General features: G+C 49.9%; 1 long non-coding RNA gene across 1 annotated transcript; it reads right to left on the minus strand.

The window, feature by feature from the left end:
* Positions 1-13,648: 13,648 nt before the first annotated feature.
* LOC146868429 (uncharacterized) lies at positions 13,649-49,954 on the minus strand. Its single transcript, XR_014966220.1, has 3 exons — positions 49,701-49,954; positions 25,475-25,636; positions 13,649-14,034 (listed from the first exon to the last, which is right to left on the minus strand). It is a non-coding gene; the product is annotated as an uncharacterized LOC146868429 (long non-coding RNA).
* Between the last annotated feature and the right edge of the window lie 22,135 nt (positions 49,955-72,089).

Below are 72,089 nucleotides of genomic sequence, written 5' to 3' on the forward strand. Positions count from 1 at the left end.
ATAGGGGTGCACACGTTGGGAATATGGCCCATAGAGGACCTCCTAGCCACCGCGAGATCCTGCGATACGCGGCGTTCCAGCAACGTGATTTCCTGGTCGATAACACAGTTAACCTTGGTGATGAATTGGTCCATAGTTCCAGTAAATTGGACGTTGGGCGCTTTCCCTTTAGTATCTTTTGCTGGCATAATGGAAGCAAAGGGTCACAAAGACAGGTTGGGGCGCTGTGGGCTTCACAGGTCAGGCAAGAAGTGAACAAGACGAATGAAGCCAGCAATCTGTATAACTCCCACAATATGTCCTTAGCAGTAACTCTCCAACAAATAAAACAAATATAAAAAGTTTATACAGTACCTTAAGGCATATGCTGGAGATACGACACTAGGGGGGTTGCCCAGTCCAGTCAGCGACGGGCAAGGACAGGCCCGCCCTTGGCCCGGGCTTGGCCCGGGCGCTGCCCGCGCGCGTCCCGCGCTGCGGGAGGCAGTGCCGCAATTTCTAGCTCCTCCTGGGCGCTCTGGGCCGCGTCGCTACAGGCGACCGGCTGGGGCGTCTGGGGATTGTAGTCAGCTCCCTCGCTCCCTCGCTGCAGCGGAAAAGCTGCGCAACTAAGCTCTGTCTTAGTAGCTTTATGGTATTTGACCCATCACTGGTGGAGAGACGTCTTAAGAAGACTCCACATGCTGACACCTTTTACCCTCCTTCCTGAAAATGCTTAAGTAGGGATGTCACTTTAGTGTTAGTGTGGGGATAGATTAATGCTTTTCACTCATCAAATCTCGATGCAGGGAAACTTGGACTCATGCTTTCTGATCCACTGCATTTTGCTTCTTGAATTATTTGTATTATTCAAGCTACATCATCTTATTTGGTTACGTAGATTTGCTACATGCTAATTCCAATGTATTTCTACACTCTCCTATAGAGGTGTCTTTATGTTCAATGATTTCTGACTTTGTAAAAAATCAAACTTATCCTTATGTAGTTGTCTGCAGTTACTATGTGTCCCCGAGGATCATTGTTTCATTGATTGGCCTTAATAAAAACTATTTTTCCCCTCTACTCTTTCATGCTGTGAAAAAGAACCATGGGATTGTGACTCTAGAAAAGATCTAGAACTTATGGGCCAGGCCCTTTCAACCTATTCTATCTAATTTTCCCGCCTAACCTCCTGTCAAATGCGGAGCCGGACAGGAGGGGTTGGTTCGTACACTATCTGGAGACGCCTGGGTCGCATTTCAAAAGTGGCATCGCCTTTGAAGCTTCCCACCCTGGAATGCCATTACAACTTGGGGAAGATGTGAAGCACCTCCACCCAGAGCAGGCTTTGTTCACCCCATGATGTCAGAAACAGGTCTGGTGGTGGCAGGCTGGCTAAGACTATTCAAAGGCCACACCAGTGTTTTGTAGGTTTTTATAGGACCCTCTAAGGTGACCCCTGTATGCATTTATTAATAAAGGCAAAACCGGCATTAGGGAGCATTTATTAAGACAAGATGTCTAGTATCAAACATCTTAGAGTACAGTGAAGCCATCATGGTGCTAGGAAACCCATAAAGACAAGTAACCAGCCTATGTACCCTCTATAGCGTCCCTGGGCACTTACACTATCCAACAATGGACTTAGATATTGTAGAGCCATATCTGCTCGTGCAGTTATGTCCACACAGGGGATATAGGGCACCCTGCATTGGGCTGTAAGGCCTGCAGTAGGGGTGACTTATCTATACCTCATGCAGTGTCTGTGGCCATGGCACACAGGACTGTGTGCCATGTTGACTCTTCTGGTTTCTCTGCAACAAGACAGGCAGCCTGCAATGGCAGTTTGCATGGTCTTGGTGAGGTGTTCCTAGGGGGGCATAATTTGTGCTGCAGCTCTAGTGGACCCTCTTTAATGCCAATGTCCTAGGTACCAGGGGTACCATTTACTTGGGACATACATGGGTTGCTGAAATTGTGCCAATCGTGGTACAGTTTTAGAAAAGAGATCTGGCACTGGGAACCTCATTAGCAGAGACCCAGTGCACTTTCATTCAAAATCACATCATGCACCAGGCGAAAAGTGGAGGCTAATCATGTCAAAAGAGACACTTTCCTAATCCCCCTCCCTAACAAAAGAGGATAAGACTAACCTTTCCCTAGAGAGTCTGCATCTTCTAAGTAGAAGAACATGAAAAGACCATCTGAATTAGCATGGTCAGTCCCAGGTCTGTGTTCCACTGTAAAGTCCATTCCCGTGGCAGTTTGGAGTTTTCACCTTTCATTTGCATAAGCCATCTGAGAGGTATGTGGTCAGTTTGGACATGGAAGTAAGAACCAAACAGGTATGGTCTCAACTTCTTCAGGGACCAAACCATAGCAAAGGCTGCCCTCTCAATGGCACACCAGCGCTGCTCTCTGGGGAGAAGCCCCCTACTAATGAAAGCATCAGGTTGGTAATGGCCATCATCATTGGTCTGGGATAAGACCACTCCTATCCCATGTTCAGGAGCATCTGTCTGCACTATAAACTGCTTTGTAAAATCTGGAGCTTATTAAAATGGGTGCTGAGCACATTGCTTCTTTCAGGGTGTCAAAAGTCTTTTGACAGCTCACTGTTCAGTTAACCTTTTTGGGCATCTTCTTGGAGATCAGTTCTATGAAGGGGCCACAATGGATGTATATCCCTTCACAAAACTCCTGTAGTACCCAGTCAAGTCAAGGAATGCCCTGACTTGAGTCTGGGTAGTTGGAGCCACCCCAGTTCAGTATGGTCTGGATCCTGGGTTGTTGGGGTTGAACTTGGCCTTCACCTACAAGGTGGCCCAAGTATAAAACTGTGGCCTGTCCTAGCTGGCACTTGCTTGCCCTGATAGCGAGGCCTACACTCTGCAGAGCCCCCAGGACCTCCCCAAGGCGGATCAGGGGATCCTGAAAGGTGGAGCTAAAGACAGCAACATCATCAAGATATTCTGCACTAAAGGATTCCTGCCCAGCAAGGATTTGTTCACCAGCCTTTGGAAGGTGGAAATGGCATTTTATTTACCAAAGGGCATCCCAGTAAACTGATAGTGCTCATCAGGGGTTGAGAATGCAGATTTTTCTCAGGGGTCAGACCTATCTATCAGTACCCTAATGTGAGATCAAAAGTACTGAGATATTTTGCTGCCCCAACCTGTCTGTTAGCTCCTCAGCCGTAGGAATTGGATGTGCATCAGTTTTTGTCACAGCTCTAAGGCCCCTGTAGTCCACACAAAGCCTCATTTCCTTCTTTCCACCCTGGTAGTGAGGTTTGGGGACTAAAACAACTGGGTTGGCCCAGGGACTCTCTTGAGGGTTCAATGACACCCAATTACAGCATCTTACTTACTTCAACCTTGATGCTCTCCTTGATATGATCAGACTGCCTGTAGATTTTATTTTTGACAGGTGGGCTGTTACCAGTGTCCACAACATGTCTACACCAGTTAGTCTGACCAGGGGTCAAGGAGAAGAGCTCAGAAAACTGATTTAGGACTTGCCTGCAATCAGTCTGCTGATGGGCAGTGCGGGTGTCTGACAAGACCACTCCTTCCATTGACCCATCTTTAGGGTTGGGTGAGAGGAGGTTAGATAGAGGTTTACTCTGCTTCCTGATCCTCAACTGTGACCATGACCATGGTTAATTGAGCCCTGTCACTATAGGGTTTACGGTGGGTCACATGGATGACCCTCTTGCGGTGCCTACAAGTGCTAAGGTCCACCAAGTAGGGGACCTCCCCTTTTTTCTCAAGGATAGGAGAGGGCCCAGTCCATTTGTGCTGGAGGGCCCTAGGAGTCACAGGCTACAAAACCCATTTCTTCTGCTCTGGTTGGAAGTCCCCTATGGCAGCCTTTTGGTCATGCCAGAGCTTCTGGACTTCTTGGCTGGTCTCAAGGTTTTTGTTTGCTTTTTTCACATACTTAGCCATCTTGGAACAAAAGCCAAGCACATAATCCACAATATCCTGCTTAGGGTCTTTGAGAGGCACCTCCCATCCTTCCTTCACAAGACGCAATGGTCCCCTAACTGTATGACAGAACAGAAGTTCAAAGGAGTAAAACCGTACTCCCTTCCGTGGTACCTCTCTGTAAGCAAAAAACAGGCATGGTAGAAAAACATCCCATCTCCTTCTGAGCTTTTCAGGGAGTCCACCAATCATAGCTTATAGGATCTTGTTAAACTTTTCAGCAAGCCCTTTTGTCTGCGGATGGTATGGGGTAGTAAACTTATAAGTCTCTCTACACACAGTTCACATGTGTTTTTAAGTATGCAGACATGACATTAATACCTCTGTCTGATACTACCTCCTTTGGGAACCCAGCCCTGTCAAAAATACCAAGGAGGGCCCTAGCCACTGCAGGGGAAGTGCTAATCATCAGAAGAATGGCCTCAGGATACCTGGTGGCATCATCCACTACCACCAGTATAAATTGGTTTTCTGATGTGGTCAAGGGGACTAAAAATGTCAATTCCAACCCTCTAAAAGGGTATCGTAACCACTGGAAGTGCCATTAATGGGGCCTTTAGGTGCCTAGTTGTCTTGCCACTGGCTTGACAGATGGCACAGGAATTACAAATCTACTTCACCTTCTGGGACATCCCTGGCCAGTAGAAGTGGTTCACCATCCTACTCCAAGATTTAGTTTGGCCAAGCTGCCCAGCTAGGGGAATGGCGTGGGGCAATGTTAGGAGAAACTCTGTAATCTGCTGAGGCACTACTTCTCTTCTTGTGGCACCAGGTTTAGGGCCTATGGCCTCAGTATAAAGGAGCTTCTCCTCCCAATAGGTGCTGTGGGAACCACTGACACTTCTCTTTTCCTGATTAGTAGCTTGCTGCTTCAGGCTTTCAAGAGTGGGACAGGTTATCTTCCCCTGCCACAGATCTCCCTTAGAGGGTCCCACTGGGTCCAACAGCTCTACCATGTAATTCCTCAGGCTTCTGGGGCTCAGTTCCCTCTGGGGCTGACAAGTCTTCTCCGTGAGGAAAGGTGACTTGATCTGGCTCCTGTAGAGAAGTGGACTTCCTAGACTTCTTGGCCTTTCTCTTGAAAGGTTGGTCCATAATTTCAGGCTCCAACACTTCATTTTTACCCTGTGTTCTACATTGTGCTTTTGTTTGTACACACACCCATTCAACTATACCCAGCATGGCAGCATCAGTGTTTCTCTCTACCTCAGTCCATGCTGAGGACTCCAAATCATTGCCAAGCAGACACTGTGCAGGAATTGCAGAAGATGCCACCACCCTTTTGTGGCCAGTAACCCATCCCCATTCTAAAGGTGCCAATGCCATTGGATGCAACTAAGCCTGATTGTCAGCATTGAAGGATGTATAAGTCTCTCCAAGCAAGAACTGGTCTGAGGACACCAATTACTCAGTCACCATGGTGACATTGGCATCACTATCTCACAGAGCTACAACTCTAACCTCCTTTATATGTGGCTATTGTCTGTATTTTTTAAGGGTGGGCGTAGTGGGGCTACGTGAAGCAGCGCGTAGTGTGCCCAAATCTACGCACACTACGCGCTCCGCGTATCCCCAATACGCGACACCCGCCTCCCACCCGCCCTCCTTTTAAAACATACCCTGAATTTATAATAAATAAAAGTAAAGACACTTACCTGAAGCGCGGCGTCTCCGGGGCTCCCTCTTCCTGGTTTCCAACTTCTTGCGAGAAATGCGCATGCGCGGAAAGGAGGGCGGGAGGCGGGTGGTGGGCGGCAGGCAGATACGCTTCGCCCTGGCGTGTGCGTAGCGCTGCCTGCTTCGCCTACTTCGAAAACTGCGAAGCAGGCAGCGCTATGTACACTACGTGGGCGAAGCGTAGTGTCACGCCCAGGGTTAGTAATTTTTTCACATTACTGGGCCAGACAGCCAGGGTGGCTATATCCACTCCACCCCATGTGACTAGAGTTGCCTCAGCAGGCTCTCTGACATAGTCAGGGCTCACCTGTGATCCCATCTGGAGACTTACTAATGCATTTACTGCAGGTGTGCTAGAGGCATTCTTTTTGTTTTTATAGCTAGGATCTCCAGTTTGGGGTCCAACAGCCTTGCAATAATGAACCAAGCCTTTTTGGGATCCTAGTTCTTCCCCTGGAACCCACCCTAAGGCTGTGAAGAGTTTCTGGACCCTCCCTCTTGAGCAGGTTTTTGGAGGCCTTTAGAAGACGTTTTGTTTTAATCTTTTTAGTCACCATCTTTCCCTTGGGGGGTCTTTTTGACCTCTTTTGTTTGGTTACCCCCACCGGTGGCAGTTTTGGTTACCCATGTTTTGATCAAGTGGTCTGGCTTCTTCCCCAATTCTTGAGGAGAAAGTAAACCAAGGTCTACCAGGTGCTGATGTAACTTCTCATTGCAACAATTACTAAACAGATGTTCTCTCATGATTAAATGGTAACACCCATCATAGTCATGCACATTAACTATTAACCAACCATCTATTTCTTTCACTAAAAAGTTTACATATTCAATCCAGGACTCACTCTGGGGTTTTTGAGTCTCCTTGAATTTAATCCTGTATTCTTCAGTGGTAGTCTAAAGCCGTCAATCAGGGTACCCGTCATTAGGTCATAAGAATCAGCATCTGTCTCATTCAGTGTCAGAAGTTTATCCCTGAATTTTCCTGAGAACAGTTCCCAGAAGAGAGAGCTCCAGTTCTTTTTGGGCACCTTTCTACTGATGCAAGCTCTCTAAAAATCAGTAAACAACTTGGTGATATCATCACCCTCTGCATATTTAGGGACAACTCGTTTGGGGAGTTTATGGTCAACAGATTTCTCTCTATCCCTAGTTATGATATTGCTGCCATCAGAGATGAGTCATAGGCCCATATCCTTTCTCTGTTTCTCCATGTCCAGGAGTTGAGCTTCAAAAGCCAACTGTTAGAAATGGGGGTCTCTAGTTGGCAGAGGGTTGCACCCTGTCCAAGTAGGGACCCTAATTCTAGTCAAGGTAAGAGAGTCACACATCTAAGATAACCCCTGCTTACCCCCTTTGTAGCTTGGCACGAGCAGTCAGGCTTATCTCAGAGGAAATGTGTAAAGTATTTGTGCAAAACACACACAGTAACACAGTGAAAACCCACTACAAATGGATACCACGCCAGTTGAGAAAAATAACCAATCCTTATCTGAATAAAACAAGACCACAACAACAAAAATCCAACATACACAAGCAAAGAAATACTTTAAAAAGATTTAAAATAGTTCAATCCAAAGGAAAGTATGTTTGCATGACTTTTATGACAAAGTACCAGGGATGCGCCTAATTCAAAGAAGAAAACAGGCGCAGGGTAGATGAGGCATCGGAAGCGCGAAGCGATGCTTCAATTCCTTACTCCCAGGGGAAGTGATACGTCGATTCCCTACTGCTAGGGGAGGTGATGCATTGATTCATTACTGTAGTGCAGGGGAGGCAATACGTCGATTCCTCTATCTTGTCATCAAAGGTTATCCTGCTGCCAAATTTACATGAGATTTTTAATGCACAAAGAACATTTTTACTGAGGTTATATCGAACCTTATAGAAACTTACAAAATATATGAGACAAGTTCGCCATTCAAGCGACTGCAAATAGTTGTCTATAAGATAGGATCTCACATCCAATGAGATTTGACAGTTTTCTGATTCATCTATAATTCTAATCTATGAAGCATTGTTACGCATCAAATATATGTTGCAGAACTTACGGTTGGATCAACACAACGCCGTCTAGGCATCTACCCTTTGAGGACATTTTCAGTCTTCTGATCTCCAGTAGTTTTACTCTGAAGCACAGGAATTGTGTCTCTCTCCTGACGAAGGCGTAACTCACGCCGAAACGCGCGTCGAATAGCAAACAGTCACGCCACAACATTGTTTACTATTTTATATATATTGTCATTTTTATGAATGTTATGATTTTAGTTTAGACATATTTAGAACATTATGATGTTTTTATGCAACTCTTCATGAATGATGGAAATTAATAAAACAAGCACATATATTTTTTCACGGTCATTGTTGTTTTCAGTTTTCTCTTTTTGACCTTGTGACACACAATTAGCTTAATCTTTTATGATTGCCAAGGTTGTTATTTTTCATTATAATACGTCGATTCCTTATGTCAGGGGAGGTGATGCACTGATTCTGTACTGCAAGGGAAGGTGATGTTGATCTCTGGACACATGGCCTTGGTTCCTTACTGCTGGACTATGTTGATGAAGAACTGGGCACACAGGTGCATTGCGTCGAAAATCCGGATGCGCTGGGTCGATTCCAGGGTGGCAAAACAGGCGCTGCATTGATTTTTCCAGCCGCATGACAGGTGAGGCATCGATTTCTTCAGCACGCAGCAGGGCCTGTGCAGGGCCGGGCTGGCTACCGGGCTTTCCTTAACAAACAATGCAAAACAAATGTTTTAAAAAGTAGGCTTTAAAGCTATTTGTTTTGCATTGTTCATTTGGAAGCACCTACAGCTACCCAGCAATAAAATGGTCCCCTCTGCAGTGAACCTGGACCCCACCCTGCCACCACAGCAAAAAATGCCCGGTGGTCAGTCCAGCCCTGGGCCTGTGTCGGAGTCAGGACAAGTGCTTTGGACGTCAGAAATACGGTGCTCAGGACTCTGGCTGCGGCGATCTTTCAGCCACATGGCAGGCACTGCGTCAATTCTTTGGCTGGTCCTCGGTGACTCGTTGGTTTTCTGGGCTCACGGTGGTGCTGCATCAGGAAAAACAGGCGCTGAAGATCAATGCATGGATTTTCTCAGTTCTTTGCAGCTAAACCACCTCCAAGGGCCCAGAACTGGAGTTGGTACCACTTGGTAGGTCAGAGCTCCCAGCAGAGGAGTTAAGGGGTTGCAGGTGAAATGTTGATAGCCCTGAAACTTCTTAACAGGAGGCAAGCACACACAAGCCCTTGGAGAACCAACACAGCAAAGCATACAGCAAAGTGGTAGTCTCTCCTGACAGCTTCTCCAGCTCTTTTTCTTGGTGGGATGTCCTCTTAGTCTAGAAGTGTTCTGAAGTTATGGTGTCACAGCTCCAGTATTTATCCCAGTTTCTGCCTTTGTAGTAGGACAACTTCAAAGGAAAGTCTTTGTAATGCAGAAGACCCTGCCTTTTCCTAACCTGGTTCCAGATACACTACTGGGGGTGGGAACAGATGTAGCGATGACAAGCACAGCCCTATTCAGGTGTCAGTGACAGTTCCTCCTACCCATCTAGCTCAGAAAGACCCATCAGCCTGGTGATGGGCTATCAGAATATGCAGGGCACACCTCAGATACCTTTGGGTGACTGTCTAGAGTGAAAGCCCAACTGTCACCCTCCCTCAACTGTGGATTCCTCAATCAAGCAGGGATCCCAAACTACACTTCCCTATCTCTTCCCAATTGGAAGTTACACTTGTAAGAGGCTACAAGGTAGTTCGAATGATAACATATGGGAGAGATAGTCCTTGCAAGAGTGAAAAATTGCAGTATTTCACTATCAGGACATGTAACACACACCAGCACATGTCCTACTTTTTAAATATACTGCACCTTGTCCATGGGGCTACCATGACCCTACCTTTGGGGTGCTTTATATGTAGTAAAGGGGAAGTTTTGTGCCTGACAAGTGAGTGAACTTGACAGGTCAACATGGCAGTTTAAAACTTCCCCCATAGACACTGCAGTGGCAGGCCTGAGATGCAGGGCTACTCATGTGAGTGGCACAATCAGTGCTGCAGTCCCACTAGTAGCATTTGATTTACAGGCCCTGGGCACACACAGTGCACTTTACTACGCATTTACCAGTAAATAAAATATGCGAATCATGGAGAAGCAATCACAATTTACACATGGAGCTCTTGCATTCTAGCACTGATACGCAGTGGCAACGTGTCCAGAGTTCTAAAACCAGCAGCATACAGTCAAAAACAAGTCAGAAACAAAAAGACAGGGGATAAACATGCTAAAGATGCCAGGTCTAATACGATCCCCCCCCCCCAGCTGATGGTGGTGAGAACTACCCAACCGCATGGGAGTTCTCTTCACTAAGGTGGAAGAGCCTGGACAGACCATCAGCATTGGCATGTTCTGTGCCAGGGTGGTGTTCCACTGTGAAGTCCATTCCCTGTCAGGAGATGGACCACCTCAACAATTTTGGGTTCTCACTCCTCATCTGCATTAACCATCTGAGTGGTCTGTCTCAACCAGGAACTAAGTCACAAACAAGTGGGGTTTTAGTTTCTTCAGCGCCAAGACCACAGCAAAAGCTTCCTTTTCAATTGCACTCCACCCCTGTTTCAGGGAAGTAGCCTCCTACTAATGAAAGCTACGGGTTGATCTAGTCCCTCTTCTTTCAGCTGTTAAAGCACAGCTCCCACACCATGCTCTGAGGCATCAGTCCGAACCAAAAACTCCTTGGAGAAGTCAGGAGTCTCAAGCATGGGAGCCATGCACATGGCCTCCTTAAGAGTATCTAAATCTGTCTGGTATGCCTCCGTCCAGATCATCTGGCGTGGCTGCTTCCTTGATGTCAGCTCTGTCTAGGGGAAACAGCCTTAACCACGAAGGCTTTCTACGCGTTACGTTTACAACAGTACACTTACCTCGTAAACGTCTTCACAACGCGTATTGCTTCCACGACCGTCTTTACCACGCAAGCAACGTCATCACGGAACGTCTTCTCCCTCATCCGAAAAAATGTGTCAGTCATTTTTTAGTGTCGGCGAAGACGTGAGAAAAAGGCAAAAAAAAGAAGAAAGGGGGCTTGGGGAGGTCTCCCCCCAAAAAAAGAAAAAGCGGGGTAAAGGAAAAATCGAGGTAAAGCCAATGCGTAGAAAAAACATTCCGTTGTAACGCATGCGTGGTAAAGGCATGCGTTGCAACGGAATGCGTAGTAACGACATATATTCCTCTGTCTAGGGGCAACAACTGTGCCATAACCCTCAACAAATCTGCGGTTCTACCTGGTGAGACCTAAGAAAACTCTCATCTCTGTCTGGGTCTTGGGGAGGGGTGGGGGTGCCCAAGCCAGAAAGGTTTCAATCTTGGGCTGTAGTGGTGCTACCTGGCCGCTTCTTACCTGATGCTCCAAGTACACCACAGACCCCTGCCCTATCTGGCACTTACTGGCCTTAAAAGTGAAGCCTGCCTTCTGCAGGGCCTTCAACACTTCCCAAAGGTGTTGTAAGTGGTCCTCCCAACTGGAGCTGAACACTGCAATATCATCCAAGTAGGTGGCTTTCAAATCCTCCAGCCCAGCCAAGAACTGGTTCACCAACCTCTGAAAGGTGGCAGGGGCGTTCTTCAAACCCGAAAGGCATGACCTGGAACTAGTAGTGCCTTTCTGGCATTGAGAATTCTAACCTCTCCTGGGCCACCTCGCACAAGGCAATCTGCCAGTACCCAGACGTTTGATCAAACGTACTGAGGAACTTGACAGCTCCCAGTCGATTAATTAAGCTCATCAGCTCGGGATATTGGGTGGGTGTCAGTCTTAGTGACAGCATTGAGCCCACGGTAGTCCACACAGAACTGCAGTTCTGGTGTGGCACCGGGTGCAGCAGCTTTGGGAACGAAATCCACTGGGCTGGACCAAGGGCTCCTGGAGAGCTCAATCACCACAAAAGCTAACATCTTGGACACCTCCTCCTTGATGCTAGCCTTCACTGTGTCTGTCTGCTTGTAACGTTTGTGGTTCACAGGTGGACTTTCCTCAGTGCCAATATCATGAGTGCATCAATGGGTGACTCCTTGGGTTAATGCGAACAAAGTGGCAAACTGCCCCATCAACTGGTGGCAGTCATTCTGTTGCTCCAGGGTTAGAGTAGGGGAGAGGATTACCCCTTCCACTGACCCATCCTGCTCTTTGGCAGACAGGAGGTCGGGAAGAGGTTCCCTCTCCTCTTCCACCACATCATCAGTAGCAAAGATCATTGTTAACTCAGACCTCACAAATTGCGGTTTGAGGATGCTCAAGGGGTTCCTTGGAGTCTGCAAGTCCACCAGGTAGGTGACATCACTCTTGCGCTCCTTTACCTAGTATGGGCCAGAAAACTTGTGTTGAAGAGCATGGGGCTCCGCGGGCTCCATCACCCACATCTTTTGACCAGGATGAAACACAACCAGAATGGTATTCTGGTCATACCAACGTTTCATGTCCTCCTGGCTTGCTTCCAGGTTTGCCTGAGCGGGGTTTCCTGAAGCAGGCTGTCTAGTTTCAGAAGGCCAGTATGTAGCGAAATTCATCCTGGAGGGCTTCCTAGGAGCGTCCTTCCAGCTCTCCTTCACTAAACTGAGAGGTGCAAGTACAACAGCTTAAAGGACTAATGTGAACCCCCTTCTGTGGTGCCTCCCTGTAAGCAAAGAGAAGCTATGGCAAGAGGACTTCCCACTTAGGCCTCATGGGTTCTGACAGACCACCAATCATACCTTTCAGGGAATGGTTGAATCTCTCAACCAACTCATTACTCTGGGGGGTGGTAAGGGGTGGTGAATTTGTTGTTCACTCCACACTCCTCCACATGACCTTCATGTACAGGGACATGAAGTTGGTATTCTGGTCAGATACCACCTCTATGGGGAAAACCACCAATTACCCCATGATCCATAACATCCTACTCCTAAAAAATTATTTTGCATTTTATAAACAAATATGCATTGTAATTTGTAATAATTATATTTGAATTAAATATATGAATACACAGGTATTTAAACTAATACCTGAGCATTAATACACTTCCCCACCAATTACCCCTAATCTCTTACATTTCACCCCTAAAAAAATATTTTGCATATTTTTAAACAAATATGCATTGCAATTTTAAGAATGATAATTTAATTAAATACATTGATACACAAGTATTTAAACGAATACCTGAGTATTAACACACTTCCTCATCCATTTCTGATAGATCCTTTACATTTTGCTCCCCAAAAATATTTGCTATTTTTAACAAATATGCTTTGTAAATATATATATATATATATATATATATATATATATATATATGAATATATATATATATATGCAAGGAAAAGAGTTACCCCTAGGTGGGACAGCACACGCAGGTAGGACATGCTGAAAGGCACAAGCTGCTGCCACGGGCATAATCCTCACTTGTCCACCTGTCCGACGCGTTTCGGGCGTGCGCCCTTCCTCATGGACAGCATCTGAAGAATCAAGGCAAGCACATGTCACCAGTATATCCCCTCATTTATTTTCACAACACAGATGAAACTCAAGTGAGTAACTTGCATTCTGGGACTGGTGGTTTGAAAAGTCTCTACCCATGTGGGTCGCTGCCATTGATACCATCAATAAAGTTTTTTCTCCATCAGAGGAAACAATGTCTTTGTTGAGCAGTCAATGCCCAGCCCCTCCTGCTCCACCATCAGCTGCTCATATACGTAGCGGCGGACCCGCTCAAATTTCACGGTGGTGCTGCCCCGTGACCGGGTCGGCCACAATAAATGCAAGGAAAAGAGTTACCCCTAGGTGGGACAGCACACGCAGGTAGGACATGCTGAAAGGCAAAAGCAGCTGTCACGGGCATAATCCTCACTCGTCCTCCTGTCCGACGCGTTTCGGGCGTGCACCCTTCCTCATGGACAGCATCTGAAGAATCAAGGCAAGCACATGTCGCCAGTATATCCCCTCATTTATTTTCACAACACAGATGAAACTCAGGTGAGTAACTTGCATTTTGGGACTGGTGGTTTGAAAAGTCTCTACCCATGTGGGTCGCTGCCATTGATACCATCAATAAAGTTTTTTCTCCCTCAGAGGAAACAATGTCTTTGTAGAGCCGCCAATGCCCAGCCCCTCCTTTTCCACCAGCTGCTCAAATACGTAGCGCCGGACCCGCTCAAATTTCACGGTGGTGCTGCCCCGTGACCGGGTCGGCCACAATAAATGGCAAGGAAAAGAGTTACCCGTAGGTGGGACAGCACATGCAGGTAGGACATGCTGAAAGGCACAAGCAGATGCCACGGGCATAATCCTCACTCGTCCTCCTGTCCGACGCGTTTCGGGCGTGCGCCCTTCCTCACGGACAGCATCTGAAGAATCAAGGCAAGCACATGTCACCAGTATATCCCCTCATTTATTTTCACAACACAGATGAAACTCAGGTGAGTAACTTGCATTCTGGGACGGGTGGTTTGAAAAGTCTCTACCCATGTGGGTCGCTGCCATTGATACCATCAATAAAGTTTTTTCTCCCTCAGAGGAAACAATGTCTTTGTAGAGCCGCCAATGCCCAGCCCCTCCTGCTCCACCATCTGCTGCTCAAATAAGTAGCGGCGGACCCGCTCAAAATTCAAAGAGAAGCTATGGCAAGAGGACTTCCCACTTAAGCCTCATGGGTTCTGACAGACCCCCAATCATACCTTTCAGGGAACGGTTGAATCTCTCAACCAACTCATTACTCTGGGGGGTGGTAAGGGGTGGTGAATTTGTTGTTCACTCCACACTCCATCCACACGGCCTTCATGTACAGGGACATGAAGTTGGTATTCTGGTTAGATACCACCTCTATGGGGAAAACCACCCATTACCCCATGATCCATAACATCCTACTCCTAAAAATTCTTATGCATTTTATAAACAAATATGCATTGTAATTTGTAATAATTATATTTGAATGAAATATATAAATACACAGGTATTTAAACTAATACCTGAGCATTAATACACTTCCCCACCCATTACCCCTAATCTCTTACATTTCACCCCTAAAAACATATTTTGCATGTTTTTAAACAAATATGCATTGCAATTTTAAGAATGATAATTTAATTAAATACATTGATAGACAAGTATTTAAACGAATACCTGAGTATCAACACACTTCCTCATCCATTTCTGATAGATCCTTTACATTTTGCTCCCCAAAAATATTTTGCCTTTTTTCTAACAAATATGCTTAATAAATATATATATATATGTGTATATATATATATATATATATATATATATTCACTGAAAAAACCATAGGTTTCACACATGTTATAGTTAGCGGAAATTTTACTGATAAAAAACCAATGAAATTCCCCCGTTATAGTTAGTGCAGGCAACTATAACTCACGCGACCGCAATCCTCTGCTGATGCTAATACTGTATTTAGACACTTATTTGCCCATGTCTTCTTCCATACATTTTTAGCTATACATATATTACAAATATTTTTTTTTCATAAAGACACATATGTCATCAGCAGAAGATTGCGGTCGCGTGAGTTATAGTTGCCTGCACTAACTATAACGGGGGAATTTCATTGGTTTTTTATCAGTAAAATTTCCGCTAACTATAACATGTGTGAAACCTATGGTTTTTTCAGTGAATTTGCAAGGTTTTTTAAATGCTAATTCCTAACTATAACGTGTGTGAAACCTATGGTTTTTTCAGTGAATTTGTACGGTTTTTTAAATGCTAAGTTACTTTACGCCATTCGTGGCGTGCGCGCCCACTTAACGCAGTTCGTTCCGTGCGCGCACGGTGCACTTCGCGCAGCGTGCGTGCACAGTGAGCACGCGGTGCGCTTCGCGCACCGCGCGCCCACTTTACGCAGTTAGTGCCGTGCACGCACGGTGGGCACGCGGTGCGCTACGCGCACCGCGTGCCCACGTTACGCTAGATGGGCCATGTATGCACGATGCGCTTCGCGCACCGTGCGCACATGGAGGACATATGATGCACTTCGTTTGGAAAGGTAATATTTTAATTTTTCGTATATGTTATAAGCCATGCACAAATGGTGCCCTTCGGGCACCATTTGCACACGGGGTGGGGAGAGTGTGGATAATTTTTTTTTTTATATAATTTTTTACCGTACGCGTACGGTAAGCGTAATCGGCGAAATTAGCGAAAAAATAAAAATTCTGTTTTTGGCCTTGGGGGATCTTTGGGGACTCCCTCAACATTGCTATGTGTGTGGGAGCTGTCTAAACAGCCCCTCTACATGTTTTTGTGCTTTATATTTTAAACATCACTCTCAGTGCGAGAGAGAAAATGGCGGCCGCCGCTTCCTGGTTTCGGCCGATTCGAATGTTTACTAAGATCTAAGAGCCAATCAGAATCGCACTCGCGCACGCCACCGTACGCGTACGGTAAGCGTACCGTAAGCACATCGTAAGCTGGCTCAGATATATATATTGATTTAAAGGCTATTTTCTCAGAATTTACTGAACAGATTTACACCAAACCTACAAAAGGCACTTCCTTGACCTGAGGACTACCTCTCTGCCAAATTTCTAGTAATTCTGTTCAGCCGTTCGGGCTGTAGCCCTGTCTAAAGGTCCTATGGAAAAATGCATGGGAAAAACGCGTTTTGGGACCCCCCTTTTATCTCAGCCCCCGCTTGACGAATCCCCCCGAGACTTTCAGGGAAGGAGCGGAGCGTAGCGCCCCACCTATTTTGAAAAATTCGCGAGGATTCGTCGACCGGCGCCAAAGTTACTCAAAATAGAATGTTGCGGATTTCCTATGGAAACGTGGTCCTAACTATAACTACCTACTGGCGACCGCCAGTAGGTAATATATATATATATATATATATATATATATATATATATATATATATTATCTACTGGCGGTCGCCAGTAGATAGTTATAGTTAGGGCCGAGTTCCCATAGGAAATCTGAAAATTCTATTTTGAATAACTTTGGCGCCGGTTGACTTATCTTCGTAAAATGTTCAAAACTAATGGGGCGCTCCGCTCAGCTCCTACCCTGAAAGTCTTGGGGTGATTCGTCAAGCGGGGGCTGAGAAAAAAGGGGGGTCCCAAAACGCGTTTTCCCCATGCATTTTCCCGTAGGACCTTTAGTCGAAGGTACAGCCCGAACGGCTGAACAGAATTACTTGAAATTTGGCAAAGAGGTAGTCCTCAGGTCAGGCATGTGCCTTTTGCATATATGGTGTCAATCTGTTCAGCAGTTCCTGAGAAAATTGCAGTTAAATGTACATAAATATCTATATGCGCGCAACGTGCGGGCACGGTGTTCGCACGGGGCGCGCACCAAATGTCCGCGAGTGTAATTCTGATTGGTGGTTAGATGTCAATCAACATTCCAATCGGTCGAAATCAGGACGCCATTTTGTGTGTGACAGTGAAAAAGAAAGGTGGAGAACGTGAAAAGCGGGCAGGGTAGAGAATTCCTGACCCCCTAGCCTTTGTCAGGGGGTCCCTGAAGGACCCCGAAGGGTGAAAAAAACATTTTTTTTTTCAAAAAATCGCGGGGTGCGCACACCCCCAGCCACCATTTTGAGTTTTAGAGGCAGAAGAGAGCTAATAACACAAGTGGAGAATGTGAAAAGGGGGCAGGGTAGAGAGTCCCTGACCCCCTAGGCCTTCTCAGGGGGACCATGAAAGACCCCTAAGGTCCCCAAACAAATTAAAAAAATGTATTAATGGTGCGCGGTGCGCGCACGGTGCTCGCACGTATGCTCGCACGATGCACGCACGCATCAGAAATTAATTACTTTTAACCTGATTTCTAAAAAATGAAAAGGAGGCAGGGAAGACACTCCCTGACCCCCTAGACCTTCTCAGGGGGTCCCTAAAGTACCTCGTAAATCAAGAAAAACCATTTTGTTTAATAAAAAAAATTGCCGGTGCGCGCACGGTGCGCGCACCGTGAAAAACCCTTAAAAAAAACCAAAAACATTTTAAACTGTTTATAAGTTTATAGAAGATATTAACTATGCTGTTCAACTTTATCCAAATTTTTAAAAAAAGAGCTGAGCCATTCCATATTACAGGATACAGTCAATCTATAACTATATACATAGGTAGTTTATTGTAAAATAAATATATAAAAAAGATAATAATACATACATAAATTAGCATTTAAAAAACCTTACAATTTCACTAAAAAAAACATAGGTTTCACACACGTTATAGTAGGAAATTAGCATTTAAAAAACCTTGCAAATTCACTTAAAAAACCATAGGTTTCACACACGTTATAGTTAGGAATTAGCATTTAAAAAACCTTGCAAATTCACTGAAAAAACCATAGGTTTCACACACGTTATAGTTAGGAATTAGCATTTAAAAAACCTTGCAAATTCACTGAAAAAACCATAGGTTTCACACACGTTATAGTTAGGAATTAGCATTTAAAAAACCTTGCAAATTCACTGAAAAAAACATAGGTTTCACACATGTTATAGTTAGCTGGACATTTCACTCGTACAAAACCATTGAAATTCCCCCGTTATAGTTAGTTCAGCTAACTATAACTCGCGCGACCGCAATCCACTGCTGATGACGTCACATATTACATCACTCATGACATGGTCAGTGACATCACTCATGACATCACTCATGACATCTCAAATGACATCACTGATGACATCTTTGATGACATCATCCAGTGAATATGTGTCTTTCTGAAAAATAAATATTTTTTATATATGTATATCTAAAAGTTAATGGAAGAATAAATGGGTAAATAAGTGTCTAAATCAGGGTTACTCATAGTACGGCCCGCGGGCCGCCAGCGGCCCGGCAAGCCTTCCTTGGCGGCCCGCGGACCTTTCAGACATCGTACCGGTGTACCAGCGAGGAAGAATGGAGTTCTGCAGGCAAGAGCCCTATTATGCACTCGAAGACGGAGGGCTGCTCTGGTTGGCTGAAGCTCCCGCTCCACGTTCGAAAATAGCCCGCGTGTGCAACGATTGGCTACTCAACCGGAGGCTGCAGGCTGTCTCTCCAATGAGCTGTGGAGAAAAGGGAACCCTCCGGTTGGATGATGTACGTTGGAGCCGAAGCCCGCGCTTCGGTCAGCCTTTGTCTCCGTGTCCATCCATTCAATTGTAGTCACACGGCTTCAGCAGCAGCTAAGTCTCACCCTCGTTTCTTTACAGGGGAGGTAAGAGTGAGCCCCCTTGAGAAAATACCCTGGAACACGCCGCCGTTAACTGCGCTCGATTTCACGTTCACATCGTCTGCTTTATGCAGACACCATTTCGAGTCTTTGGGGTATTTCCCTGTTTTGCGAGGGGTGTGCAGGGTGCCAGTGGATTTAGAAGCAAGGCAGGCTTGTAGAAACACAGCATATTCCTCCTAACACTGCTCGAGATAGCTGTCAGTCAGTGCCAGATGCTGCTGTTGCTACTCTGGTTGCGGTGCATGTGTCATGTCACTGAAACCCCGGATGATTATGACTGATTATACAGTTCACTATGTTCCTTAATCATATCACTTACATGTCTGCAGAGCACTACTGACAGGGGTTTGAAAGGAAAAGATCACAACTGTCTAATAAAAATAAAATCAGATAAGAGAGTCTGTGTTTCCGGACATGAGATTGGGAGAGGGAGGGAGATGAAGGAAGGGAGGGAGAGGGAGGGAGGGAGGAAGATGGAGGGAGGGAGGGAGATAGAGGGAGAGAGACGGGAGGGTGACAGACAGGGAGGGAGACAGGAAGGGAGACAGAGGGAGGGAGACAGGGAGGGAGACGGAGACAGGGAGGGAGACGGAGACAGGGGAGAGGGAGGCGGAGAGAGGGAGGGGAGGGGAAGGGAGAGGGTAGGGAGGGGGAGAGGGAGAGAGAGAGAGAGATGTGAGTATGCCGGGTCTGGTGGCACAGTGGATGAAGGCGTCTGCTGCAGGGACCTGTGTTCAACCTCATGGTCACAATTTTTTTTTGCTTTAGCCCCGCCCCTCCCCCTCTGACCCCGCCTCCACCGGTGCGGCCCTCAGCCACAAACCACACTGTAAATTTGGCCCCCGAGAGAAAGTTTGTGAGTACCCCTGGTCTAAATGGATGTTTTTTTTTGTAAAATTAATTGTATAACTGACTTATTAACAGTATCTTAGTGAATACAAGTATTAGTGAGTAATGTTTAAATATTTAAATATATGTATCAGTGTCTCACTTTGTGTATAAGTGGCTGCATGGGTTGGTGAGTAGCTACATGAGTGTGTATATGGGTTATCAGTTCGTTTTTAGAGTATCAGTATGAGTGTCTGTATGGTTCAGTGGGGGATGTTACTTAGCGTATAGATGCATGAATGAGTGACTCACTGTTTGTATGTGTTTTGAAGACAGTATATGAGCAGGACAGTATGGGTGGATGAGTGTGTGTATGGGTGAGTAAGAGGGTGAATGACTGTCTCAATAGTGTCTTTATGAGTAAGTCCATATGTTTTAAACTAGTATATGAGAGTATTGATCTATATAAGTGAGGATATATGAGAGTGAGAGATTGGAAGAGTTCCTGTATAAATAGTATGTGTTTCTAGAAGTGATTGTTTAAGAGAGTAAGTATGTGTACGTTTCTGTAGAAGTAAGTGTAGTGGTGTGTGTATTGCTGTATATGCAAGTAAATGGATGTTTATTTGCATGTGTCAGTATGTGTGTGAGTAACTCTATGTATGAGTGTAGGTGTGTAACAGGATGTATAGGTGTATGAGTACATATGATGACTGAGTACATGTATGAGTGGCTATATAGAAGTGTTGATGAATGAGTGGATGCGTATGAAGATTTTGGAATTACTGAATAGGTTGTTCTAACTGGTATTGGCATCTCTATAGTTTTCAAAACTTTAGTTTGTATTTTTCAATGTGTGTATCAAAGTTTATATTAGGATAAGAGGAGGTCTGCCACTCTTACACAAGGATGATGTCATGAGTGATGTCATCAGTGATGTCATTTGAGATGTCATCAGTGATGTCATCAGTGATGTCACTGACCATGTCATGAGTGATGTAATATGTGACGTCATCAGCAGTGGATTGCGGTCGCGCAAGTTATAGTTAGCTGAACTAACTATAACTGGGGAATTTCAATGGTTTTGTACGAGTGAAATGTCCAGCTAACTATAACATGTGTGAAACCTATGGTTTTTTCAGTTTATTTGCAAGGTTTTTTAAATGCTAATTCCTAACTATAACGTGTGTAAAACCTATGGTTTTTTTCAGTGAATATATATATATATATTATCTACTGGCGGTCGTGAGTAGATAGTTATAGTTAGGACCGTGTTTCCATAGGAAATCCGCAACATTCTATTTGGAATAACTTTGGCGCCGATTGACGAATCCTCGCGAAATTTTCAAAATAGGTGGGGCGCTCCGCTCCGCTCCTTCCCTGAAAGTCTCGGGGGGATTCGTCAAGCGGGGGCTGAGAAAAAGGGGGGGTCCCAAAACACGTTTTCCCCATGCATTTTTCCATAGGACCTTTAGTCCAAGCTACAGCACGAACGGCTGAACAGAATTACTTAAAATTTGGCAGAGAGGTAGTCCTCAGTTCAGGGATGTGCCTTTTGCAGGTCTTGTGTAAATCTGTTCATTAGTTCCGGAGAAAATTGCAGTTAAAAGCATATATATATCTATAAGCGCGCACCGTGCGCGTACGGTAAGCATACCGTACGCGCACGGTGACGCGATTGGTTGTTAGATGTCAGTAAACATTCGAATCGGTCGAAATCAGGAAGTGTCGGCCGCCATTTTGTCTCTCGCAGTCTGAGGCAATGAAAAACAAAGGGGGAAAACGTGAGAAGGGGGCAGGATGGACAGGTCCTGACCCCCTAGCCTTTGTCAGGGGGTCACCCCAAGGCTAAAAAAAAATATTTTTTTTGCGAAAAATCGCGGGGTGCGCGCACCTTACGCGCACGGCACGAACAACGCATCGTGGGCGCTTGGTGCGCGAAGCGCACCAAGCACCCACTGTGCGCGCACGGTGCGCGAAGAGCACCGTGCGCGTAGGGTACGCGCATGGTGAAAAAACTTTAAAAAAAAAAAATACATAACTTAGCATTTAAAAAAATGTACAAATTCACTGAAAAAACCATAGGTTTCACACACGTTATAGTTAGGAATTAGCATTTAAAAAACCGTACAAATTCACTTAAAAAACCATAGGTTTCACACATGTTATCCTGCATGAAAGGGTACCATATGTATAAAGCAGCTTTAAGCCACAAAAAGTGGCTTAATTGTGATTTCGCAATAGGCAACGTAAATCATTATGTAAAATACACTGCATTTAGGCATGTTTTTGGACCCTCACAACATTTACATATATCAATATATATTTTGGACATACAACATTGACATGTTTGGACACTTTAATGCTACATTCCCTTTAATTTACACACTCTACTTTACACCACTCCACTCTCTAACTGTTCACTTTATGCTAACCCACTGTATGCGATTTAGAGTATGGTACTCCTGTTTACGACAGTATAAGCCACTACATTCTATGCTAATTTATTGCATGTTACTCAACTCTACTCCACCCAATTGCACTGTACACAATTGCAATGTACACCACTGTACTCTACGCTTTTATACTGTTCCCCACTGTATTCTATTACACTTTTGTGCATGCTAGTTTACTGGATGCCACTAAACTGTTTTGCTCACAACGCTGCGCTATTCCACTGCACCCAAATCCAATTTACGCTATTCCACTATATACTATTACGCTGTGGCCCACTTGATGGTACACTAGTGGAGTGTACACTGTTCCAATATATGCTACATCACTCTACACCACTCCATTGTAATGAAATGCACTAAATGCCACTGGACTGTACCACAATCAACTGTATGCTATTTCACTTTACACAAGACTATGTTGGGCGCCTATCCACTAAACCACACTTCACTTTATGTGACTAGACTCTTCTATAATTAACCCTATTAAGTTGTACGACACTCTACTCTATGCTACTCCACTATATGGCACTCCACTATACGTCTGAACAATTAACACCGCTAAACTCAATGTTATTACAACTAAACCCTACAAAATTCTTCTGTACTCCACTGTATCACAGTACAGTTTATGCTACTCCACTATACACTTTTGCAATGTACCGTATTACAGTGTACCCCACAGTGGTCTACGCTATACCGCTCTGCACTGCTGCACTGTACAGCACTCCAATATATCCCACTCCATTTTATGCAATTTAACTTTACAACACTATGCGGTACCACACTACACTTAACGGAAACCAGCTGTATACCACTCAGCTCTCCTCCACTTCACTCCAGTGTATAGCACTCCAGCGTACACTATTTCAATTTACCCCAGTCCACTGTAGCACACTCCACTTTACAACACTACACACTATGCTATTTCAGTACACAATATTCCAATGAATGCCCCAACACTGTTCAACACTTCAGTGTATAGCACTCCAGTATACTCCACTACAGTGTATGCAAATACACTCGACACTCTACAATATTTACAGGACGTAAATCCACTTTATCACACTCCACTGTATGCTGTCCCACTGTATACCACTGCACTGCACATCACTACACCTTATGCCACTCCAATATACACCACTGAATTGCATCCGAGTTAACTGTACGCCACTCCACTGTGTGCAACTCCACTCTATGCGACTCCATTATATGCCATTCCATTGCACGTTACTCCACTCTCATTCCACTCTACTCCACTTCACTGTGCCACAATATACTGTACCAGAGTACACTTTACAACACTATGCACAACTATATTGTATCACACAGCACTGAATAGCACAACACTCCACTAAATTAAACCTGACTTATACTACAAAATTGTTACTAACATTTAAAAAAACTATTGAAATTCACACAAATAAACAAAGATTAAACAAAAGTTATAGTAATGAATTATTTATTAATTTTTGGTATACAAATCCAAATTAAACTCCACAAATATTAGAAATTCTAAAGATAAAGGGCCATATGCATCAACGAGAAACCTGCTCGCAAACGGGCAGATTAGCAGAATCTGCCCCTTTGCGACCGGTATTTTTGCATTTGGGATGCATCATCCCAAATGCAAAAATCGCTATTTAAGGAATCTCTAAATAGCGATTCCTTAAATTGCGATTGCATTTAAGGAATCCCAAATTGAGATTCCTTAAATGCAATGCATGAAAGTTTAAAAATTAGCGATTTCGCTAATAGGGGGAGCAAATTACCATGAAGTTGAACTTTGAAAAATGCACTTTTGTGCATTTTTCAAAGTTCCATTTTACACACACACATGCCCTTGGGGCATGTGTGTGTGCAAGATGTATTCATATGCAGATTTCAGGGGTGCAACAGGGTGTCCTTTTTGACGCCCTGGCACCCTTGAAATAGCATGAGCAATTTGTGATTCTCTAATTGAGATTAGCAAATTGAGAAAGTCCTCCCATTGATTCCTATGGGCCTCTAGGCCCATAGGAATCAATGGGGAGGTATTCCTTAATTGCGACTCGCAATTTGCGAGTAGCAATTAAGGAATGTTTAGGATTCGCTATTTTGTAAGCGAATTCTACATGCATAGCCTTTTGCTATTCCTTATTAGCGAATCCTTATTTTTCGCTATTAAGGAATCGCAAATGGCATTGTGCATGTGCCAGATAGTTATATCTTAATCTTATGATTTCTGCACCGCTAACACACTTATTTTTATCTTATTTTGCCAAACACACCTTAGACTACACAACCATAACACATTCAAAACATATACTCATCTGTGGGAAATTATCACTTACGCATCACTTTCACATTACTGTAAGTCATACATATAACTCACATTTATACTTGTGCACCACCTTTAAATGAATATCACTCATGCACCACCATACACAGTTTCGTCACCTCGTTCACCACACTACAACAACTATGACTCACCCCTTCTTGATGCACTCCCTATACCCTTGGATATATCCTAAGTCATAGCTTGTAAAATCATTGCAGTAATTACAACGCTTAAGACATCAGAAATTATACTGTTCGCCAGAACACAGTGCATGGTACAGTGGTACAGAATATTGTGATTTAATGTCGATGAGTAAATTTGAACGAGTGTGGAGTAGCGTATAGTGAAATGGCATACAGTGGAGTGGCATAGAGTGGAGTCTCATACAGTGAAGTGGCTTACAGTGAACTCGAATATAATAGAGTGGCGTATATTGGAGTGGCATAGAGTGTAGCGGTGTACAGTGCTGTGGTATATAGCGGAATAGCATACAGTGTGTGACAAAGTGGATTTACGTTCTGTAAATATTGTAGAGTGCATTTGTGTACACTGTAGTGGAGTAGAATACAGTGCTATACACTGGAGTGTTTTACAGAGTAAGGAGGCTGTACTCAAATTATGGCCCACAGGCCACTTGCGGCCCGCTAGACCTTTCCATACGGACCTTGGTGAAAAAAACAACGGTCACAAAGTCAGCAGCCATTATTCTGTCTGTTGTTCATTTCTCGGATCGCATTCAAAGGAGCATGCGTACAAAATGAGTGCCTCGCCTGCTCATCTTTCTGTGTGACATCACTTGCTTGTGGTGTGGCAGAGGGAGAGGCTTTCAAAAAGGGCATGCAGGTTGGTGACTTTCCTTTCCAGCCCAGCACAGACATCCTGTCCTTCCTACCCTCAGCGTTACCTTGCCACCCACATTCATCATTGCCAGCCATGCCCTCCCTCACCACCAGAATCGAGACTGACCTCTCCTTAGCCAGTTGGTCACAGACAGTCTTGCCTCACCTGATATGCATCCACTTATCAGGCCAGAGAGGGCCTCTGAAGCCAAGCTGCTTGCAGAAGGGCACCTGGATGAGAAAGGGCAGCTCATGCACCTCATCGACGATCAGCAGCAGGAGTTCACATTTTAAAAAGTAGGTCAGCTTGCCAGGAGATTGGAGGTGCCTGGGGAATAGTGATGAGGAGACAGACAGGCTTTGATGAAGCGAGTGTGGAAGCTCCAAGGGTGCAGAGACAGTGGTTTTAAGGAACCATGTGCATGAGTTATTCATTAAAAATTCTATATTTTTAGTCTTTACTGAGAGATTAAATATATTTTCCTGGCCCGTTTTCAATCTTTAGTTTTTGTAGCCACCTAACATTGTTTATTTTTTATTTTTTTGGGTTGGGCTCTTTTCTAAAGGAAGTTCAGTTTGTCTTAGGAATAGGGCTCATCCTCAACATACAACTGCATTCAGTCTGACCCTGCTTTGCATAAGCCTAATGGTTTTCCTTGGCAGATTTCTCCTGATTTACACAAGCTATGATGGGCATAAAGAAGTTAAATATTGATTTGGGCTGTTTTAACCCAGAAAATACCATCAAGCAAATTAAAAAAGCATGTTTTCTGTTGGCAGGAAGGAGTGCTGTGCTTTGTTTATATGATTGTTATATAATCAAATTGTGTTTTACTGCTTCATTTTCAGTAGGTAAATTAATTAACCAAGCAACATCGATGTTTTTGATTTATTTATTTATTTTTAAGACGGGTGGGCAATTGAGCTTGTTGTAAGACCATTCCTGCCAAGTAACATGCATGGGGGGGTCAGACTAATGTAATTTAGTGCTGGTGTCTGCATCACTGCACTAAAATTCATTAGTCTCGCATTTACAGGGCCCCTGGGCTCACTCGTATCAAGGAGAGCTAGAGAGCTGATTTGCATACTTAACAACCAGGGTTTTCCGGACGGTGCCCTAAAATTGCGTGCTCTACAGGCTGCAACCTCTGAGAATGAAAAAATGGCAACAGAGAGCCCAGAGACACAGAAACCCCAGAGGCGGCCCAGGCCACAGGGTGGGAATGGCCAGCATCTAACGGAGACACCAGACAGCCGCAGAAAGGCTGCCACACCCTGAGAAGAACCCGGGGCACAGGGATAGGCCAACAGGCCCGGCCCGAGGCACACACCCCTAAATCAGGAGACACTGGGACATGAACCCAGCACCCCGCCCAATGAAGGCCAGGGAGAGTCCAGGAGCGCAACCACCCCAGACAAACGCAACCAATAACAGAACCCAGCCCACAGAAGGGCAAGGGAAGGACCGAAGCAGACCCCACACAAGATCAGGGCACAACACCAAGAAAGACAACAACAGAGGGCCGAACACGGAACCGGGGAATACCAAACCCCAGAACTGGGAGGAAGGAAACCCCCATTGAACCAAGAGCCGACCCACCAGCCAGAGCGACAAAGGAGGACACCAAGGAACCACCCAAGGTGAAACCCAAGAGCAGCCGTAGAAGGGCAAAAGCAGGAGAGAAAGACAGGGAGGCTCACAGCCCAACCCTGCCGGCACCCCTACAAACACCAAAGAAGCCAGATGGCCGAATAGAAAGGCTAGCCAGATAGGAAGTCCCAACACGGCGCCCCCAGGGGCCGGAAGGAGAGGCATAGGGCCAACCGACCTAACCCCAAAACCCCCAACCAAAAAGGGGCACAGGGAAAGGTACAGGAGCCAGCCACAGCCAGGCCACACAGGGAGGAGAAGCAGCAGGAAGACAGGGATGGAGCCCGGCAGCCCACACATGTCAACCAACAGAACAGCCAGCGCAACAGCCAGGCGCCAAGGAGGGGTCACAGGAAAAGGACAGAAGGCCAGCCCAGGACCCAGGAACACCAGGCACAGTACCACTGACCACCAACAGGCCAAAATACCCCCACCGAAACAAGGTGCCAAGGCACCAGAGAAAGAGTGGCCAGAAAAGGTGACCCAAAGCGACCAAGGCCCTCACAGCCAAAAGCCAGACACAACGAAGCAGAGAAGGCACCAGCGGCTCACCCGCATAGGCAAACGAGTGGCCAAACACAGGGACAGCAAGGTCAATACCCAAGAGAGGCAAGGCCCAGGCCCCAACAACATACCGGAAGAGTCTAGGCACCACCAAAACCATAGGAGAGGCGTCCGGAGTACCCAAAGGCAAACAACCCACCGAGGGGAGTGGGATCAGAAAGAAAAAGGGAAGACAAAACACTGGCCAATCCAAGAACCGCAGAGCCAACAAAAGAGCAAGGACCAGAGACACCACAGGTACAAAACCAGTCTCCCCCCGGAGCAAGAAAGGCCCAAGCCCAAACGACAGGCCCCAAGGGGAAAGCCAGAGCCCCAAAGTCGAGGCGAAGCCAGCCTGAAACCACAAGGTCGACAAGGAGGAGCGGGAAAGCCACAACGCAGCCCACACACCAGGGGAGGCCGACACCAGACCCAAAACCAGCCGCCCCACCAACACACCCACGGCGGAGGAGGACACCCAGACAGGCAGCACCCAGAAAGACCCCGCTCATACACTGAGAGTAGCAGAGAACAAGAACCGGCAGGGCGGAAAGGCCGCAGGTCAGACGGAACCACAAGGACCAGACCAGCAGACAGGGAGGGGCACAGGAGCCGCACGCTCGAGAAACCAAGGAGCCACCCAGGCAGAAGCCAAGGAAGACCCACAACACCCAGCCACCACAGGCGGCAAAGGAACCGGCAGCCGAAAGGTAAAGGACCCCCAAAAGCGGACCAGGCCACAAAAAGGAACACAAGAGGGGGGAAGGAAACAACAACAGGAAAGCCAAACCCCACCAGCCAGCCAAATACAACACAACCCAGCACTAGGCAACAAGCAAATACCAACGTCAGCCAGAAGGCACACCAAGGGCACCACCAGCACAGCCCTGGAGCCAACAGCCAAAGCCAAGGGCCCCACCAGGAAAGAGGGAGGGCACAACACCCCACCGGGCAAAAACGGGACCTAAGAAACAGGGAGGCCGGTAACCTCAAGGTCCCGATGCAGGATGCAAGAAGTGACCCAGCCACAGAGGAACAAGAAAAACCAAAAACAAAACTGCCAGGGGCAGGAGCCCCACAAACTGCCAACCCAGGCAACAGGCAGAATAACAAAACCCATCAACCCGGAGGCAGGGAACCCCAGAGGACAGCGCCCCAGAACAGGAAGGAAACCACAACAGGGCACCCACCACTGGGGCAGAGGAACAGCCAACCCACCACCTGCCCCGGGCAGCCACCCCCAGTGAAGGGAAACCTGAACCCCTTCAACCAAGAGAGAGAGAGAAACCAACAAAGACCCACACACCGACCAATGGGAGACACAAAGGCCAATAGCCACAGTGACCCCATAGAAAGGGCCAAGAAGAAGCAAGGCACCCCCGAGCAGGGGCCAGGCAAACCTCCCAGGTAAGAACCAAGGAGTGCACAGCAACCGGAAGTCCCAGGCTGGCACCCATACAGGCACGAACCAGGCCCGGACTCGCACACGGACCGAGAGCAGACACCGACCAGGCGCCAGCAGGAAGGAAAGGCCACATGCCAGTAAAGCACAAACTGCGAAGCACACAGCACCCAGTATGCATAGGCGGGCACCCATCCAGAAGCCCACCATGCCCAACACCGCCCAGCAGACAAGGGCAGAACCAACAGGGCAGAAAGGCAGCAGGCCGCCGAAGGGAGCCTAGGAAACAGCACACCACCAGGATGAGACTGCACACTGGAAGAAAAGCACCACCGGAGTACATCGAGACAGAATACCCAAAGAACTGTCCCAAGCACCCGGAACAACCCATGACAGGACCCCGCCACAAAGGGCAACGCCACCAGGCACACAGCCCCAGACATCCAGCACAGCATCCGGTGATGCCCCACCAGCCGCAGAGCGGCACAGACTGACCTGCAAAAAGGCTGAGAACATGCGGGAAACCGCACAGGAATGTAGAATTGCATAGTACGGTAAAGCACGAAAAAGAAACCGCTACGCGGTACTCACCACGGGGGCAGTCAAACACCACCACACACTGACTGACCTCCAACCGCCAGCCCAGATGCCGTCCATCAACTAGCGCCGAGCAAAGAGGAAAACCAGGAGCAACCGGCACCCCCAGGCGACCTCGCAGCGTCCAGGGGGGAAAAGGCCAAAATGGATCCCCAACCAGCATCCAGGAACGCCAGGAGCAACTCCAAGACCAGCCCGAGGCATCCCAATCAGCAGCAGCAGCACGTTTCCCTCAGCGGCCACACCACAGGAAGACGCTGCCTTCAACCCGGAACAGACCAGGAGGACCAGTGCACCAGCCACAAAGGACAGGCCGCCTATCAACACGGCTCCTGGCAAGCCCGACAGGCCAGGAGACCACGGGCCAGGACGACGTCAAGGACAGCCCAGCAGCCTGACGAGACATCCAAGAAGATTTCAGCACAGGTGAGAACCAGCAAATCCACGTCCCATTCTGTCAGAAGACAGAAAAAATAGAACAGGCTGAATGCTGGGATAGTACAGCTTATGTACTCACAGTGAGAGGGGGTGGGTTTAGGTATCCCAGCATTCTCCTGCTCTTTTTTTCTGACGATGGTCATCTCCACTTTGTTAAGGAATGGGACGAGGACTGGAGGGACCGGGAGGTAATAGCGATTCGCAATTTCCGTATCACTCTTAGCTAATGTTAAAGATCGCAATTGTTTTTTAAGATTCCTACATGCATAGGCATTTTCTATTACCAAATAACAATTCCTTAAAAATCGCTATTTGGTAATCGCAAATTATTTACTTTGATGCATGTGCCCCTCAGTCCTACGGCATCCTTCCGGCTTATACGCAGCATGTCTATTGCTTTTAAGCCATTTTAAACAAGTAATAGGATTTAAATAAAGAATTCCTAGCCTACAAATATATCTTTTAAAAATAAAAAAGAGCAAACTGACTTTGTACTACTTATCTGTATATGCATCGATGCCCCCAAACTTAACAACGAGCAGGTGGTGGCACTAATGTTTGCCGATGACACCTTTTTGGTGTCAAAATCCCCCATGGGGACACAGCGTGCCCTTGATAGTTTTTCCGAATTCTGTTCCCATAGAGGGCTCGAGGTTAATTCCTCGAAAACAAAATTTATGGTATATAACCCGCCCAAAAAAAATGGCCCTAATCCTTCTCTTAATGGTGCTACATTGGACAGGGTTACTGTGTTTGAATACCTCGGCGTCACACTTTCGGATAGGATGGAATGGGGTCCTCAGTTAGCAAAAGCCAAATTACGACTCACGCAGACCTGTGGTGGGATCCTCAAAATGCACAGAGCATCTACCTCCAAACCCATAGCACCCATGATCGAGATATACAAAGCACAAGCACGGGGTGCAACTTTTTATGGGGTTGAACTTTGGGGGCACTCCCCAACTGGAGACATTGGTAGATTTGAGAATTTGTTTCTAAGGTCTTTATTGACCTTGCCATCTAGCACACCACTTAACCCACTTAGAATGGATTTGGGAGTTAGGTCTATTCAAGAAGAAATTGCACTAAGGCCATTATTGTATTGGCGGAGGCTGTGGGCAACACCGGAGCTTGTGAATTATCAAAACGATCTAAAATCACTAATGGCCCTTTCTGGTCTAGCCAATATACCGTGGCTAGTATACAATATAAAAGGGAGGTTATTAGATTGGGAATTTCTGCTCTATGGCATCACCCCGAGATAACTGCCCCTAAATTCTCTAGAGCTGAATTGGTTAATGCATTTTGGTTAAATAGTAAAAATATAATGTTAACCAATAATAAGCTAGGCCCATTGACTACGGATTTTTTTAATATTAAGGAGGAGTTTAAAATAGAACCTGCTCTAGACCTGATTGAGTCAAATGTTTCTAGAAAGCTGTACATGCAATTCAGATATGGTACACTGCCCCTGAGAGCCTTCTCAGGAAAGTGGTCGATAGATAACCCTTCTGATTGCCCAACCCGTGGAGCTACAAGTGAAACTGATTTACATGTTCTTTTTTTCTGTCCCACATATAAATCAATCAGAAAACGTTGGCTCCTTCAACTTTGTAGGAATTTGGGCACTACACACTGTAAGGTTGCCTACAGAATCCTGAAGACTGATACATCATTACCTATAGTCTTCTCGGTATCACGCTACTGGCATGCTGTGTGGCGGAGGAGATGTTCCCTTCTTTCGTCCATTTCTTAGGCCCATCCAAATAGGTACTGATTTTAGGTTACCACTGTTTTTATAACTATTTTAACTTATTACTGTTTCACTGTTTTAATGAATTGTTCATGAATTAATGTGATCTTTATTGTACATATTTTTATGAATTATAATAGTTATTTTTAACAATGTATGTTTTCTAGATATGATTATCTTTTATGGTCTATGACCGAAATAAAGATTACTTTGAATGGTATATGTAATAAAACATAGAACACAACATTTTGCCTGAAACATAATACTGTATTTCACATTTTCTGTATATATGGCTCCAAGTGTCTCCTTTCCTCTTTTTTTTTTATCAAGAAAGGCGCAATTTCTAAATTAGGAAATACCATAGGAGGCCACCCTGCTGGCTGCCAAAGTCAGACAGCATCCTCTGGACGTTTTTTTGGAAGCAGATGTCTACCGGTGCAGCTGTACAGATTTTTATTTTTAATTGAAGATGACCTTAAACACAAGCAATGAAACCCAACCCCCCTTTGTGAATTGTCACTTCTCTACACAAGAAATTAATCCCTGCCTCATTTCACAACATAAAAACATATTACAATAAATATTTTAAAACATACAATACAAATTTCAATGACACCTTGAAGGGGCAATTCCTACCTCCCACCAATAGCTTACAAATTTCCCATATATAAAAAGCACCCATGTTATTCCCAATGAGAAAACATATGTCTTAAAACTAATGCTACAACCTAAAACAATTATTTAGAACAATACCCAACTTTACTTCCGTGGTAATTTTTATCCAATCGTTTCTGATTCCAGCAAGGACATTTTTATCGCCTTCATATATTTTGCCATAGCAATTGCTATATCGAGGTTTGGCATGTCAGTAAGAAGTTTAATCACTATCAGGCACTCAGTTACACTGTATTTTAGAAATATGGGTCGTAAAAACAATTTCCGCTGAGGCAAGAATGTTTGACAGTCCAATATGATATTTAAATTGTCACACTTTTTACTCAATCCACAGCGACATTTGCCTTCAGATTGTACCATTAATGCTTGTCTACTTAAATGTGATACACAATGATTGATGCCTATTCTCCATCTGAGCACTTCGGCTCTAAGTACTGGGTTGGGTAGTGTATCCAGGTAGGGGTACCAGATTTCATTCTACCAGCTATTCATCATATAATGAACTGATTCTTTCTTTCTCAGGTACATCAGATCCTCTAGCCTGCATACTTAATTCCCTACTGTTCTAAGCTCCCTATTCCTAGCTTCTACCAGGAGTGATGACTGGTCGAATTTCACTTTTAGGTTTTTACAAACTGCGAACAATTTCATTCTGACTTCATTGGTCCATTTTAAGTCACTATGCAAGGCCTCCTCCTTGCACCATTGTGATACTTTCGTGACTTCCTCAGATCCCAATCTCTTCCAAAATCTTAGAAGGGTCACATGCACCTGTACGTTCCATGATGTCAATGCTAGTTCCAATCTGATTGCCTGGATCATAGAGGAGCCTGGTAATGACATCAATGGTTTTAGACATTACCCTTCCTCAATGTCCCAACTAATCTTCCCACTTAGGCACAAGACTTCAGCTCCGTACTGCACTTGTGGGGGTATCATTGCCTTAAAAGCTTTCACTAATGGTCTGTGGGACATATCCCCATAAATATGGTTACATTTTCTTAATCCACACCCTGATGTATGGGCTTTGGCATTCTGGGCTGCCAAATGGATGTCCCATTTTAGAGACTTTTCAAACCAGATGCCGAGATATCTATGGTGCTCCCCCTCCTGTCAGGACGCTACGCTGTTGAACGGTGTAGGCTGCTGACACCTATTTCCACGGGACTGCGAGGACCACGGAGCACTGCGCTCCCTTGATTGTGCTCACCTGGCTCCTCTTCCCGCCTTGGTCTCCACCTCAAACGCTGCGCCTCGCGACCCCCGCTGCGCGGGAGCCGCTCGCTGGCTTGAACCTTTAAAACCCGGCTGGTGCTCATCGTGTGTGCGACTCTTTGGTGCTCCCCCTCCTGTCAGGACGCTACGCTGTTGAACGGGGGCAGGCTGCTGACACCTATTTCCACGGGTCTGCGAGGACCACGGAGCACTGCGCTCCCTTGATTGTGCTCACCTGGCTCCTCTTCCCGCCTTGGTCTCCACCTCAAACGCTGCGCCTCGCGGCCCCCGCTGCGCGGGAGCCGCTCGCTGGCTTGAACCTTTAAAACCCGGCTGGTGCTCATCGTGTGTGCGACTCTTTGGTGCTCCCCCTCCTGTCAGGACGCTACGCTGTTGAACGGGGGCAGGCTGCTGACACCTATTTCCACGGGACTGCGAGGACCACGGAGCACTGCGCTCCCTTGATTGTGCTCACCTGGCTCCTCTTCCCGCCTTGGTCTCCACCTCAAATTCTGCGCCTCGCGGCCCCCGCTGCGCGGGAGCCGCTCGCTGGCTTGAACCTTTAAAACCTGGCTGGTGCTCATCGTGTGTGCGACTCTTTGGTGCTCCCCCTCCTGTCAGGACGCTACGCTGTTGAACGGGGGCAGGCTGCTGACACCTATTTCCACGGGACTGCGAGGACCACGGAGCACTGCGCTCCCTTGATTGTGCTCACCTGGCTCCTCTTCCCGCCTTGGTCTCCACCTCAAACGCTGCGCCTCGCGGCCCCCGCTGCGCGGGAGCCGCTCGCTGGCTTGAACCTTTAAAACCCGGCTGGTGCTCATCGTGTGTGCGACTCTTTGGTGCTCCCCCTCCTGTCAGGACACTACGCTGTTGAACGGGGGCAGGCTGCTGACACCTATTTCCACGGGACTGCGAGGACCACGGAGCACTGCGCTCCCTTGATTGTGCTCACCTGGCTCTCTTCCCGCTCACGCCCCTGTCTCCGCCCCTAGCTTATAACCACACTGGGTCCAGCGCGCTAGCGGTACGCGCGCGGTACGAGGCCCGGGGCGAAGACCGGGCTAAGAGCGGGCCGTTTGTGGCCGTTCGTGGACGGAAGTAGACGGGACGGGCCAGTACCCTTTATTGTGGCTCCTGTTCATATTCTTTACCATTTGAGTTCAATCCTAGTTTACCTGTCTCAGAACCAACACCCACTTTCCACCTGTTGTATACAGTGATGTCGTCCCTGAGGTCAGGTAGGAAGTTAGCACGGAGTAGCACTGGGGGTTGTGTCTCGGGGACCTTAGATAATTTTATCACTAGAGCTGCCCGGATTCTTGAACGTGAAATAGATCTAACAGAAAAAAGACTGTCCCTTGATTTGTCTTCTAAAAGATCATCTTTGGGCAGCCTTATGATAGTCTCTTCTCCTGTCTCTAGGCCCCCACAACCCATCTCTGACCTTTCCGATTATAATGAGCTTGGTTCAGATACTTGCCCAGTAACAGGTTTATTGGTTAATCCTCCAGTTACAACATCTGGCTCTTCCCCCTTGGTTTGCCCGCTACTGCTCTAGATATTCATTTACAGCCCCCCACTGATTTGCCTGGTTCCACAATCTCGACATTGGGTGTCCTGTCACAGTCAACTCAGGGGACGAACACACGCAGGGAAGTGCATTTTAAGGGCAATCCTGTTAACAATATTAAAGTGCCCACAATCCCTAATCCCTGTCCTGCCTCTAACTCCCTGGCGCCACACGTTACCTCTGCCGCTGACGTGAGTCCCGTACCTATTTCTCGTTCTGTACCCTTGTTCACTACATCCTCTTCGTCAGTCGACCACGCTGTGCTCATGGAGCAGTTGTTCAAGTCTTTCTTCACACCACTATTTGAGAAAGTTAATTGACTCTCTCATTCTGTTGAAAAACTAGAGGCTATGATGTATGCCAACCTGGTAATAACTGAGAAGCTCTCAGCATCTCTACCGTCATCTGGGACCGTATCATCTTCTGATTTAACTGCTGTGGTCGAGGTCGCCCCCAATGATACCACCCCAATGATTGGTGCTCCCTCTGACCCCCCAGCCCCCAACGTGCTCCCCATAAACACTCCTCACCAGCAATCTTGTACCACTCCCCATCATGCTTCAGATAGTAACACAAACACTAATAGAAACCATCCTACCAATAGGCACTCTCTTGTCGAGGGTGCTTGTCTACTACCCGAACTTCCTCGTATTAACCTCCCGCCTGAGTCTCATCCTTATACTGCCATTCTGGTGGGCGTTCCAAGTCTTTCGCAGGATAAGGCTGAGTCCCACAGCGAGTTAAAAAATAAGGTTATCCACTGGTTAAATCGTAATAGGCCACTGCCCGCTTCATCTTGCGCAGAAATTTTGATTGTTCGCAGGGTGTGTTGGCTGGGCAGTGGGGTCAAGAGAGTAGAGGGGGATTGTGTGCTTGTTAATTTCCGAGACCCTAGGGTGGTGAGTTATCTATGTTCCCATCCTAACATCTCGGGTGCCTCTGGAATTTTTGTTACAGATTTGTCATATTTTTATCCCCCCGCACTTTTTCCACAGCCTAATGCCGGGTCATTCGGTTGGGAGAGGGTTACTAGGGGTCCTCGTAGAGGGCAGGGCTTGGACTTCCACCTCCCTCTATTTAACCCATATGCCCCGCTGAGTAATTTGGAGGGGGTTGATTGACCATTTTGTAACCGTAGCCCCGTGTCTCATAGGCCCAGCGGCCGGGGCATGCCTGGACGATTTTACACGGACCAGAGGCTCTCACTCCCTGGTTTTCCCCGTGTCTCCCAGCATGTTCACCTTTATAAGCCCCACGTTCCATCTGTAGATCTGGAGAGTTCCCATTTACCCCTGTCATGCGCTCCCAATATCACCACCCTTATATGCACTGATGTGGTCTCTGATGTTGGTGGGTTGCTCCTAGTTCCTCCTCCTCCTGCACATACTGCTTCTTGTATTCCTGTGATCAAGACTATGGTTTCTGATAGTGCTGAATTCCCTCCCGTGTCTCCTATTTCACCATGCACTCCAATTCCCTTGGCTTCCCCCAGTTCCCCTGACCTCACTTTGGCTTCATGGAACATTGCGGGACTCCGTAGCAAAATAATTAACGAGGATTGGTCCGCTTGGGTCTCTATCCATGACATCCTGGCTTTCCAGGAAACATGGGCTGCTGACCCTATTTGTTATCTTGGGTACGTGAACTTTTTCAAGGGGGAAACTAGTAACCCTAGGGGTCGTCCCTCTGGTGGTCTCTGTTTCTGGGTTAGGCAAACCCTGAAGTACAGCCTAACCGAACTGCCTATTGTTAACCCTGACCTTTTGATCATTTCTTTACAGAGCACCGATGAACCCCTAACACTGTTAATAAATGTTTACAATCGGGGCCTTCCAGGAGGTCGTGGAACCACCACATTCCTACAATTGGATGAGTTCCTGGAGACAGTTGACCCTAGTACCAACGTCATAATTATAGGCGATCTCAACTGCTGTTTCGAGCCACTGTACTCCGAATGCGACTCCTTGAACACGGAAGTTGATATTATCTGGAATATACCTCTTCTCGCCCTCACTCCTATCAAACGATGGAGTGAATCCGCTGTTCAGTGGACGAGTTTATGCTTCGAACGCGGTTTCAGGGCAGCTAATGGACGAACCCTCTCGGATTCGTCTGGCAAAGTGACCTTCTCCGATGGTCGAGGCCGTAGTAGCCAAATCGATTATGCTCTAATAAAAGTGGATTACTGGCACACCCTGGGTGACATGACGATCTGTGAGCGAATTGAGAGTGACCATAACCCCTTGGTTCTGACACTCCTGCTCAGTCCCCAGTTCAGAAACTCCCAATCTGAGATATCGACTGCTAATGCTCTTCTAACTAACAATCACCGTAGAGTCCGATGGGAAAAGGTTGCTCTTGATAGTGCTATACTCTCTGAGATTGGCGATAAAGTCTCCTTAGCGACGGCAGCTTTACAGTCCCTTAGGCCCGACAATGGTGACATTGTCAATGCTACAAATATACACATCAATCTGTTCTTGGACTTAAAATCCATCTTTTCAAAACCCTGCAAGGCCATGTCTTCTAAGATCCCTAAACAAAGCTCCTGGTATAATAAGAACTGCCGAGATTCATATAATGCTTTGAAAGCAGCTATTGCTACTAAGGACCAGGCCACTATTAGATCCGCGAGAAAATTCTACACTAGGGCCAAAGTTCAGGCGAAGCGTGACTGGGATAACGATCACTGGAGTGACCTACTGGCAGCCAGTAAACTAAGGAACTTAACTTTGTTCTGGCATACCTTGAAGTGGGGTAATACATCAAACTCACAGGTTCCCTCCAATAATGTCTCTCCGGACAACTGGGTATCCCATTATGAATCCCAGTTTTCTGATGCTGATATGGCTGTTATACCCTCCGAACCAACAAGCCGGGACTCGATTACACCCTCTAACCTTAAGTTTGATATCGAAGAGGTCAAGATGGCATTATCGAGGGTTCCTAGTGGTAAGGCTCCAGGTATTGATTGTGTCCCTGCGGACCTTTTTAAATCCGATCCTGGTAACTGGGCCCCTTACATCGCCCTTTTGGCCAACACACTAGTTAAGGGGGCCCCTATCCCCGACTCATGGAAGGGCGCAGAGATCTTGCCCATCTTTAAAAAAGGCGACCGCTCGTGCCCGGGCAATTATCGCCCTATTAGTCTCATTGACTCTGTCCAAAAAATTGTAGCAAGAATGATTTTGGTAAGGATCCAGCTTTGGGCTGAGCAGTACGACATCATCTCGCCCCTACAGGCAGGTTTCAGATCGTGCATTAGTACCATTGACCAGGCTTTTAAATTCCAACTAATTGTCTGGAAAACGGTTTATCTTTGCAGTGGTACAATCTATGCAGCTTTTGTAGACCTTTGGTCTGCTTTTGATTTGGTCAACAGGACTAAACTTTGGGGCGAATTAGCGGAGCTTGGGCTGTCTCCGGACCTTTTAAACATCATAATCAGGTTACATGACAACAACTTCGCCCAAGTTCGCTGGGGTAATCAAGGGCAGGTCACCGATAAATTCAATGTCAACAGAGGCGTCCGACAAGGGTGTGTCCTTGCACCTACATTATTTTTATTATTCATCAATAGAGTTGTCCAATATTTTTCCAACAAATCTACGGATGTCCCCATGTTAGGAGGGTCCAAAGTACCGCTGCTCATGTTTGCGGACGACACCTTACTCCTCTCGCAAACTTTGTCCGGGCTGCAGTCGGCTCTGAATTTATTTTCTTCTTTCTGCTCCGACTGCGACCTGTCAGTTAACATTTCAATAACCAAATATATGGTTTTTAACAAAGGGAAACCTGTGAGGGGTCAGGTGTCCATGGATAGCGGTGTTCTGGAACGTACAAATGTTATGACCTACTTGGGCGTAATGTTTGAAAATAAGTTGAACTGGGGACCTCAAATTGACGTTCTTTCTCTTAAATTTGCCCAACTATCGGGCTGTCTGATCAAGGAACAAAAACAATCCCAGTCAAAAATGATAGGTCCTCCTATCAAAATATTCGAAGCCAGGATCAACTCAGCAATTTTATATGGTGCTGAACTATGGGGTTATACAGATCTTTCTTCCCTGGTTAAAGCCCAAAGCAAATTTTTTAGAAAGTTAACGGGACTCCCCAGCTCAACTCCAGTGAAACCACTTTTATTGGACCTTGGATGTTACTCGTTTGATGATATTTCCAGGTTTAAACCTCTGGCTTACTGGAGGAGGCTATGGACAGTCCCTGAATTGGGCCCCTTTGCTAAAGCTTTTATGGATGTTCGCTGTATATTGGGGGCGGGCGACCTCCCCTGGTGTAAACATGTTAGTTCCTTATTGGACTCTATGGGTTTAGGTACTCTGTGGTCTGACCCAGCTAACAACTCTTTCCCCCCGAAAAAAAGCTTTAAGACCCTTTATTGGTCTATGATTTCCCAAAAGCACATTTTATCTGCTTCCCCCGAGTCCCTGACTGGCAAGTTCTTTGGATTCAAACAAACCCCTGTTCTTGAAGAATATTGGGATACCATCACCAGGCCTAGTGATAGGAAACTATACCACCAATTTAGGGTAGGTTCCCTACCCACCAATTCATTCACCAAAAAATGGAAGGGTGGCTTTCGTGATACCTGTAGGTGGTGCTCGGATTGTGTCGATTCTGTCGGTCACATATTCTTTGCCTGCCCGGCATACGTTGCACCTCGGGCTAAATGGCTTAAACCTCTATGCCAAAATATGGGCACCCGGCAGGGCTTTGTAGCTCTTAACATTCTGCGTTTCGACACGAGTGAATGTGTTGTAATCGCTGTGGCTAAATTCCTAGGATGGGTATGGATCATCCGTAACAGGACTTAATAGTTGACTGGTGTGATGTTGTGATTTCCCACTCCCTCTCCAGTGTTTTAAGTTTTATGTTTTTTCCTGTTTTTAGGATATTGTATTTTTAATTTTATGATTGTAAAATGTCTTTCCTGATGACATTTTATCGAAATAAAGACTATATGAAAGTGAAAGTGATATCTATATTTGTTCACCTTTTCCAATATGGTAGGGCCCAGATACCAGTTAAAACTCTGAGCTTTTTTCCCAAAGCATAAGATTTGAATTTGATCCATATTTACCATCAGACATTTAGCCACGCAGTATTAATTAAAAGCAGTTAACTTCCTTTGCAATCCCATCTCAGTCTAATCAAAGATTACCAGGTCATCGGCACACAACAGGCAGGAAAGTTGTTTCCTATTCATTTTACGACTTGCACTTCTATTCACCTCCAAAGCAGATGGGAGATCAGCCAGGTATATAGCAAAAAGCAAGGGGGCTAATACACAGCCCTGCCTTAGACCACTGTTGATCAATATTTTCGGTGTCAAGGCCCCGGCTGTATCCTTGATGACTTGTGCCCAGTTAAGTCTATATAGCTCCTGAATGACTACCAGGAGCCCCTCTGGGATTTTGTATTTCCTTTAGGTCTCCCAGAGGCATCCCCTATCCACTAGATCGAATGCTGCACGGAAGTCAAGGCAGCAACAGCACAACTTACCCTGCTTTTCCAGAGACTTCCGTGCCACTTCCCAGAGTGCAAAACACTGGTCAACCATGTAGAGCCCCTCTTTAACCCCTTCCATGCGGGGCGGATTCCCCCGCGGTGCTGACTGATGTCTGCGCGGGCGTGGTCATGACGGAACGGTTCCGTCATGAGCACAGCTCAACCGTGGCTCATGACGGAACCGTTCCGTCATGAGCACCGAAGGGGTTAAAGCCCCCTTGTTCCACTGGCACGATCAACCACTATTCCACCCAATCTTTCAGGCTGCCCAGAATTATTTTAGCAAAGACTCTTTCCCCAACATCCAGTAAATTAATCAGTCCGTAATTCTTTGGGACTTTCCTACCTCCCTTCTTGTGGATAGGTCTGATTACTGCCCCTCCCACTTTTCAGGGATATGGCCTGAGTCCAATATGGCCAAAAACATACAGGAGAAAATTCCGCCCACTAATTTTGCTGGGTTTTTATTATAATAGCTGGTAGATTATCTGGTTCCGCAGCACGGGTTAGGTTTAGGCTTCTTATAATATCTTTCACCTTTTCTGCTGAAAAAAGGGATTTGAGATCTTCCACGGCTTCCCTCCAGTGATGAGTACACCCACCAACCACCTCGACATCTGTCCCGTATAACTCTCCTAGATATTCTTCCCATGCTGATTCTTCCAATATGTAGGGCATAGCCCCATTAGCCTGTCCTGATGCTTCCTTTATCAAATTCCAAAACTTAGTTGATTCAATAATTTCCAGCAGATTTATCCAACATTTCTCTTTAAAGGCTCTCTTTAAGTTCCTAACTAGCATTTTATAATCCTTCCTCAATTCGATTAGATTTTTATGCCTTATTTGATCATATTTTTTTCTTAGACTACTTTCTTCTCTTCCTATTAATCTTTCTTAGTTATGCACTCCCCATTAAACCAGTTTAATTGTCTGCCTTGCGTTGATTGCCTGACCTTTGGGCAAGGTTTCTTACTTTTTAATTCTAGTTTAAGGCACTGCACCATTTCTTTTATCGTTTCCTCAAACCAAGCCACTTTCTTAGTCCTAGTATCTTCCAGACCTAATTCCTGTTGAAAGCTGGCCAACTTTTCAGTATATTCCTCTGTTAATCTTGTAGTCAATCGTTTGGGGTACTCTAACTGTTGGGGAAGAACTATTTCTCTGGTGCTGGACGGCTCCCTATCTAGTTTGAATCACAAGATGTTATGATCACTACCTTTGCACTGAGTTATCTGGAACCCTTTAATAAGGTCAAAGTTCCATCCGTGGACAAATGCCTAATCGATGGGGCAGAGTTGGGAACCTATCCTGAAGGTCTGTTTAGCCGGGCAGTCTGTTTCCCATCTACCGTTTAGGCAGAACAGCCCTTTTAGCCCCAATAATTTGCCCAGCTTCATATCTTGTCTAGACATAGTGCAATTTGGAAAGACCGCTGTGTGTTGTAATCTTAGATGTATGGAGCCCTGCCCATGTCATGGAATGTAGTGATGCATGGCATCTCATGAATCACTCATTCCAGAGCTGGGCATCCTGCTGTACAGTTGGTGCTGTGCTATTATGCTGTGTTCCTGAATAAATCCCTTTAACTTCACACCAGTGTCAGGACATCCTTAATTCAACACTGGGGCTCTATTATTTGAGCTCAAGAAATCTTTAAACCAAGAATCGTGTCTTATGAGACTCAGTTTATGATTGAAATTACCGATTAAAATGATTACATCATTCTCAAAACGTCTCATTTCTACTTCATATTCTTCGTTAGTCCCCCATTGTATGTAAACATTTATAATTACTATGTGTTCATACAGCCCTTCTAAGACCAGCAGGGATACATTGCAACTATTTACGTGTCATTTTTACAGCCAAAACCTTTTTCGCTATCTTAGTCGAGATGAGGGTCATAATCCGGTTGGCCGGACGCCCAAACCTTTTTCTTCTTGCGGGCTTAGGTAGTTGGGCAAAACCTTCAAAAACAGGAGTGTTGTCGCTTAGCCAGGTTTCCTGCAAACCTATTATCCCGGGGCTAGTATTTTTATACTTTCTACTTTTGTCTCCCCTCCAAATCCATTTACATTCCAGGATATAAAATTCATGCTATGCAACACCCCTCTTCCCTAATCAATATCACTGAGGTGGTCGACAACAGTATAATTCCTGTGAGGGGAACTTAGCCAACTATCATCGATGAACCAATCACCCAAAGGATTATCCATCGCGTGGTTCTCAACTACCATTCTCATGTTTTATATTACCCTTCCATCGCCTACAATCAGACTTATCTGCCTTTTCCCTAAGCCTGAATGACAAGCTAAAAAGGCCCTGTCATGCTGATTCCTCCCCTCCAGTTCCCTGGCTGGTATCAACCTTATCCCTTCTTGCGCTATCTCTTTTTCAGCCCTTACAATAGCAGTTTTTACCAAACGTGAGTATAATAATACCTTGGTAAATTATTTTCCATTGTTATTATTGCTAAATCTTACTGGTCTTAAGTCCTTTGTGCCAAAATCCCTCAGACTTGGGCAATTAGAGAAGGAATGTACTAGTTGGGAACGATTTAGGGTTATGACCTTCCTGCCTTTTTTCCTCCCCTTCTCTATTTTCACTGGTTCATATCTTTTACACGTATTGCATCAGGTTGTTCCCCTTCCTCTACATTCCTTCAACTGGTTCTTTTTACTGGACCCTCCCCCGTCTAGAATTCTGTTCATGATCATTTGCCCCTGAGGTGATTCCCGCAGGTAAGCCACTTTGGCCTCCCATTTATTTAATGGCACTGGTTTTACTTGCTCTTTTCTTTCCCCCATTGCTACCTCCCCCTTACCATACTCTCAGGGACCATCACTGACCTTATATTTCTTACTACGGGTCTGCCCTCTTGAGAGATTACACCTTCTTTACTCCCTTTCTTCCCATCCTTTGGGGTTCCTTTCACCCTTTTTTTCACTACCCTCTGCTTTCTTTTTGAAGCCACCGATCTTCTCTTAACTCTCCGTAGTTTGTAGCGCCTATACCTCAGTTGGTCCCACCATCTGTTTACCAACATCGGGCATCTTGAAGCATAGACCTCCTGAGGGATGTTTATTTGCTCAGAGTCCCTATTATTTACCTGCATAGGGAGGTCCGGGATCTGGACAGGTCTCACTATCATGGGCATCAACCCCCTGATTTCTTGCAATTCTCCTACAATTTTCCGGAATTGAGTTTCGTGGTTTTTTAGGATGTTGTTATTTAACACAGCCACTTCTAGCAGCCCTTGCAGAGTTTTTTGTAACATCAACATTATGTCTAGCATTGAGGCCGAAGATGTGGCTGAAATATCTATACCCAAAGTATTATTACGTGCTGAGTATTCTATAAACTCAGTTCCTTGAATTTCGGGTGCTGTGTACTCTTAGGAGTCATAGACATTCTAGTCTGGGCAGAGTCGCTTCTCTGCTCCCTTCTTGAACCAGTTAAGTTCATCCCTTCATAAACCATATCAATACCATCCGACAGGGACAAAATCCGAGGTGAAGATTATAGTCTGGGTTCCGGGATGGGGTCAATTCGGCTTAGATTCAGTTGGTTACTAAAGGATGCATCTGTCCCGGTCACACAGTCCTCCAGATTCCCGTGTTCATTTGGTGGTTCTTTATTTCGGTCCGGGGTTCTTACAGGAGTTAGCAATCTTTTAACATGCTTTACTACAAAGTCTTTTATTGATTTAGTATTTGCACTCCTCCTTTCACTCCTACATGGGTGTCGTCAATTATACCTTTATTTCTCTTGGCAGCCCTTTTTGCCATTCCTTTGGGTGATTCCATGCTCTCCCAGAGTTCCATTTTCAAGTATAGACTCATTACCCCCAGGTCCCTCCGTCCTCGTCCCATTCCTCACAAGTGGAGATTACTATCTCCGCGACAGAAAAAAAGAAACAGGAGCATGCTGGGATACCTAACCCACTCCCTCCCGCCGGGAGTACATAAGCGGTACCAGCCCAGCATGCAGCCTGTTCTTTTTTTCTGTCTTCCGACAGAATAGGACGTGTTGCTGACTTACCTGTGATTTCTTCGATGGATGTCTCGTGGGGCTGCTGGGCTGTCCTCGACGTCCTCTTCCGCGTCTCCTGGCCTGCCGGGCTTGCTGGGAGTCGTGTTGATTGGCGTCCGGCCCTTTGCGGCTGGGGCGCCGGATGTCTGGATTTCTTCCGGGTTCCAGCGCGCGTCTTCCTACAGCTTGGCCTGGCTGGAGGACACGCTGCTGTGGCTGATATGGGAGTCCAGGGGCTGCGCCGGGCGGTGCTCCTGGTCTCCCTTGGTGTGCTGCTCGCCTCCTTTCCTCCCTGTTGCCCCTGCTGTTCCTGATGTTGGTGCAGGGCGGTACTTGATGGGGGTCGGTGGCTGCAGCTCTCTTCCTCGCCCGGCGCTGGTGTCTTGGAGGGCGCCTGGGCTGGGTCTTGGGGGCAGGGCGCTTTTGGTGTGCTCTTCCTGCCCCTGTGGTGAGTACCGCATAGCGGTTCCGCTTTTCTTCCCTCCATGTTCCTCTGGCTCTGTGGTCTGTGCTTTGCCTGCTGGGTCTGGCTGTGCGCGGTGGGCTGCTTCGGCGTTCTTCGCTGGGGGCCCTGCTTGGCTGCTTCGGTGGTGTGCTCTCCTTGCTTGCTGCTGGCGCTTTCTACTCTGGGACCTGGCATCCTCTGGTTTCTCCGTCTGCTGGTTGATTCCTGTTGGGGTTTGTCCGTGCTGGCTTGTGGCGCTCCCTGTTCCTGCTTGCTGGGTTGGGGGCGTTGCGTGGCTTTCTGCGCTGTGTCTTTGCCTTGCTTCCCGGTGCTGCGGGGGGGGGCCTTCCGCCTCCGGTTGTGGGTTCCCTGTCCTGCTTGTTTTCCGCTTGCTCGGCGCTTGTTGCTGGATGGCGTCTGGGCGGGGGGTTGGGGGACGGTCTCTATTTGGTGGTGTTGGCCTGTCCCCCTGGTGGGTGCCGCATTTCTTCTTCCCTGTGCTGCGCTCTTCTGCTGTACTGGCCTGTGGCCTTAGCTCCCTGTTTTCCACTGCTGGCGGTGTGCCGGGGCTGGCGGGTGCTGTGGCCGTCTGCCCGTTCCCTGGTGCGCGCTTCTGCTCTCCTGGGCTTTTACGTTTTTGGGTGGGGTTCGGCCTGGTTCGTTCCTCTGGCCTGTGGGCTTCCGGCCTTCCTGCCCTGCGTGCTTCGGTTCCCCCTGGTTGGTGCCTGGTTGGATGTCTGCCTTGGTTGCCTGTTGCCCGGCTTCTTCCGCCTGCTGCCTGTCCATCCTGGTGGTTCCTGCCTGTTCTTGTGGATTCAGGCCTGGTGCGTGCCTATCTGGGTACCTGCATGCCGCTCCTGGTGCTGGGCGCTTCTTCGTCCTTCCGGGGGTGTTGGTATGGCCCGTGCTCGGGGTACCTTGTTTTGTTCTGCCCCCCTGTGCCTGGCCGGTGCTCTGAGCTTCGCTGTGTGGGGTTTCTGGGCCTGTGGCCTTTCCTCCCTGCTGGCGCCTGGTCTTGTCTTGGTGTTGCTGCTGGGAGCGCCGGTGCCCTTGCGTTTGCTCCTCTTCTGCCCTCCGGCGTGCCCTCCTGCCTGGGTTGGTGGGCTCCTTCTCCGGCAGGTTCCCTGTGGGTGAGGTTCGTGCTGGTTGTGGGTCGGGGAGGTGGGCCTGCGGCCCCCCGGGTGTTCCCCCGTCTGCGGCCCCTCTGCTCTTGCACTTAGCCCCTGCTTGTGTTTGGCTGGGTTGCTTCTTGCGTCCTGCGTCGGGGTCCTTGGTGCTTCCGGCCTTCCTGTTTCCCTGGGTTCCGGGGGGGGGGGGCTGTTGTGCCCTCCCTCTGACCCGGTAGGTCTTGGTCTTGGTTGGCTGTTGGCTCCGGAGCTGTCCTGGTGGGGCCCCTGGTGGGCTTTCTGGCTGGTGTTGCTGCTTGCCTCTTGCCTCTTGCCTCTTGCCTGGTGCTGTGTTGTGTTGCGCTGGGTTGGCTGGTGGGGTTGGGTTTCCTGTTGTGGTTTCCTTTTCCCCTCCTGTCTCTTCTTTGTGGCTTGGGGTCGTTTGCCTCTAGCTGCCGCTCCTTTTGCCTCCTGTGGTGGCTGGGTGTGGTGGGTCTTCCTTGGCTTCTGCCTGGGTGGATCCTTGGTTTCTTGGGTGCGCTGCTTCTGTGCCCCTTCCTGTTTGTGAGTTCGGGATGCCCTGTGCCCTTCTTTCCTGCTTGTGGGTGCCGCTCCCGGTGTCCTCCTCGCCGTGCCTTCTCTGGGGCTTGGCCGGTGGTTTTGTTGGTGGGGCTGCCGGTTGTGGTCTGGTGTCGGCCTCTCCTGGTGTGTGGGCCGCGTTGCTGCGTCCCCGCTCCCATTTTTCGGCCTTGTGCTGGTGGTTGGCTTTGCCTGGGCCCTGGGGCTGTGGGTTTCCCCCTGTGGGCCGTCCTTGGGCTTGTGCATTTCCCGCTCCCGTGCGGCCTGCTTCGGCCTGTGGTGTCTCTGGCCGTTGCTCTTGCTGGCTCTGCGTGGTTTGTTCTTCCCTTTTTGGGTTTGTTCCCGCTCCCCCCGGGGGTCGTGCACCTTTGGTTTCTCCGGGCTCCTCTCCTTTGGTTTGGGGTGCCTGGGGTGTTACGGGGTGCTGCTGGGGCCTCCGCTCTGCCTCTGTGGTGTTTGCTCCCTTACGGTCCTTGTTTTTGGCCTTCCTTTGCGGGGTCCCTTCCTGGGTCCCTGCCTGGGTTCTTCCCTGGCCGCTCGTTCTCTGGTGATTGTGGGCCTCTTTTTGGCCTCTTGCTGGCCGATGGTTCTGGCCCTGTTGGTCTGGGTGCCGGGTTGGTCCTGTGTACTTTCCGGTGCTGCTCCTTTGCGCCTGGCTGGTGAGCTGTGCCCTTTGTGTTGGTTGCCGGTTGTGGCTTGCCGGTCTCCCTCCCTGTTCCCCGGCTGCTTCTCCTCTCTGGGTTGCTTGGCTTGCTTTGATGCCGGTCCCTGGGCCCCTTCTTGGTTGGGGTTTTTGGGGTTGGGTCGGTTGGCCCTTTGCCTATCCTTTCGGGTTCTGGTGCTCCATTTTTGGGGTCCGCCGGGCTGGCTGGCTGGCTTGTGCGTTGTCCGGTTGGCTTCTTGAGTCTTCTGGGCTGCGTGCGTTGTTGGGCTGTTGGCCTCCTTGTTCACTTCCTGTTTTACCCTTCTTGGGGTTCGCCTTGGGTGGTTCCTTGGTGTCCTCCTGACCTGTGGGTCGGCTCTTGGTTGGTGGGGGTTCCTCCTTCCCGGCTCTGGGGTTGTTTCCCCGGTTCTGTGTTCGGCCCTTGGTTGTTCTCTCCTGGCTGTTCGCTGGCCGTGTGTGGAGTCTGCTTTGGGTGGCGCTTGTTGCTCTCCCTGGCATTGCTTGGGTGGGTTCCTGGGTTCGTGTCCCTGTGTCTCCTGCTTGTGGTTGCCTCGCTCCTGGCTTCTGGCTGGTTCCTGTGCCCGGGTTTTCTTCTCCCGGTGTGGCGGCCTTGGCTGCAGCCGTCCGGTGTCTCTGCTGGGGTTGACGGCTTGTCTTTCCTGCCTTTTGGCCTGGGCCTTCTGTGGGTTTCTGTGCCTCCGGTTCCTTTTGCCGCGGTTGTCGGCTGTTGCTCGGTGGGAGGGGGGGGCCCTGTCTGGCTGACTTGGCCCCTTTCTTCCTGGTTGTTGCTCTGGGTCGGTGCCTGTTTTCTTGTCTGGTTCCTTCCTCTTCAGTCTTTGCGGCTCTGCGGGTGGCTTCCCCTGGTGTGTTGGGGTTGGTCCTGTGGTTGGTCGCGTTCGGTGTTTCTCTGAGTTTGGCGTGCCTCTTCGTTCTCCTCTTCCTTCCCCTCGCCTCTTGGTGTGGTTTTTGTGGGTTGGTCTGGCTGTGGGTCGCCTTCTTCCCTGTTCTGGGGGGGTTTGCTCTCTGTCTTGGCCTGCTGTATTCCTTCTGGGCCTTTGGCCTGTCTAACTGTGCGGCCTGCTCTCATGCGCTCTTGAGCGTTGGGCCGGACTGTGCTGTTTTGTCCCTGTTGGGGCGGCTGCTTGGTGGTGCCTGGGGTTGTGGGCTTCTCCCTTGGTGGTTTTCCTCCCGGGTTGTTTGCCCTTCCTGGCTGGGTTGCTCCATTGGGGCGCTTCGGCTTCTCCGGGGCTCCTTTTCCCTGGTGGTTCGGGCGGTGGTTTCTGTTTCTGCCCCTCTGGGGGTTCCCTTGGGTCTTGCTTCTGGGTACGGGGCCTCCTTCGTGCTTGCGTGGGGGGTCTTGTGTTCGTTTGTGGTCCTTTCTTTCTCTTCCCCTGCTTGTTTTGGGGTCTCGGCTCTGTCGGCTTGGTTGGGGGCGTGGCTGGTTGTGTGCTCCTGCCTGCGTTTTTTTTGTGGGCTCCCTTCTGCTTCTGTTGGGTGCCGCTTTTCTCGGTCTGGTGACCCTGGCTTTGGTGGGGTTCCGGAATGCCGGGTGCTCTGCTTTGGTATTCTCCACTTGTGAGGAATGGGACGAGGACGGAGGGACCTGGGGGTAATGTCCTATTACTTACCGGTAATCTTCATTACTCCTGGTCCCGTAGTCCTCGTCCCATTCCTTTCTTCCCTCCCTCCCTCCCTCCCTGGCGGCCGGCCTTCCGGTTGTTGGCTTGGTATTTTCAGGCTGCATGCTGGGCTGGTACCGCTTATGTACTCCCGGCGGGAGGGAGTGGGTTAGGTATCCCAGCATGCTCCTGTTTCTTTTTTTCTGTCGCGGAGATAGTAATCTCCACTTGTGAGGAATGGGACGAGGACTACGGGACCAGGAGTAATGAAGATTACCGGTAAGTAATAGGACATTAGTGAGGCTACAGGATCTTTTCATCCTTTGTGGACTTTTGGCATTCTTGGTGCCATCTTGCGATATCTTTAACTTCTCAGAATTGGCTGAGATTACTTTGCTATATAGAGCTATATAAAGCTCAATCTCCTTTCTACCAGCGTGTTGCGTTGCCGTATACTTGCCCCGCCTCCCTTCCTTATGATTATAATTAGGGGTGCCAATTATCTCTGTCTTATAAACTGGTACAAACATAAATTTTATAAATTAAACTGCCTGGGCTCAATTGCCAGTCCACTTACCTCCACTGCGCGCAGGCCGGCTGACTGACCGATTTTACTGGCACTGCTTCAATTCTGTCCACCGCTTCATTGTTTCCTATCGAAACACTTCTGTACACAGAGATCAGAGGGTCAGTTCAGCTCCAAAGGCACCTTGCTCCTTGCCCCCAAGCTCCACGTGCCTGTTGCCAAAAACACTCCATTAAGGCTTTAAGGCTTATTGGCTTCGCCCCCGCCAGATAATCGCAGCCGCCTCTGCCTCTGCCCTCAACACCGTGATGGCCCGTGGGCTCCTAATGCGTGTCTCTCTCCTAGCTCTTTGTTCCTCGCTGCTCACCCGGTATTGTGCACACAGCAAGCAGCGTCAGCCTAACGTCCTTGTCCTCGCGTCTCCCCGCGTTGGGTTGTGGTCAGCAGCTCAGCAGCACAGTGGAGTAGGAAATGCTGACAAGCCTGACCCTGCTGAACACCGCCAAGCAGACAAGAGCAGGAACCAACAGGGCGGAAAGGCAGCAGGCCGCCGAAGGGAGCCCATGAAACAGCACCCCCCAGGATGAGACTGTGCACTGGAAGAAAAGCACCACCGGAGCACATTGAGACAGAATAACCATAGAACTGTCCCAAGGACCCGGAACAACCCATGACAGGACCCCGCCAGGGACCGAGGATGCACAAAGGGCAATGCCACCAGGCAGGCAGCCCCAGACATCCAGCACAGCGTCCGGTGATGCCCCACCAGTTGCAGAGCGGCACAGACTGACCTGCAGAAAGAACATGCGGGAAACAGCACAGGAATGCAGTATAGTATAGTATAGTACAGTATAGCACGAAAAAGAAACCGCTACACAGTACTCACCACGGGGCAGTCAAACACCACCACACACTGACTGACCCCCAACCACCAGTCCAGACGCCATCCACCAACTAGCACAGAGCAAAGAGAAAAACCAGGAGCAACCGGCACCCCCAGGCGGCCACGCAGCGTCCAGGGAGGAAACGGCCGAAATGCAGCCCCAACCGGCATCCAATGCCAGGAGCACCTCCAAGACCGGCCCGAGGCATCCCAATAAGCAGCAGCAGCGTGTCTCCCTGACCGGCCCAGCCACAGGAAGAAGCGGCCTTCAATCCAGAACAGACCGGGAGGGCCGGCGCCCCAGCCACAAAAGACCGGCTGCCTATCAATGTGGCCTCTGGCAATCCCGGCAGGCCAGGAGACCGCAGAACAGGACGTGAAGGACAGGCCAGCAGCCCGATGAGACATCCAAGAAGACTTCAGCACAGGTAAGAACCAGCAAATCCACGTCCCAAAAAAGAACAGGCTGAATGGTGGGATAGTACAGCTTATGTACTCCCAGTGGGAGGGGATGGGTTTAGATATCCCAGCATTCTCCTGCTCTTTTTTTCTGACGTGGAGATGGTCATCTCCACTTTGTTAAGGAATGGGACGAGGACTGGAGGGACCGGGAGGTAATAGCGATTCGCAATTTCCGAATCACTGTTAGCTAATGTTAAGGAATCACAATTTATTTTACGATTCCTACATGCATTGGCATTTGCTATTACCACATAGCAATTCCTTAAAAATCGCTATTTGGTAATCGCAAATTTTAACTTTGATGCATGTGCCCTTCAGTCCTACGGCATCCTTCCGGCTATACGCAGCATGTCTATTGCTTTTAAGCCATTTTAAACAAGTAACAGAATTTAAACAGAGAATTCCTAGCCTACGAATATCTCTTTTAAAAATAAAAAGGAGCAAACTGACTTTGTACTACTTATCTATATATGTAATAAAACATAGAATACAACATTTTGCCTGAAATAGAGTACTGTATTTCACATTTTCTGTATTTATGGCTCCAGGTGTCTCCTTTTTTTTTTTTTTTAATCAAGAAAGGCGCAATTTCTAAATTAGGAAATACCATAGGAGGCCACCCACCCTGCTGACTGCCAAAATCAGACAGCGTCCTCTGGACGTTTTCTTGGAAGCAGATGTCTACTGGTGCAGCTGTACAGATTTTTATTTTCATTGAAGATGACCTTAAACACAAGCAATGAAACCCAACCCCCCCCCCCCCCCTTGTGAATTGTCACTTCTCTACACAAGGAATTAATCACTGCCTTGTTTCACTCTCAATACTGCAGCTGCTAGATGAATTTAATTATTTTCGTAATAAAACTGTGTTCTGAAGAACATATTTGTATTTTAATATTGGTACATACAGAAATTACAGAATCTCTTTCTTTACCAAAACTTGTTTTGTAATCGTTCTATTAATATGATATTAAATTGTTAAACGAAAATATGCAAATAAGCGGCAAAAGATAATGTTCGATCAACGATTCAGAATGGGGTTTCTCTTTACTAAAGCTTAAGCAGCAAAGTATGCACTTAAAAACATAACTAGTTAAGCATAACCTCAAACAGATTTTACACAGAGCATTGAAACAATAGTCTCTGTCAGAATACCGGCTTAATCAGGCATTCTTCCTTCTTTATAACAATGAAACTTCAGTTATGAACAACGCACTGAAAAGACATTTATGAAAGCAGTCTGAACTGATATGTAACCTAACTTCTGCATCCATTCCTCAGTTCTTCTTCATCTCATGGCTAGAGAAAGTCTGAGAGACATGGGGAAATACTCAATGGAATCCTCTGTTATGAAGAAGCCAGGGCCTAAAGTAAGAAAGCTTTTTTCGGCCGCAAACATGGTCTGTGTGCATGTCCCTTCGACATGCCGTCTTGCGATGGCCAGCCAAACATGCTCACTTTAAACAACTCAACCCAGCTGTCTTAAGACAGCTGGCTTTAGAGCAAGTGCAGGCCTCCAGTACACTATGGAGCGCTGAGACAGGCTGCTCTCTCAAATCAGGGCACTGCTGTCATGCTGGTTTACAGCATGTGAGCAGAGCCAGGATTGGTCAAGGGAGTTTGCTGGGGCCTGCACTGCAGTCTCAGAAAAGGAAGCCCGGAGCGAGGAGGACATTGTATCGTCTGGATTCAGGTATGTTTTAATTAAAAAAAAAAAAATTTTTTATTTGCCTTGGGCTTTCAGAACCAGGGGAAATGTCCAATGGAATAACAAGGCTTGAAAAGACGGGCTTTGCCCCGTAGCCGGTACGGAAAAGCAAATGATAATAACGTCGGTATTATTATTTAATTTTTCTTTTTTCCACTGCTTTAAGAGCAGTGTGGTGACACTCCTCCACTTAGCGGGGAAGCCAGCGCTGGTGTAGTAGCTGATCTGGGGCCCAACGACGGATGTATGACGTTACAACGCATGCTGTTACAACGCATGCTGTTACAACGAAAGTTTTACAACGCGAGTGCATTGACAACGCAGGACATTACAACGCAAGTCTTTACATCGACTTGCACTAGATGGCGTGCTAACATTAAAAAAGTGTAATTTACTATTCCAACTCCAGTCCACGTAACAGTAGGGAAGGTGTTGGGATAGTAAACTACACTATTTTTAATGTTAGCACGCCATCTAGTGCAAGTCGATGTAAAGACTTGCGTTGTAATGTCCTGCGTTGTCAATGCACTCACGTTGTAACAGTTTCGTTGTAATGGTAGTGCGTTGTAAAAGTTGCGTTGTAAAGGTTGTTCCCCCCAACGACATTCTCCCAATAAAACAAAGGTGCCAATTACGATCCGGTAAAAAAATTCCCCGTGCGACTCGTATCCGGTCTTTTTACCGTACGAATCGTACAAGTGCCGTACGAACTGGCAATCACGATTCGCATGGTAAAAAGTCCATACAAACCGCATCGGGAATGATTTCCCACACGTCCTCGGGTCGGAAAATGTGTCCGAGACGTCCTTGGACGATGTACCGTACAAATGTGAAAGGTGAAGTCCGACCGAGGAATCACGATCCATCCCGTGCGTCCGATGTTACAACCGTATGGAAAAAACACCGTCCGCACCGAACTCCCATAGCAACCATGGAGACATGTGCCCGCATACGCGCCCAACACTCCCCCCCGCCCCCGTACGTCCGAGACGTACCCCCGTGTATGTACACCTCCACCCGTGTATGTACACCCCTGTACGTCCGAGTCGTACCCCCACCCCTGTACGTGTCGTACCACCGTCAATGTACACCCCAGTACGTTCGAGTCCTACCCCCACCCCTGTACGTGTCGTACCACCGTCTATGTACACCCCAGTACGTTCGAGTCGTACCCCCACCCCTGTACGTGTCCGACCCCCATGTATGTACACCCCAGTACGTGCGAGTCGTAACCCCACCCCTGTACGTGTCGTACCACCGTCAATGTACACCCCAGTACGTTCGAGTCGTACCCCCACCCCTGTACGTGTCGTACCACCGTCAATGTACACCCCAGTACGTTCGAGTCCTACCCCCACCCCTGTACGTGTCGTACCACCGTCAATGTACACCCCAGTATGTTCAAGTCCTACCCCCACCCCTGTACGTGTCGTACCACCGTCTATGTACACCCCAGTACGTTCGAGTCCTACCCCCACCCCTGTACGTGTCGTACCACCATCTATGTACACCCCAGTACGTTCGAGTCGTACCCCCACCCCTGTACGTGTCCGACCCCCATGTATGTACACCCCAGTACGTTCGAGTCGTACCCCCACCCCTGTACGTGTCGTACCACCGTCAATGTACACCCCAGTACGTTCCAGTCCTACCCCCACCCCTGTACGTGTCGTACCACCGTCAATGTACACCCCAGTACGTTCGAGTCCTACCCCCACCCCTGTACGTGTCGTACCACCGTCTATGTACACCCCAGTACGTTCGAGTCGTACCCCCACCCCTGTACGTGTCCGACCCCCATGTATGTACACCCCAGTACGTGCGAGTCGTACCCCCACCCCTGTACGTGTCGTACCACCGTCAATGTACACCCCAGTACGTTCGAGTCCTACCCCCACCCCTGTACGTGTCGTACCACCGTCAATGTACACCCCAGTACGTTCAAGTCCTACCCCCACCCCTGTACGTGTCGTACCACCGTCTATGTACACCCCAGTACGTTCGAGTCCTACCCCCACCCCTGTACGTGTCGTACCACCGTCAATGTACACCCCAGTACGTTCGAGTCCTACCCCCACCCCTCTACGTGTCGTACCACCGTCTATGTACACCGCAGTACGTTCGAGTCGTACCCCCACCCCTGTATGTGTCCGACCCCCATGTATGTACACCCCAGTACGTTTGAGTCGTACCCCCACCCCTGTACGTGTCGTACCACCATCAATGTACACCCCAGTACGTTCCAGTCGTACCCCCACCCCTGTACGTGTCGTACCACCGTCAATGTACACCCCAGTACGTTCGAGTCCTACCCCCACCCCTGTACGTGTCGTACCACCGTCAATGTACACCCCAGTACGATCAAGTCCTACCCCCACCCCTGTACGTGTCGTACCACTGTCTATGTACACCCCAGTACGTTCGAGTCCTACCCCCACCCCTGTACGTGTCGTACCACTGTCAATGTACACCCCAGTACGTTCGAGTCCTACCCCCACCCCTGTACGTGTCGTACCACCGTCTATGTACACCCCAGTACGTTCGAGTCGTACCCCCACCCCTGTACGTGTCCGACCCCCATGTATGTACACCCCAGTACGTTCGAGTCGTACCCCCACCCCTGTACGTGTCGTACCACCGTCAATGTACACCCCAGTACGTTCCAGTCGTACCCCCACCCCTGTACGTGTCTTACCACCGTCAATGAACACCCCAGTACGTTCCAGTCGCACCCCCAACACAACCTCCTAAGTACGGAGCGCACCCCAGGCCCCAACATCACAACCACATGTACGAGTCGTACCAAGCCACACACAAGGACAGCACCGTACAACCAAATGGCCCATGTACACACCGTACACACGCTCAAAACGCACGTACACAACCAGGACAAAACAAAACAACACAAGAATACACTATTCGAATGGCACAAAGCCACTAAACATGGCCAACAAACACTAAAAAAACACATTCACTGACCTGCAACTGCCAAAAACAAACAGAGGCCCAAAACACCACCACTCCTTATAACACACCCACCCAAACTTCAAACACAGCCACACCCACCAATGGACCAATAAAAAGGGCCCACACACACAAACCATGAGCCTTTGCAACAGACTCACTGCTGCCAGACACCACAGAACCCTACTACAAGCTACACCACACCTTACACTTGCACACCTCCACACAACCACCTTCACAAACACACCCTCATCACATTCACACACACACACCTGCACAACCACACCCACACACCCACAACCATCCACACCCCCCCCACCATCCACACCCACACCCCTCACCATGCCCACTAACAAGAATCCAGAGTTCAGTAACCGAGAGTTGGAGGTCCTTGTTGATGAAATCCTCAGAGTCGAGCCACAGCTCTTTGGAACATTGGTCAGACAGACCAGCATGGCAGCAAAAACAGCCATGTGGCAGACCATCGTCGATGCTGTGAATGCTGTTGCGGACACCAGAAGGACCAGGCAGGAATGCCAAGCCAGGTGGTACGATCTGCGGAGGAGGGTCCGAGCCAAGGTGCTGGAGGAACACAACCAGGCCAACGCCACTGGAGGAGGGCCCTCCCGCAGACCCGTACACTACCAGCCCTGGGAGGAGAGGGTGATGGCCATACAGCCGGTGGAGGCAGTCGAAGGATTAGGAGGACTCCGAGACCCGGGTGAGTACACGAACAACGCACCTCACATGGGGGGGACCTCATCCACAACCAAAATCACTAACAGGCACGCAACCACCCCAACCTATCGCATGACTCAACCACACTCCATGAACACGCACATGCCACTGCCGCCACCATGTCCCATGCACCCAGCTGGACAATGTCAAGTCACAGGCCACAGAAGACACCAACACATGACACGGTAACCCGGATGGCGGGAGGGTGGGCCCCAAAAATCACATAGTGCAACTCAGAAGCAGACAACAATGCCCTCTGCCCATATGGCCCAGGTCACAGCCAGACAAACAGTGTGTCCCCACACAGGAAAGACTCGCCAGCAAATGGCGGACGCCTTGCATCAACACATGGGGGTGAAGGCACTGTTTTGCACATGACAGCAGCTAATGAACAGCCAAACACTGTGAAAGAGTGGCAGCACACACAACCACAGCAGCAGCGCACACACAGACACTACACCCAATGGGTGCCTGGAGATCAGAAACAAACTCACATCAACAAGCCAAGGGCCATTCAAAGGACTGGAAAAAGTGTGTGTCTAGGAAGCTGGGCTGAGGTGACAGAGGGTGACACACAGAGGGAGGGAGAGGGGGACAGAGAGGGAGGGAGAGGGGGACAGAGAGGGAGGGAGACACAGGGACACGATCAGAGGGAGGAGGCTGACACACGGAGGGAGGGAGAGGGGGACAGAGAGGGAGGGACACACAGGGAGACGGACAGAGGGAGGAGGCTGACACACAGCGGGAGGGAGAGGGGGACAGAGAGGGAGGGAGACACAGGGACACGGACAGAGGGAGGAGGCTGACACACGGAGGGAGGGAGAGGGGGACAGAGAGGGAGGGAGAGGGGGACAGAGAGGGAGGGAGAGGGGGACAGAGAGGGAGGGAGACACAGGGACACGGACAGAGGGAGGAGGCTGACACACGGAGGGAGGGAGAGGGGGACAGAGAGGGAGGGAGAGGGGGACAGAGAGGGAGGGAGAGGGGGACAGAGAGGGAGGGAGACACAGGGACACGGACAGAGGGAGGAGGCTGACACACGGAGGGAGGGAGAGGGGGACAGAGAGGGAGGGACACACAGGGAGACGGACAGAGGGAGGGGGCTGACACACAGAGGGAGGGAGAGGGGGACAGAGAGGGAGGGAGACACAGGGAGAGCAAATCAGCCGTGTGTTGTGTGGGAATGTCTGCTCGTCAGCATGTAGACTGCGTGCATGTAGCCAAGGGTGGCCAGTGCCAGAACCCCCCCTCTTCACCATGGCAAAACACAGGGCCATGTCACAACCTGTTCACGAGCACAACAACAGCTACCTGCATTATATAAGTGTGTGGATCCACTCCATGTGCACATGTACAGTGCTACACGGAAGGCGCCAATGCATGGCTCGCCACACCTGCCCACTCCACTGCTGACTGCAGTCACACTTGACGCAGCAAGTAAGACTGTGCCACACATAGTTAAAGGGGCCAAAGTGCTGCACAAGGGACACACCCATGCACAAGTGCACAGTGAGTGGAATGCAAGACAGATCCTAATTCCAAGAGGAAAATTGCCAACTTTGAAACTGATGAAACATGGATGTTGCATGGACCAAAATTAACATTGTCTCTCTCACACACAGGTCAACGTCGTGGTTCACCCCCCAACACTGGGGGGGAAGACTCACAGGACCCGGATCTGCGGGAGCCCAATCCCACCGGCAGCGACGACTCTCACCACTCTGTGGACGACCCCGACCGACCTGGCCCCTCTGGGGTCCAACCACCTGCAGCACCTGCGTCAGGTACAACTGTGCCAACCACCACCCCCACTCCTGCCACATCCCAGGAGACACCCAGGATCCCTGCCCCACCACCACAATGCAGCCAGGCTGGCCAGGAGGGACACGGTGTCCCGGGCACCCAGGAGGAGGCAGGCGACAACGCCAATGCCACCCCTCAGGGGTCCCGGAGACCCGATGTACCCACAAGGGCAGGCCAGGTGCAAGTGGGCAGGGGTGGTGGGAGTGGAGGACGGCGGAGGCGCGAGCCTGACCAGTTGGCTGGGGAACCGGTATTTTCCCATGTCCGTAACATCATGGACACATACCGGCAGGACACCACGGGCATGGCCTAGGTTGTGTCCACCCTCAATGAGATCAAGGGGACCCTCGATGAGATGAAGACCCAGCAGGCCCAGCAACATGCGGAGCAACATGCCTGTCTACTGCAACACCAACGGAGGATGGAGGACAGACAGGCTGAGCAAGTGACGGTGTTCCAGGGGATTCACGATACACTCCGTCGGATGGCCGACAACATGGACAAACCTCCCTGTGCCAGACGGCGTAGAACATCACCACCCACAGGGAGGGATCAGGAGGAGGAGGAGACATCCGACGGAGCATCCCAAACATCGTCACGGCCTGCTTCTGAGGGTCCCCGCAGGAGGCCGGGTCGTCCACAGAAAGGACCGTGAGGGTCGGCGCTACATCACCATCTCCCAGGACACCTGGCCTGGCACCTGGCCCACTGGAGCAACAGCATCACAGCATCAAGAGACATTCTCTGCCACATGGCCCTGCAGGTCACTGTCTGACCAATGTTGACAAAGACTGTGGCATGGACTATGAGGATTCCCAATGGCAAGGACACCAACTCCCCTACTGAACTTTGGATTCCAAACTCCCGGAAAGCCCCTCACTTTATCCCCCTCCCCCCCCCAAAAAAATAAAAAATCACACCATGAAGAGAAGATGCCTGCTGGTTGCATTATTACCTTACATGTGTATTGTAAAGTCTAAACATACCTGAGTTCTCTTCTGAATCCAACCATCCACACCCTGGGGCCTGAGTCTGGCACAGGACACACGGGTCACAGTGTATTAGGCAAGACAGACATGGAGCACCATACACACCCGTGATGGGCCCAACCAGCTGAGGGGGTCGCCGCACAACGGTGCTGACAGACACATTGAGTACAGCAACAGTCAAGCGCAGAGGTCAGGGATCATGTGGAGTGTCCTGGGGGGCACCCAGGTATGTGTAGACAGGTGGCAGAACCATGTCCTGCAAGCCTGAGTCCGAGGATGCAGAGAATGGGGGCCTGGCCAACGTTGGATGCATGGGGATGGCACATGTCACAATACCCACACAGTCATGGACATCATGCCCAATACACAGTCTCAGCCCACACACACAGCTTGCATCTTGCTACTCGACACATCGACACATAGCCACTATCCGGGAAAACCATGCCAGACATGCTGGATGCACCGTGGCAACACACCAGCATTGACTGAGAAGAGGCACCTTGGAGGCATAGGGACACCTTTATTAGTCATGTTTTCGGGATTGCAGAGGCAACTTGAAGTACACATGAACACTTCTTGCGGAGTAACATGTGGGTCCAACACTGGCACCCCCCTTCTGCAGCACAAATGCGTGTTAGCCATGGAACTGGCACACAATTGTCGGCTAACAGCTAAACACCCACAGCTGCTCACGGAGAGACTGCCATACACCATTGATCCGCTGATGTGGAAGTCCCACACCATGTCAAGCCAATGCTAACCGTATGTGTCCGAGGGCAGTGTCACACACATTGATGCCATCATCACAATCCACTATCCCATCACTGATGACTGTCAACCAGTCAGACCATCTATTCAGGTGTACACAGCTGCATGTCGTGTCCCATGGTGATGCTACATGGCTGCAGAGGAACCAAACATCGACAGGGGCAGTGTGCATACATCGTGAACAACTGCCACACCCAATACACCCCTGATGCATCCCTTACCCTATGGAGACTTCCAAACGTGTCCGTGCCTGTAACGCTGAGTCAGCCCACGATGACGTGTCCATGAGGAATAGCAGTGCCACAACAATGCAACCAGCAGACGGCATGCGCAAGTACCTGGGGAAGAGAGACACACAAGAAGTCAGCCACAAAAAGCACAGCCACTTGCATGTGCATTTACTCGGCACATGTATGGATGACAACATGCTAGGTCACAATTATGACTGGGGAAATACAACCATCACTGCCACCATCACTCCAGTGACACACCCACGCACACCTCTGACTCACGTGCCATACATGCAGGTGGAGACACACATCACAACACATGCCACACGGGGACCAATGCGTGCACACTCAGACACTGGTACTCACCACTAAGCAAAGAAGTCGCGTATGAGCCGACTCCGGATGTCCTCTTGCGGCTCCACATCCTCCACATCACTCGCCCCATTGCCAAGCCCTTCGTCCTCCACGGGTGGATGGTCCTCGTCATGTTGATCCAGGATGAGTGGCACAGCTTTCTCAACTGCCATGTCGTGCAGCATGCAGCAGACCATGAAGATTTTGCAGACCTTCGCAGGGGCATATGGTAGCGCGCCGCCGGTCTTGTGGAGGCACCGAAATCGGCTCTTCAGCAGGCCAAACGTCCTCTCTATCACTCGCCTTGTCCAGCCATGGGCGGTGTTGTAGCGAAGCTGGGCCGGCGTGATGGGGTTGCGGAGAGGTGTGAGCAGCCATGGCATGTTGGGATAGCCAGCGTCCCCTACATGGGAAGCACATGGACATCGTTAGAAGTGGTGAAGCGGTCGTGCTGGTAGGCTATGCAAAATACAGGACAGACAGACTGTACCCACCAACAACACATGCTCTTTCGGTGCGCAGCTGCATCATCATTTCAGGCATCCTGCTACGCCTCATGATGTAGGCATCGTGTGCTGATCCTGGAAAACGAGCACAGACATGTGAAATCACCATGTTGGACTGACACACCACAAGGGCATTGATGGAGTGGTAGTGCTTCCGATTTCGGTACGCTACCTCCCGTGCGTGTGGTGGTACCAAAGCTACATGTGTCCCATCTATGGACCCAATGACATGGGGCATCCCTCCCAGGGCATAGAATCCACGCTTGACCGCAGTCAACTGTTCAGGGGTTGGGAACTTGATGAAGTCATCCAGGTGAATCAACATGGCCTCTAAGAAATCATGCAGCACACGGCAGAACATGCTCTGGGACATGCCACCAACATGAGCTATGGTATATTGAAAGGTACCCGTGGCAAGAAAATGTAGGGCAGCCATTACCTTCAGCTGGGGTGTCAGTGCCGTAGGATACCTGTGCTGCGGTTGCAGGTGTGGTGCCAGTCTCGCCGTCAACTCCAGAATCAACCGTCGTGGGAAGCGGTAGCACCGGATCCGATCATTCTCCCGCATGGCAGCCAAGTCTGGAATTGGTCGGGCAAGAGGCGGCGCTCTGCAGTAATTTGGAAGTGACAAGGAAGAGTGAGTGCACTACGACAACAATTCATATGTACTGAGCACATGTTAATCTGTCAATACACATATGCTACATAGGGAGTCAGGTATGTGCTACATGCCCTGGACACGTATGGCTGCCAGGTGACACTCCTACCAAGACCCAGCTACACACGGAGATTGAGAACCTCCCCATGCCATGCCATGGGAATAGCTGTGTCCCAGTGCAAGTGAACAGCCAGACGCAAGACAGGAGTGACATACGCCCACACATCAGCAGAAGTAGGATGCCGATTGCAGAGACTGGTAGCGGAACACTAGAGCCACAGGTCACATGACATTACACTAGGACAGGCCACACACCTTGCCATGAAGGTGCACATGTCATGACTCACCACACATTCATTGAGAGGATGCAGACATGTCCTTGTCACGCTACTCCGTGTCCCATGCATACATGTGCACCTCACATCCGATACCACATGTGGCATGGTGTACGGAACAGTGTGCAATGTCAATCTACACACAGACACATGTTGGTTGCTGCAAGAGCTGCAGCTTTTGAGGGTGCTCCAACATCAACCTGATGGGAAGCCCCCACACATACATGACATAGTCACATTGTGCACCGTGGGTAGTGACAAGTCAGGTGTGGTAACCCCTGTACCGGGCATCAGGGGACACTTCCGTGTGTTGGTGTCCATGCCATGCCATGCCAGTGACACTCACCCCAAGTGTGCAGTACGACATGCACACATGTCAAAGGAGTCAAGGGCATGCCTGGCACACATTGCACCATCACACAGTACATCTGTACACATCTCATCATACATCTGGTGCCTTCTCAACTCAGGAGTAATGTTCCACATCACAGCCTGTTACACCTGTGCCCCACACATGTAGTAATGCACAGACGATGCCTTGATGTCCATTCATGGACAAGTATGTCCATCCATGGACAAGTATGTCCGCCCTATTCCTACCTGTGTGCCGCCTGTCACCACTGTGATGTGTGAAAACCGCCGTACTGCTGCTAAGAGGGCCTGTGTACGTTCCCATATCACTATGGGAGTGCTGCCGTATGTGTACCCATCGTGATGGCGAGCGTACAGGCATGTGTACGGCCCGTACCACTACGAGTACGCATACGCGAGGACACCCATAGTGATAGTGAACGTAGGCACGCGTGTACGGGCCGTTGCAATGCATTTGGGGTGCCCTAGGGCCCCGGGACGCACCGTACCTGTGTGTGAAGCTCCAAATTACATAGGGGACACATGAGGGACAAGTATTAAGGCCTACATGCATGCTGGTTGTCATGGAGACCAAGTTCAAATTTTGAATTTGTTCTGGAAGGTGCACAGCAGAAGTCAGTTGGAATGAATCTACTTTGTTGCAATGTGTTTGTGGGGCTGACATCATGCAGGAGAAAAAAACCGATAGAGAACCCACAGACTGCTAGGTTTGAAGGGATTGGAGGAAACATAGGATGCAAATGTGAGTGACCAATCACTCTGTACTCCTGTGCATGAGATGGGCCAGCAAGGCAGATATAAGGCAGCCAGGTCCCATGAGGGAGCACTTGCCTGCACATCTCTGTATTCCACGACCCAGCTGCTGCTACTGATTCCCTGGAACCATGTCAAGGGCTGTGGAGAGGTCACAGCCATTCACCCTGGAGGAGAACATGGCTTTGGTGGAAGTGATCCTCCCACGGTACCCCATGCTGTATGGGCGACCAGGTTATCAGGTGAGTGCAGTGTCCACTGCCACAGACTGTGTCCCTTTTTTGCGACTGTGACTTCTGCCATTGTGTCCAGGTGTGACACACATGCTATGTACTGTAGGGGGGGTCCCAGGGGGGGAATGCCTGATGTCTCCCAGCAGTGCCCTGAGACAGGAGGGGTGGGGGGCTATCACTCCCAGCAGTGCCCTGAGACAGGAGGGGTGGGTGCAGAGTCCTCCCAGCAGTGCCCTGAGACAGGAGGGGTGGGGGCAGAGTCCTCCCAGCAGTGCCCTGAGACAGGAGGGGTGGGGGCCTATCACTCCCAGCAGTGCCATGAGACAGGAGGGGTGGGTGCAGAGTCCTCCCAGCAGTGCCCTGAGACAGGAGGGGTGGGTGCAGAGTCCTCCCAGCAGTGCCCTGAGACAGGAGGGGTGGGTGCAGAGTCCTCCCAGCAGTGCCCTGAGACAGGAGGGGTGGGGGCAGAGTCCTCCCAGCAGTGCCCTGAGACAGGAGGAGTGGGTGCAGAGTCCTCCCAGCAGTGCCCTGAGACAGGAGGGGTGGGTGCAGAGTCCTCCCAGCAGTGCCCTGAGACAGGAGGGGTGGGGGCCTATCACTCCCAGCAGTGCCCTGAGACAGGAGGGGTGGGTGCAGAGTCCTCCCAGCAGTGCCCTGAGACAGGAGGGGTGGGTGCAGAGTCCTCCCAGCAGTGCCCTGAGACAGGAGGGGTGGGTGTGATGCACAGTGTGAGCCTGGCTCATTGATTGTGTAGTTGCCCTCATTCCACCTGTGTCCTTTCAATGGCACGTACTGCTTTTGGCCTTCCCCCAGAGGATCATGTCCCTATGACAAAGTTGCAATGCGTTGGATGCACACTATGCCTTGTTGTAAACAGCAAATGTGTTCTAATCTGTGTCCCTGTGACATGTGAAAGGTGTATTGATGTAGTGTCACTTGTTCATCCTCACAGGTAGACGCCTCTGCCAAGGAGCAGATATGGCTGGACGCCGTCAGCGCCGTGAGGAGTGCGGCTGGTCGGAGGCGGCACCTGTCCCAGGTGAGGAAACGCTGGCAGGATATCCGGTGCTGGACGCGGAGGATCGTACGGGTCCTGCTGGGGGACTCACCTGAGAGCCACAAGAACCGCGGGCGCCGCCGTCTCTCCCACATCCAGAAACGTGTGCTGGCGGTGGTCTTTCCTGACTTGGACAGGCGTCTACAGGACATGCAGCAGCCGGAAGGGGGTAGGTACATGTGTGTGTTTGTTGTGTTTCACCAGCATTTGTAAGTGCACTGTTCCATGGATACACTTCCAGGGTTTATGGTGCTGTGCAGATCCTGTTCCCCACAGTATTGCAGTGCTCTCCTGCCTCCCTTCCCCTCCTTGCAATGTGTTCCCTGGTCTGTGTGTAGTCACTCCATCACAAGGTAATGTAGCCTGACACCTTCTCCAAGTGTACAATGCCTGAAGCATCATGTGTGGGGGTGGTGTGTAACAGGTTTTGTGACCTTGCCTGTGCCCTGTCCAGTTCTGGACTTGTGGGTTCCATGTCAGTTGGCACTAATGCTGAGTCCAGACATGGGAGTTAATCTCTCGAGTGCCAGGCCTTCCAGCAGGCATGTCCCATGTGGTGGCCTGTGACATGATGTGCATGAGTGTGCGTTACGCATAGTGCAGGGATGTTAGCGTGTGTTGCAGTCATTCCCATTCAGGAGCATGGAGTTGTGTGGCCACTACTGTCCCCAGGGGCATATTTTCCTAGGTATCATGTGTGTAATCCGAGAATGTCGACAATCTCTGTGTCTACAGCATAGGTTGTGCTCTGTGCCATTGTCCCCTGGCACCATGTTTCTTGACGTGAGATGTATTACAAGTGTCCACTGTCCAGCCTGACCTGATTTTCAAAGTACATACTCACGGTGGCCATTGCCTGTGTGTCTTGTTGCAATCATCTGATGATGCCCATTTGTACATGATTATTTGGACAGGCGCACCTTGGGTATTTGGTGTGCAATCTTGAATAGTTGCATCCCATGTGTATTTCACACAGACTAAGAGATGTAAGTGCTTCCTGTGTCTCCACAGATTTGTCTCATGTAGGGGGTGGGTGTGGCGGCCATGGCCTACATGTCAAGACCTGTCATGCCCTTGCTCGGACTGGCCAGTGTGTGATGTTTGTCTGGACATGCACTCAAGGTGCAGCGTGCCAGTCAGGGTGGGCATGTTATCAGTATTACCTATGCTGCATGTGCCTCTAGTTCCTGGATATTTTCCCTGCTCATCCCAATTTCCTGCCACGCTGTGTGGTGCAGATGCAGTGCTGTATTGTCCCCAGGGCCTTGCTCCTCAGTCAAAATTCCATGTCATCTCATTTGCTATTGTGTCATGCTCTCCATAGTTTTTCCATGGCATGGTGGGTCACACAACTGTGTCTTGCAGGGCCGACATATGTACCTTGTTTTGTAGTTGTAACTCTTCCTTTGTTTCAGGCTATGCACTGTAACCTAAGTAGATTTGACTCATGTGACATATGTATACAGGTGTATGATTAATTTCTGTCTCTTCACCCTGCCCACAGCATCGTCGGGGGACACGGAGGGAGACATGGACACAGACTGTGCGGAGGGACCGAGCACCAGTGCCAGCGGTGACATCGGGGCTGGCACTTCGAGTGGGACTGAGGCGGAGGAGAGTGAACCCGGGGACCTGTCGACTGGCACAACAGAGTATGAAGCTGACGGGTCCGAGGATAATCTCTCCGAGTGGGCGGTGGCTGCACCACCATCTGACAGCAGCCCTACATCTGGCACCGCCCCCTCCATTGGCATCAGCCGCCTCCCACGTGCTTGTGTCCCTTCCCAACGTGCCCGGTCACCACATGTCTCCTTCCTGCCAGGCACCGCACCCCCTGCCCCTGTCTCCACTGCTGCCGCCAATGCTGAGTCTGTGGACATCCAGCGGCAGTTGCAGATTGGTCAGACTGCGATCCTTAATGTCCTTCATGCCCACAGCCAGGTCCTCAACAACATGGAGGCATACTTGGAGGGCATTCATTCATCGCAGGCTGACCAACGCAACTTGCTGAGGTCCATAGACTCCACACTGACTGCAGCAGTGGGTCTCCTGCAGCGCTACGTCCCACCCCCTACCCCTGCCCCTTCCACACTTCCCACTCCCATGCCTGTCCCACATACACCCAAACGTAAGCATGCACCCACCACAACAGACACAGGCACCACACCAGCAGGGAAGGTCCGCCGCACACCTCCTGACACGCACACACAGGGTGAAGTAGGCACACCCACTGGGTCGGGGGGCAAACGTGTGACACACAGCCAGAGTGGGAGTCCGCATTCCACCAAATCCACTCCCTCCAAATCCCCTCCCCTCAGCTCTCCTGGCCAGATCTCCCCCAAAGACTCCTTCATGGCCGCTCTGTCCCTGAGCCCCACAGTGACACCACCCCGCAAGCGGCCAAGGAAGTCCACGGTCAGGGTGCTTGAGTCCCCCCCCCTGTCCACACCATCCCCCAGTGGCGCTGCGACCCATCCCTCTGACCCCCCCCTCCTTGGGGCCTGTGGTTCCTTCGGGTGCAGGGGAGTCCCTGGAGGACCTTGCCGAGGTGTGCAGCGCGCTCCTAGAATCTACCTTTGGCCCTGCCCCACCCCCTGTGGTGGAGTCCTCCATCCCTGCACCCACGTCGCCTACCCTTCGCCCTCCTGTCCCTGCGGTGCCTGTTCCTTCCCCCCAACATGATGCCCTCACCCCTGTGGAAGACAACGGCTTGTAACTGTGCAGGCAAGCTAGGGGACACGCATCCCACTGTGTCCCCCATCCAGCTGTGACTCCTGGACTGCCCTATGGGCTTTGTAAATATTGAACTTACTACATACCAGTTTTTGGATCATGCTGAATAAAGCTATTTATTTTTTGGCCTTGGAACACTCCTGCTTTGCTGGCATTGCTGTTGGTGGGGCTGCTACATGGTTGTGGGTGTTGGTCATGTGTTGGGTGTGTGGGTAATGTAGTAGTGTGCTGCTCATAGGGGGGACCCTGGGATCTGTGTGCCATCACACGGTGTTAGCTACCTTTCTCCATTCATGTAAGCAGTTGCTGCATGTTGCAATTGTCCCAAGGTGTATTCCTTCCTCTGTGTACCCTGACTTCTTCCCTGCAGGGTGTCCCCTGACTTTAGCACAGAGCTGTGTGTCCATTAGCTGGGTGTGTGACGTAGTCCTTCACCTTTGCACATGCATGCTGAGCGATGTCTCCACCTGCATCATTCGTGGCATCCTTGGTAGTCATTGTACTTGTGTATGTGGCCTATTGACATGACTTCATGTGTACATGTTTTCTTTTCTGCGCTATGCATGCGTATACTCCCAGCCTCGCACACATGTGGTACATGTACTGCAGGGTCTTTGTGCACCTGACTGACATTTGTGGGCATGGTATCTGTGACTACTCCACCCTTTGCGTTCCATGGGCACTGCTGGGAGTGATGGGCACCCACCCCTCCTGTCTCTGGGCACTGCTGGGAGGACTCTGCACACACCCCTCCTGTCTCTGGGCACTGCTGGGAGGACTCTGCACCCACCCCTCCTGTCTCTGGCCACTGCTGGGAGTGTTAGGCCCCCACCCCTCCTGTCTCTGGGCACTGCTGGGAGTGTTAGGCACCCACCCCTCCTGTCTCTGGGGACTGCTGGGAGGACTCTGCACACACCCCTCCTGTCTCTGGGCACTGCTGGGAGGACTCTGCACCCACCCCTCCTGTCTCTGGCCACTGCTGGGAGTGTTAGGCCCCCAACCCTCCTGTCTCTGGGCACTGCTGGGAGTGTTAGGCACCCACCCCTCCTGTCTCTGGGGACTGCTGGGAGGACTCTGCACACACCCCTCCTGTCTCTGGGCACTGCTGGGAGGACTCTGCACCCACCCCTCCTGTCTCTGGCCACTGCTGGGAGTGTTAGGCCCCCACCCCTCCTGTCTCTGGGCACTGCTGGGAGTGTTAGGCACACACCCCTCCTGTCTCTGGGCACTGCTGGGAGTGTTAGGCACCCACCCCTCCTGTCTCTGGCCACTGCTGGGAGTGTTAGGCACCCACCCCTCCTGTCTCTGGGCACTGCTGGGAGTGTTAGGCACCCACCCCTCCTGTCTCTGGGCACTGCTGGGAGTGTTAGGCACACACCCCTCCTGTCTCTGGGCACTGCTGGGAGTGTTAGGCACCCATCCCTCCTGTCTCTGGCCACTGCTGGGAGCGTTAGGCCCCCACCCCTCCTGTCTCTGGGCACTGCTGGGAGTGTTAGGCACCCACCCCTCCTGTCTCTGGGGACTGCTGGGAGGACTCTGCACACACCCCTCCTGTCTCTGGGCACTGCTCGAGGACTCTGCACCCATCCCTCCTGTCTCTGGCCACTGCTGGGAGTGTTAGGCCCCCACCCCTCCTGTCTCTGGGCACTGCTGGGAGTGTTAGGCACCCACCCCTCCTGTCTCTGGGCACTGCTGTGAGTGTTAGGCACCCACCCCTCCTGTCTCTGGGCACTGCTGGGAGTGTTAGGCACACACCCCTCCTGTCTCTGGGCACTGCTGGGAGGACTCTGCACCCACCCCTCCTGTCTCTGGCCACTGCTGGGAGTGTTAGGCACCCACCCCTCCTGTCTCTGGGCACTGCTGGGAGTGTTAGGCACACACTCCTCCTGTCTCTGGGCACTGCTGGGAGTGTTAGGCACCCACCCCTCCTGTCTCTGGCCACTGCTGGGAGTGTTAGGCACCCACCCCTCCTGTCTCTAGGGACTGCTGGGAGGACTCTGCACACACCCCTCCTGTCTCTGGGCACTGCTGGGAGGACTCTGCACCCACCCCTCCTGTCTCTGGCCACTGCTGGGAGTGATAGGCCCCCACCCCTCCTGTCTCTGGGCACTGCTGGGAGTGTTAGGCACCCACCCCTCCTGTCTCTGGGCACTGCTGTGAGTGTTAGGCACTGTTAGACGGACCGGGAGGGTCGGCCGAGGACAAGGGGAGAGGTCTCCGGGGAGAGCCGTCTCCAGCGATCGTACAGATAAATAACTTCCCCCCCCCCCACAGACAGACACCACACAAGGAGAAGATTTAGCGTTCTTTATATGCACTTCTTAAGGTACGATGAAATAGTACAAGGAGGTCCGGACTCAGGGGTCCCCTCGACTTAGGTCTCTCAGGATAGGGAAAGGGTAGCGGGACAGTCTGTTTACCAGTCTGGTAGTTCGGATGAAATGATGATTAGCTCACAATCCTCGAGCTTGGTGGTTTAGCTGGTACGGGCCGCGGCAGCGCCAGCAGGTCCCGGTAGGGATGGTCGGTACACGGTCCGCGGCAGCGCCAGCAGGTCCCGGTGAGGATGGTCGTTACAACGGGCCGCGGCAGCGCCAGCAGGTCCCGACGAGGATGGATGTTGCAGAAGGCCGCGGCAGCGCCAGCAGGCAGGACGATAGTTCGCAAGATAGGGCTACGGCAGCGCCAGTAGTCCGTCAAGGCTGAGTTCTCTCGGTGTCTCTCGACTCCAGGATACAACTGCCTTCCTGCTCCGGAGCTGCCCCAGTTATAGGGCAGGCGCCCTTTGATGTCCGGACCCTCGCGCTTGGAGGTCGGAGGGCCCGGGATGAAGGTGTCCAGACACCCAGCAGGGGGTGGAGCCAGCGCCTGGGGGAGCTGGAGGCGATCGGCACTTGGCGGGGGAAGAGCCCTTGACGCTTCGTTCTCCCATTGACCTGCCAAGTGGTCCGCTCACCTCCTGGGTGGATGGTGGTGCCGGGATGTCGGGGCCGGCCAGGCCCAGGGTTAGGGTCGGGTGGAGGCCACGCGGCCTCGTGGTGCAGGGCCCAAGATGGCGGCTTGACCCGGCGGGGGGAGCCGGTGGGGGCTGGGGCCCTGTCATGCGGGGAGGAAGCGAGCCCTTCGTGTGGCCTGTCCAACATGCGTCCCCCCCAGCTGAAGGCGGGGAGAGTCACCCATCTTCTTGGGGACTCTCCTCGTCGAGGCGGAAAAAGCGTGACAGGCCATCTGCGTTGGCGTGGTCTTGGCCCGGTCGGTGCTCCACGGTGAAGTCCATTCCCTGCAGGGAAATGGACCAGCGCAATAGTTTTGGGTTCTCCCCCCGCATCTGCATCAGCCACTGCAGGGGTCGATGGTCGGTTTGTACCCGGAAGTGGGTACCGAAGAGATAGGGCCGGAGCTTTTTGAGGGCCCACACCACTGCGAAGGCCTCCCTCTCGATGGTGCTCCAGCGCTGTTCTCGGGCCAGGAGACGTCGACTGATGAAGGCCACCGGCTGGTCATGACCTTCGGGGTTCAATTGGGTAAGAACCGCTCCGATGCCGTGGTCGGAGGCGTCTGTCTGCACCACGAATTCCCGACCGTAATCGGGGGCCTGGAGCACAGGGGCGGTGCACAGGGCGGCCTTCAGCTTCTCGAAGGCCGCTTGACAATCGGGGGTCCAGTTAATCCGCTTTGGTTGGTTTTTGGACGTGAGACCCGTGAGGGGCCCCACGATGCTGCCGTAGTCCTTCACGAACCGCCGGTAGTAGCCGGTGAGCCCTAAGAAGGCTCGGACCTCGGTCTGGGTGACGGGGGGCTGCCAGGACTGGATGGCAGCAATCTTAAGTTGCAGCGGGGCCACCAGCCCGCTTCCCACTTGGTGCCCAAGGTAGGTCACGGACCCTTGGCCAATTTGGCATTTGCCGGCCTTAATTGTGAGTCCGGCCCGCTGGAGGGCCTGTAGGACTTCTTGGAGGTGGAGGAGGTGGTCGGGCCAGTGGTGGCTGTATACAGCGATATCGTCCAGGTAGGCAGCGCTGAACTCTTCGAGCCCCGCCAGGACCTGGTTCACAAGGCGTTGAAACGTGGCGGGGCGTTCTTCATGCCGAAGGGCATGACCCTGAATTGGTAGTGGCCATCGGGGGTAGAGAAGGCTGACCGTTCCTGAGCCCGGGGTGTGAGACTGATCTGCCAGTAGCCCGCTGTTAGGTCGAAGATACTGAGGTAGCGGGCGGCCCCCAGCCGGTCGATCAATTCGTCCGCTCGGGGGATAGGATGAGCGTCGGTCCGGGTGACAGCGTTCAAGCCCCGGTAGTCGACGCAGAATCTCAGTTCAGGTGTGGTGCCGGGGGCAGCGGCCTTGGGGACTAATACAACCGGACTGGCCCAGGGACTGTCCGAGGGCTCGATGACCCCGATCGTGAACATTTTGGCCACTTCCTCTTGTATGCAGGCCCGTACCCGATCTGGTACGCGGTAGGCCCGGTGTCGGATAGGGGGACTGTCCCCGGTGTCCACGTCGTGCAAACACCAAGGGGTGACCCCGGGGGTGAGGGAGAACAGGGTAGCGAACCGCAGCAGGAGGTTCCGGCAGCCCTGGCGTTGCTCCGGGGTGAGGGCATCGGAGAGCCGGACCCCGTCCACGGAACCGTCATTCTCCTGAGTCTTCAGGAGATCCGGGAGGGGTTCGGAGTCTTCCTCTGCCCCACTGTCCGTAGCCATCAGGAGGCTGAGTTCTGAGCGCACAAAGTTTGGTTTGAGTCTGTTGGTGTGGAGGACCCGAAGGGGGTTCCGGGAGGTCCCCATGTCGATGAGGTAAGTGACGGGGCTTTTGCGCTCGACCACCTTGAAGGGCCCCGTCCACTTATCTTGCAAGGCACATGGTTCGGTGGGGGACATCACCCACACTTGT

This window comes from Triturus cristatus, chromosome 1_2 (assembly GCF_964204655.1).
Source record: "Triturus cristatus chromosome 1_2, aTriCri1.1, whole genome shotgun sequence".
In the NCBI taxonomy this organism is placed as follows: Eukaryota; Metazoa; Chordata; class Amphibia; order Caudata; family Salamandridae; genus Triturus; species Triturus cristatus.